The 72,089-nt window shown below is 35.8% G+C and overlaps 2 pseudogenes; one reads left to right on the top strand and one right to left on the bottom strand.

The window, feature by feature from the left end:
* Nucleotides 1–2,083: 2,083 nt before the first annotated feature.
* LOC101276507 (14-3-3 protein zeta/delta-like) lies at nt 2,084–17,947 on the top strand (annotated as a pseudogene).
* A 2,108-nt stretch (nt 17,948–20,055) lies between these two features.
* LOC101269626 (transcription elongation factor 1 homolog) lies at nt 20,056–52,828 on the bottom strand (annotated as a pseudogene).
* Nucleotides 52,829–72,089: the final 19,261 nt, after the last annotated feature.

The raw sequence follows: 72,089 nt of genomic DNA, 5'->3' as shown, positions 1-72,089 counted from the left end.
ATTCTGTGACTCTGCTATATGGTTGATCTATTGTTTAAATTGTTACCAGTTCTCCTGGCTCAACTGCTATTTTTTGTTACTACATTTCTTCTGTCATTAATTCTTGAGCCAGCTTTTTTGACTCAGGTGAGGCCTGGGAGACTAAAGTTTTTCTACAGTCATGAGGCAGGCAGAGGACATGGGGAGGTAGGGTCTGTCATGGGAAGACCCCATAGGGTCCTGCTCAGTTACAGTAATAATAATAATAATAATGGCAGCTAACATTCAATTTGTACTTACTATGTGACAGCCATTGTGCTGCCTTACTTGGAATATTTCATTCATTCACACAATAATTGTAATATCTACATTTTATAGATGAGGTTAAACACAGGTGGAAACTGACATAACTAGGATTCGAACCATTGTCTTCTAGAACCTGCTGCTCCCTCCTCCATACTCACATTAATCACTATAATATAATTTGTTCTTTGTTTACCTTTCTATCCAGGTGCCTCTGAAGAAGAATGTAAACTAATTTATTTGGGATGCTTAGAGCTATATTTTGCATGATAATGATTTTCTTTCTATCCCTCAAATTGCCACTTTATATTCTATCCATAAGGTCTATGCATTTTTATGTAATTGTTTTTTTTTTTCTGAGAACATGGTTGCTTATCTCTGTATTCCCTGTTCATAGCACAGTTAGCTCCTGGCAAACAGAAGACACTTAGTAAATATTTACTGAATGAGTAGATCTGCATATAATTTTTATTTAAAAAATTGATCAATCTATGCATGTAATTTTGCTAAAACTTATTATCCAATAACGGTTTCAGAACACCAATAAGGAACATCATCCTAAGTCAATAAGTCGACTTTTGATGCACTAAGTAACTCTGACTAATCTTTTAAGAAATAGCACTACTAGGTCAAAGGCTTTAAACATTTTCAAGTTTTGGTAGATATTGGCAAAATTCCAAAAAGCTACACCAATTTACATTCTCATCAAAGAAGTAGAGGTAGAAAAAAAGCATGATTAGATAAAACATGACTTGATTTACTGCTACAACAGATTACTACAATATTCTGAGCAAGCCACCTGAACTATGTGTAAGAGTTTCTTGATAAGATCCTGGATGGAGATTTCATTGCCTCTTCTAATTACAATTCAAAAGTAGTCACAATATGTATAAAAAGCACTCAAAATTCAAAAATAAGAAAAGAAACCACCCAATTCAAAAGTAGACAAAATATTTGAATAGACTTTTTACCACAGAAGATATGAGGATGGTAAACAAGCACATGAAAAGATGCTCAACATAATATGTCATTAGGGAAACAAAAATTAAAATTACAGTGAGATACCAGTACACATGTTAGAATAGTTAAAACAAGACAAAACAAAACAACAAAAAGCTGACATTAGCCATTCCTGGTGAGGATGTGAAACAGTTGGAATGATTGTTCATTGTTGATGCAAAATGGTACAACTACTTTGGAAAACAATTGAGCAGTTTATTATAAAGTTAAATGTATTTGTGCCATATGATTCAGCAGTCTCACTACTAGGTATTTACCCAAGAGACACAAAAGTTTATGTGTACATCAAAACCTATAGTGCATGTTTATAGCAGCTTTATTTATAAGTGCCCAAAACAGAGACAATCAGTATCCTTCACCATGTGAGTGGATGAACCAACTATGGTATATCCATACAATGAATCATTAATCAAATGGAATAAACTATTGATACAAACCAATAACATAGATAAATGTCAAATGAATCATGCTAAGTGAAAGAAGTCAGACACAAAAGGCTATTGTATAATTCATTCTCTTTCTTCTCTCTCTCCCTGTATAAAGATATGAGATAAAGTTATTTTTAAGGCAGGATAAGAAAATTTTTGAATATAAAATTCTCTCTGCCCATTTGGGCCACTATCTCTCTTTAGTGTGCATTGTGCGTCTCCATTATACATTAACTAGACCTCCTTAGAAGACACAGGAATGCCTGCTCAACTGAAAAGAGCAGTTCTCCTGGTGCCAGCAAGGTAACTCCTTAAGAGATAACATTCCTTTCTAAATCCTGTAAGGGGTCACGATGACCCACTACTCCCCTACTCGCCTTGTATGTGCAGATCTGGACTATGTAAACTGTCAATCTGTTACTTTGATGTGTGACCCTTTGTTTTGAAAACGTGTATAACTGTGCTTTGACCTCTAACCAGTGGAACAATCCTCAGGGCTTTCTGAAAGACTGTCTGCCAGGTTATAACCCTCAGGTTGGCTCGAATAAAATTCCCTACTTCTTTCTTAGACTGACTATTAATTAATTTTTCATCGGCAGTATAAACATTCTGGAAAAGGCAAAACTATAAGCACAGAAAAGAAATCAGTAGGTAGCAGGTTCTAGGGATTGGGAGTGTGTGAGACGTTGACCACAAAGGGGCAACATGGGAAAATTTTCTTTGACTGATAGAATTGTTCTGTTTCTCGATTGTGGTGGTTGTTCTAAGACTTTATGCATTCATTAAAACTCATAGACTTCTATACCAAAAAAGAGCAAATTTATTGTATGTAAATTAAAAGACATAAAAATTCAAATGAATAAAAAACAGAGGAATTACAGAAGCTCACTTTGACACCTGCAAGGCATTGAGAAGGCATTGTGTAGCCTGGTGTGTGCAGGTGTCTGTGTGTGTGAGTGTGTGTATTTTTTGTTGTTGTTGTTGTTATTATTATTATCACTACCATTGCCTTGTAGTACCCAGATTTAGTTAGGTAACAAGAGATGATTAGGCTTGTTTTCTTCTCTATCGTTTCCAATTTGGACCCAGAGAGAAAATTATTGCTAGATTTGCATTTTGTTGCTGTGAGAGTTTGTCTTGATTTACCCCTCTCATTTTATAAAGAGATGCTCATTTAGATTGATCAAGGGGGCTGATATAAAATCATCCAACTTACTTTGGAATCAGAATCTGAAACAGATCTAACTTATTTGTTTATATTCCTATTTAATCAATTTCCCCGTTTTAGCAAGGTTATATACTAATATAACTCCTCATGTATTAATGTTGCTCATAGCTTCAGTCTTTGGAAATCTTGGGTATTTTGTATTGCTGTCATATACTTTTGGAAGTTAAAATTGTCCTTCAGTTAAGTAAAGACAAGATTACCTAACTGTAGCATTAATAAAATTGCAACTAGAAATTCATTTAAGTTCCTCTGAAGAAAATACACTTTTAAATTAAGGTCATATAATTACCATTTTACTCGCCTTAAATTAAACTAGATCAATCCATGTACAAAAAACATTAGAAGTAAAACCATGAATCACTCTTTACTTTAGATGTTTCTTACTTAGATTTTGATTTTTGATTTGACTTTATATTTTGAAGTGTTATAATATTACACATTTAGATTGTGGAGTTTTGTCAAAGTTGGCTGAAAGGTATACCAAAATCAGATTTTTTAGAAGGTGAATGTCTGCTCATCATATAAAAGGATTAGAATCCTGTTTTTGTGTTCAAATTGAGAAAACATTCTTGAGATATAGACTCAGTTCAGGTGTTATCACAGCTGGACAATCTACTTCCCTGGGCATTTATTAAAAGTAAAATACTGTGGAGAGGGCAAACCTCCATAAAGGAGTAGAAAAATGGGAAGAAGCTTAGTCAGTGTCATTAATGTTTATGATAATACTAAGGTGACAGTGAAGGAAGAGAGGTGAGAATAGCATCACCCAAAGTGATATTTTTTCCCCTTAGAAAATGTTTTCCCTGTAGAAACTTTTTAGTAATTATTATTCCATTGCAATTTTGCTTTTTGCCTTTATTTCCAATTAAAAAGATAAAATGTAATCATATAGCTTTTTAAAAAAATGAACAATCTGAACAAGTTTTAAGCTATGGCATTGAGTCAGTTACTAAATCTAAAGTATTATTGAAAAATAAAGGGATTTATCCCTCAAATTATACTTATTGCAATTATAGTTATTCCAACAGCAGAGGTTATTTTACTTAATATTAGTGAGTTTTAACTTTATTAGACAAAGTAGCTTTAGCTATGCTGAGGGGAAAAAAAAAATCAAACTCTTACCCAGTGGCTTTAAATAACAAAGGTGTACCTCCTGCTAAGGCTATAGCAAGTTGCAGTTTGAGCTGCTGTCCTGCACAGCTCCTTTCCAGGTAGGGGCTAAGAGGCCCAGACCCTTCCATCTTGCAACTTTGTTATCTTGAAGTCTATTCCAACAGCATGGAAGGAGAACACAGAGCACAGAAAAGGCGCACCTGATCTTTACTTCCTCAGGCTACAAGTGATGCAACCCAGCTGCTCACATTCTGTCAGAATTGTCCATATTATGGTCTCTAGATGCAGGGAGGCTGGGAAGTGAAGCTTAGCTGTGCTTGTGAGAATATGAAATAATTGGATGAATAAATAGCATTTTCTCTGCCACATATTAAAAAAAATGTTCATGGCATTTTCTAGTTTCTATTAACATAAACAGATCCATTTACTTTGAAAAATGAAGTAAATAAAGTGGCTTGATTTTTTTGGATGCCCAACCACCATTTTCTAAGAATAGTTTCAGAGCTAAAATTTGGTCAAAGAATTTCAGACACCTTTGTTTTAGATCCAGTACCTTTTTACCACGGATAATTTAGGAGCTGAGTCATGCACTTGATTCGGAAGGAAGAAATGAGTTCTGATTAACAGTATCTCTGAGGTAGTTAATTATTAACATATATATCATATATATCTATATATCTGTATTATATCTGAAAAGAAAATAAATCCTGAAAAACAATGTGCTTATATGAAAGAGATGTGAATGTTGGATTTCTGTGAAGCCATAGGATATCTTTATTTGTATTAAATCTATTTATTATTTTGTTTATTTATCCTCTAATTCATTCATGAACTCAGTAGAAAGTTATTGAGTCTCTAAACATAGGCCAGACACCCTGCAGAGCATAAGGATAAAGATGAAAATAAACACGTTCCCTCCCTTTAAAGAGGTTCTAATCTAGTTGGGGAGAGTTATTTCTCACTACTTAAAAACAAAAACAAAACATAAACTATAGAGTCAAGCAAGCACTTTGAAATAGAAAGAATTTGTTCTGCAGGGGAGGAAAATTTGCCACCCTAAAATATATCTCTTTAGCATATTAATCGTTTTTAGCTGGTTACATTCTGAGAAGTGGCACTCTGAAAGGCTCTGAACACCAAGTAGGAGTTGCCCCTTTGTAAGAAACATTTACATTTGTAAGGGAAATTCCCATTTGTAACGGTGTCTCCCTCTTTGTCCTGGAAGAGGAAGATGACCAAGTCTGTTAAAAGTCTTATCAATGGAGAAGGCAAGACTTAAATCTGCATCACAGTCACCCAGTTGCCAATACTGGTAACCTCCCAAAGCTGACTCTCCCCACCCTAGCATCCTCTTTAGGTGAGGAAAGTATTTAAGGTAAGGACTTTGGCCATTTTAGTGATTTACTCAGTTTTCCTGGATTTCTTAGGTATATATGTTATTAAACTTTGTTTGGTTTTCTCCTGTTAATCTGTCCTATGTCAAGTTAATTCTTAGACCAGCCAGAAGAACCTAGAAGAGTAGAGGAAAACTTTTTCCTCCCTGACAGTTCAAAGTGCCACTGGGGACAGAGATGAGGGTGCTACTAACTCTGCTTGGGGAAGAAATCAGATTATATTCTTACTGAGGGATGGGCCTATGTTTAAGATTGTTGTATATTTTCTATAAAAGTTTTGGAAAGCTGTCACTGAATTTGTTTAGAACTGAGTAGGATGATAAGTGTCCTCACAGTATATTTGAATGAATAGTTCACCAACTTCAAAGACCATTTTGGGAATAAACATTTTTCTTTCTGGCTTTGGATATATGCTCCTAAATTGTAATTAGGCATACATGACTAGGTAAATATAGATTTATATAATCTAATTGGGGTATTATTTATTTTCAAAAAATATTTTATTTAAAAAATCTTTGAGATAAAACATGAATATATTTCCATTAAGAATAGAGCAATATGGCAGCACTTACGTAAAATCTCATATTATTCAAAGTCAGTATTCCTTCAGAGAATATGAATCATGAACATGAACATGCTGTTCTTTTGAATTTAATAGCATCACATAACTTTTCTACAAAAAGTTTGACATTAAAAATCATGTTAGTAATGGTACTTATGATGCCGAAAACTCAGCCTCTGTGCACTGGTGCTGAATTGAATATTGAAGACAGAGTTTTGGGTGAAGTAGAAAAGAATAGCTTTATTGTTTTGCCAGGCAAAGGGGGACACAGCAGGCTCCTGCCTCAAAAATTGTGTGTTCCGATGAGGGAGGAGTTTTATGGCAATGGTTCAAGGGTGGGGTTGCTGATAAGATTAGGGTGTGTGTAGGACCTGCACTCCTTTAATCCGGCCTCAGGTGGTCTTCTCTGGAATGAAGAATGCTGACATCATCCATTTGTTGGGGGTTTTAGTTCTGCAAAGAGCTCAAAGATATTGTTATGTGTATCCCTTGAGGTGGAACCAGGACGCTGTCCCAAGCCTGCACTATTGTTTTTTTGGCTACTCCTCCCTTGTCTCTGCATCCCCTCCCTTCCTTGTAACAACTGTTCAAATCTGCCCTTTGGGACTTAGGGAAGGTCATAGAGGCTGGAGTCTTTTCCCTAAAGATAAGGAACGGGGACACAGGAGCCCCAAAGGGTCCTACTCGGTTTCACTTACAAAGGATAAAAAGTTATGTTAAATTATATTGTCATTAGTTGAAAAACACTATTACTGCATTTTTGCCCTTGCAGTTGTCTTCTCGTATACTCTCTTTCTGCCCCCCTAAATTGTATATGTGTTCTTTCTCAGAATTAAAAGTTTTCTTAATATCATTATATTTTATAGATATTATCAAAATTCTTGCAGTCAGGATAGGCATATTTAGGTCAGGTTATGGGGCAAATGGCATAAGACATATTGAGAAAACAGTGGTTCTGGGAAATGACAGACCTAAAGGGTATGACATGTTGTTGGCTTAAACAATAGTCTAGAATGACGAATACCTATTAATATGTGTTCTGAGGGCATATGAACAGTGAGGTGACAGAATATGTTATAGTTTGAATTGGACAGGTCAGGTAAGATACAGAGGTCCAGGAGTAATAGAAGTTAGCATTATAGCATTAAGCTGAATGAGAATAAAAGACATTACATGGTGAGAATAGTTAGATTTTGTTCATTTACTTGTGTGTGTGTGTGTGTGTGTATACGTGCACGTATGTGAATGTGTTGAGTGGGTGTGAATTTATTTCCTGACTTTATCAAAAAAGGATTCAAATCAATTATAAAACACACATGCTAAGACCTCTGCTTCTGGTCAAGATGGATTAACAGGGACAGAGTAGGATGCCTGAAACAAATGCAAGACAGGATAAAATGATGTAACCAAAAGCTGGTTCTTTGAGAAGACTAATAATATTGATAAACATCTAACTAGATTAACCAAGAAAAAAGAGAGAAAACACAAATTAGGAATAAAGAGAGATGACATCACTACAGATTCAGTAGATATATTTAGGGAATATTATAAATAACTCTATGCCAATATATTTGACTACTGAGAGAAAATAGATTCCTTGAATAACATAAACTATTAAAGGCTCACTCAAGAAAAACTAGATAATCTTAAATGCCTTATATCTATTAAAGAATTGAATTTGCATTTCTTAACACAAAGAAAACACCAGGGGGGCTTCCCTGGTGGCGCAGTGGTTAGGAGTCCGCCTGCCAATGCAGGGGACACGGGTTCGTGCCCCGGTCTGGGAAGATCCCACATGCCGCGGAGCAGCTAAGCCCGTGCGCCATGGCTGCTGAGCCTGCGCGTCTGGAGCCTGTGCTCTGTAACGGGAGAGGCCACAACAGTGAGAGGCCCGCGTACCGGAAACAAAAAAAAAAAAAAAAAAAAGAAAACACCAGGAAATTTTACCAGACATTGGGAGAAATAATATTAATTCTACATAAACTCCCCTAGAAAACTGAAGAGGACTGAATACTACCCAATTCATTTGATGACACCAACATTTAAAAAAAACAAAAAAACAAAAAAGAATAAAACAACTACACAATATCCTTTAAGAATATAGATGAAAATGAATCCTTAATAAAATGTTAGCAAACCAAATCCAATAATACATAAGTTGAATATATCATAAACAAGTGGATTTTATCTGAGAAGGAAAGGTTGTTTGCACATTTGATAACTAACCAACGTTCAGAAAAAAAATACACGATCATCCCAATAGACACACAGAAATGCAATTGACAAAATCCAAACTCCATTGCTGATAAAACTGCCAGCAAACTGGGAATTGAAAGAAACTTACTTAAACTTGATAAAAACATCTACAAAACTCCTGTTGCTATAGTCATTTTCACAATATTGATTCTTCTAATCCAAGAACATGGTGTATCTCTCTATCTGTTTGTGTCATTTTTTATTTCTTTCATCAGTGTCTTATGGTTTTCTGAGTGCAGGTCTTTTACCTCCTTAGGTCTTTTACCTCCTTATTCCTAGGTATTTTATTCTTTTTTTGCAATGGTAAATGGCATTGTTACCTTACTTTCTCTTTCTGATCTTCCCTTGTTAGTGTATAGGAATGCAAGAGACTTCTGTGCATTAATTTTGTATCCTGCAACTTTACAAAATTCATAGATTAGCTCTAGTAGTTTTCTGTGGCATCTTCAGGATTTTCTATGTATAGTGTCATGTCATCTGCTAACAGTGACAGTTTTACTTCTTCTTTTCCAATTTGGATTCTTTTTATTTCTTTTTCTTCTCTGATTGCTGTGGTTAGAACTTCCAAGACCATGTTGAATAAGAGGGACAAGAGTGGACATCCTTTCTTGTTCCTGATCTTACTGGAAATGCTTTCAGTTTTATACCATTGAGAATGATGTTTGCTGTGGGTTTGTCATATATGGCCTTTATTATGTTGGAGTAGGTTCTCTCTGTGCCCACTTTCTGGAGAATTTTTATCATAAATGGGTGTTGAATTTTGTCAAAAGCTTTTTCTGCATCTATTGTGATGATCATATGGTTTTTCTCCTTCAATTTGTTAATATGATGTATCACATTGATTGATTTGCATATAGTGAAGAATCCTTGCATCCCTGGGATGTCCCACTTGATCGTGGTGTATGATCATTTTAATGTGTTGTTGGATTCTGTTTGCTAGTATTTTATTGAGGATTTCTGCATCTATGTTTATCAGTGATATTGGCCTATAATTTTCTTTTTCTGTGATATCTTTGTCTGGTTTTGATATCAGGGTGATGGTGGCCTTGTAGAATGAACTCGGGAGTGTTCCTTCTGCAATTTTTTGGAAGAGTTTGAGGAGGATGGGTGTTAGTATTTCTCTAACTGTTTGATAGAATTTGCCTGTGAAGCCATCCAATCCTGGGGACTTTTGCTTGTTGGAAGATTTTTAATTGCAGTTTCAACTTTATTACTTGTGATTGGTCTGTTCATATTTTCTGTTTCTTCCTGGTTCAGTCTGGGAGGCTTGTACCTTTCTAAGAATTTCTCCATTTCTTCTAGGTTGTCCATTTTATTGGCATATAGTTGACTGTAGTAGTCTCTTATGGTTCTCTGTATTTCTGCGGTGTCAGTTGTAATTTCTCCTTTTTCATTTCTAATTTTATTGATTTGAATCCTCTCCTTTTTTTTCTTGGTGAGTCTGGCTAAAGGTTTATTAATTTTATTTATCTTCTCAAAGAACCAGCTTTTAGTTTTATTGATTATTGCTATTGTTTTTTTCATTTCTATTTCATTTATTTCTGCTCTGATTTTTATGATTTCTTTCCTTCTAGTAACTTTGGGGTTTGTTTGTTCTTCTTTCTCTAGTTGCTTTAGGTGTAAAGTTAGGTTGTTTATTTGAGATTTTTCTTGTTTCTTGAGGTAGGATTGAATTGGTATAAACTTCCCTCATAGGACTGCTTTTGCTGCATCCCATAGGTTTTGGGTCATTGTGTTTTTGTTGTCATATATTTCTTTGTATTTTTTGTTTTCCTCTTTGATTTCTTCAGTGATCTCTTGCTTATTTAGTAGCATATTGTTTAGCCTCCCTGTGTATGTGTTTTTTATACAGTTTCTTTTCCTGTTATTTATTTCTAATCTCATAGTATTGTGGTCAGAAGAGATGCTTGATACTATTTCAGTTTTTTAAAATTTACCAAGGCTTGATTGGTGACCCAAGATGTGATCTATCCTGGAGAATGTTCCATGTGCACTTGAGAAGAAAGTGTATTCTGCTGTTTTTGGGTGGAATGTCCTATAAATATCAATTAAGTCTGTCTGGTCTAGTGTCATTTAAAACTTGTGTTTCCTTATTTATTTTCTGTCTGGATGACCTGTCCATTGGTGTAAGTGGGGTGTTAACGTTCCCCACTCTTATTGTGTTACTGTCGATTTCTCCTTTTATGGCTGTTAGCATTTGCCTTATGGATTGAGGTGCTCCTATTTTGGGTGCATAAATATTTACAATTGTTATGTTTTCTTATTGGATTGATCCCTTGATCCTTATGTAATGTCCTTCCTTGTCTCTTGTAACAGTCTTGCCATCCCTATCAAATACCAATGGCATTTTTCACAGAATTAGGACAAAAAAAATTTACAATTTATATGGAAACACAAAAGATCCTGAATAGCCAAAGAAATCTTGAGAAAGAAAAACAGAGCTGGAGGAATCAGGCTCCCAGACTTCAGACTATACTACAAAGCTACAGTAATCAAGACAATATGGTCCTGGCACAAAACCAGAAATATAGATTAAAGGAACAGGATAGAAAGACAATAGATTATCCCACATACCTATGGTTACCTAATCTATGACAAAGGAGGCAAAAATATACAGGGAGAAAAGACAGCCTCTTCAGTAAGTGTTGCTGGGAAAAATGGACAGTTACACGTAAAACAATGAAATTAGAACACTTCCTATCACCATATACTAAAATAAACTCAAAATGGAATAAAGACCTAAATGTAAGCCTAGACACTATAAAAATCTTAGAGGAAAACATAGGCAGAACAATCTTTGATATAAATCACAGTAAGATCTTTTTTTGACCCACCTCCTAGAGTAATGAAAATAAAAACAAAAATAAATGGTACCTAATTAAACTTAAAAGCTTTTTCATAGCAAAGGAAAACATAAACAAGATGAAAAGACAACCCCCAGAATGGGAGAAAATATTTGCAAATGAAGGAACTGACAAGAGATTAATCTCTAAAAATATACAAACAGCTCATGCAGATCAATATCCAAAAAACAAACAGCCCAATCAAAAAATGGGCAGAAGACCTAAATAGACATTTCTCCAAAGAAGATATACAGATTGCCAACAAACACATGAAAGGATGTTCAACATCACTAATCATTAGAGCAAGGCAGCTCAAAACTACAATGAGGTATCACCTCACACCAGTCAGAATAGCCATCATCAAAAAATCTACAAACAATAAATGCTGAAGAGGCTGTGGAGAAAAGGGAACCTCTGGCACTGTTGGTGGGAATGTAAATTGATACAGCCACTTTTTTGAAAAGTATGGAGATTCCTCAAAAAATTGAAAATAGAATTACCTTATGACCCAGCAATCCCTGTACTGGGCATATACCCTGAGAAAACCATAATTCAAAAGACACATGCACCCCAATGTTCATTGCAGCACTATTTACAATAGCCAGAACATGGAAGCAACCTAAATGTCCACCAACAGAGGAATGGATAAAGAAGATGTGGTTCATATATACAATGGAATATTACTCAGCCATTAAAAGGAATGAAATTGGGTCATTTGTAGAGATGTGGATGGACCTAGAGTCTGTCATACAGAATGAATTAAGTCAGAAAGAGAAAAACAAATATTGTATATTAATGCATATATGTGGAATCTAGAAAAATTGGTACAGATGAACCTATTTGCAGGGCAGGAATAGATACACTGATGTAGAGGACGGACAAGTGGACATGGCGGGGGGTGTGTGTGTGAAGGAGGATGTGGGATGAACTGAGAGATTAGCATTGACATATATACACTATATGTTTAAAACAGATAGCTAGTGGGTACCTGCTGTATAGGGCAGGGAGCTCAGCTCAGTGCTCTGTGGTGACCTAGATGGGTGGGATAGGGTGTTGGTCGGGAGTTCCAAGATGGAGGGGATATATGTATACATATAGCTGATTCATCTTTTTGTACAGCAGAAACTAACAGAACATTGTAAAGCAACTATACCTCAATTAAAATAAAAAATCCCACTGCTAACATAATACATCATGATGAAAGAAGGAATGCTTTTCCCCTTTGATCAGGAGAGAATGCATTCCCCTATGACAAAAATCAAGGATGTCTTTCACTATGTCTATTCAGCTTTATATTAAAGCTAGTAAATAAGTTTATCAGACGTGTAGAAACAAGATCAATACATAAGAATAATTGTATTTTGAAATTACTAGCAATAAATATTCACACATTGAAATGAAAAACTATGCCACTTATAGGATCAAAGTTATTAAATACTTAGAGGTAAATCTGACAATATGTAAGATATATACATTAAAATTATAAAATGTTACAGAAAGAAATTAAAGAAAGCCTAAATAAATGGAGAGATATACCATACTCATGGTCTGAAAGATCAATACTGTGATCAACAAATTCACAATCAAAATCCTAGCAGGGTATTTGTTTTGGTAAAAATTACTAAGTTGACTTTAAAATTCATATAGAAATGCTACGGAATGGTTATCACAAAATTGGGTTTGCCTCTTTGTGGGGGTCGAGCCAAAAGACACAACCAAGTGAAAGATCAAGAGAAGGAAGGAATTATTACTTGCAGCAAGTAAGGAGAGCACCAGGGATCTTTCCCAAAGCAACATCTCTCTGAACAGCAAAGTTGGGGAAGTTTTAAGCTAAGGGTACATGTATATTCACGAAGGGACTCATATTCAGTGTCTAAGCTTTTGTTGATTGAAGTCAGGAGGGTCAGAAAAGGTCAACATCCTCCTCCCTTAATTTCCAGTTGATCTGGTGGTTGAGCACTTCATGCTAATCTTTAACATTGAAATAGAACTGGGAGTCTACAACTGATATATTATCTTTACTATTGTTACTGTTGTTGCCTGATAACAGTCCTTTGTTCCTACATTCTTTTGTTCCCTTAATGTTATTAATTGCTGGGACCTGTTCAAGGACAAGCATTGTGACCAGGCTTAGATCACAAAATGTCTTAGGCCAAAAATATCTTCTCTTATGTCAAGAAAGCTATGCTTGGTTCTCTTTCTCTGGGGACCCTCTACCCTATCTGTGTACAGAACTACATGTAGCCCCCAAATTTAAAGATGCTTAACAAAGAAAAAAAAAATGAATGGCTAATACTACCTGATATCGAGGTTTATTATAAAGCGACAATAATCAAGACAGAGTGGTATTGGCATCAAGCTAAACAAATAAAGCGACGGAATAGGAGGAGTCCAGAAATAGACTCATACATATGAAAAACATATTTGACAAAAACACAAAGGCAAGTAACTGGAGAAAGGGTCATTGCTTTCAAGAAATAGACTGGGATAATAGGATACCTATATGTCAAAAACAAAACAAAGCAAAGAACATGAACTCTGATCTTCAGCTTGCATTGTATAAAATATTAACACAAAATGGATTATAGACCTAAATATAAAACGTAAAACCATAAGACTTCTAAGAAAATAAGTCAGTTTGGCTAGAGGATTTGGATTTTTTTTTTTTTCATTCTGCAACTCCACGTGTTCTTCTGAAGTGCCTGCATGTAGTGAAAACACACTCCTTTTAGCTAGAGAAGGTAATAACAAAGAACCTGCAAACACTGGAGACAAACTTGTTCTAAATTATAGTCTTGATTAGGACACTCTATATTTACATTCAAATGTAATCTCTAAGGGGGAGCATTCATTTTGATAGTGCCTAAGATAGGACCTTGCAAAAAGTTGGCAATTAATGGGTACATTTCTTGGGTAAGGTGAAAAATTCTATAAACGGTGTCAAAGAAAAATTGTACTGGACAGAGTTAAGCAGGAAAGAAAGACATTATTCGAGGCTATTGCAACAGGGTAGAGAGGTTAAACCGAATTCTGGGGAACAAAAGGCCAGAGGATTTTTAAGCCCTGGGGCAAGCTGATGGAAAAGTACTGGAGGACTTCAGAGGAGGTTGGTCAATGTGTTAGGCCATCTGTGTTTGCTAATTGGAACTTATGGAAGATAGGCTTCTATCCTCCCACAAAGACTGGGAGATAGTGTCCCTATCTTTCTTGATGATTACATTTCAAAGGAATGGCTCCCAGGTCCCTGAGAAAGACATTCTTGAGTTGTAAAATGGACAAAAGGCTAGGAGAAAATTTATATCTCAAAGGGACAGAGAAATAATTTATGATTGAAAGCTTTCTAAAGTACTTGATCTAAGAAAAGGGAGGTCAGAAGTTTATAGTCTTAAAAAAAAAACCTGTTTACAATTTAGTCAAACTGAGGGGAACTTTAAAGGCCTCAGGCCATCTTGGTCAACAAATTACTGGGAATATCACTCAGAAGTCTAGCCTACTTAACCTTTGCTGTTTTTGACAATTGTAGATTTAACTACTCAAAAGAGGATGAAACTGATTAACATAAATCCATCATCGTGATGGAAAGCAATAACTTAGAGGATGGGTATATGATATTTTTTTATATTAAAATACATGCAAATTTTACTTATTTTAAGGACCTGAAATACTGCAGCATAATACAGTGTAATAGTTCTACTTGAGGCTCATTACTGTGATTTATGATGATTTGGGTTTTGTAATAATGATTCTTTTTTCTGACAGCTAAATGGATTCTAATTTTTTATCCTTTTAATATATCTGACTTTATTCAACATAGTTGGCTTTACTATGAATATATTCAAAAATTATAAAATATTTTATTTTGTGGATTTTTTAATGTATAAAATTAGAAATTATGTGTTAATCTCAAAAATTTATGCCACATTTTGATAAATTATCATGTTGAAATAATATATTCTGAAAAGAGTAACTTAAAGTTTTGTTCATTCTTCTAACATAGGGTAGAAGAATAAAAAGTACATACTGCATGTTACTTTCTTTTTTTAATTAATTTTTATTGGAGTATAGTTGCTTTACAATGTTGTGTTAGTTTCTACTGTACAGCAAAATGAATCAGCTATGCATAAACATGTATCCCCTCTTTTTTGGGTTTCCTTCCCATTTAGGTCACCACAGTGCATTAAGTAGAGTTCCCTGTGCTATACATTATGTTCTCATTAGTTGTCTAATAGCACTAATAGTGTATATGTGTTAATCCCAATCTCCCAGTTCCTCCCACCCCCCTCCCCTTTCTCCCTTGGTATCCATACATTTGTTCTCTCCATCTGTGTCTCTATTTCTGCATTGCAAATAAGATCATCTGTACCACTTTTCTAGATTCCACATAGATGCGTTAATATACAATATTTGTTTTTCTCTTTCTGACTTATTTCACTCTATATGACACTCTCTAGGTACATCCATGTCTCTAAAAATGACCCAGTTTCGTTCCTTTCAGTGACTGAGTAAAGTGCATGTTACTTTCAAGAAAAACATTCATTTTTTGAAATATTTGCATTAATTAGGTATTGACTGAAAAAAAATGCACAGCCTAAAAGTTGAGAATTATGTTTTATTTGGCAGACATACTGAGGACTTAAGCTGGGGAGATAGGCTCTCAGATAGCCCTGAGGGACTATTCTGAAGAGGTAAGGGAGGAGCAAGAATATACAGAAGTTTTTGCCAAAAAACAAACAAACAAAAAAAAAAACAGGTAGTTAGAACATGAAAAGATTACTATTAATTAAAGAAACACCAGAAGTCTTGTGTTCATGAATTTAGTGCTTTTCTATGTATGGGAAGATGCAAGAGAGTCTGAGCTCATTGAAATCCTTCCTTTGATAGGCACCTTAATTATCTAGGTCCAGTATTCTGCTTTCTCCAACCTGAATCCCCTCAGGGTGTGGGCCCTGCTGCAGTGGCCAGTGGCTCGATGGCTGCAAAGTCTATTGTTTTTGATATCACAGGCAACATTCTTTGTCCACAGAGGTGAATTTAAGAATTAAGTGATATCATCAATTATAGGAAATGCTGATTATGTACAACTTTTGTTGTATTATATACAACTTTGTTGTAACTATGGAGGTTACAGTACTTGTGGTAAAAGTGATTTAGAAGGAAACAGAGTGACCCAAGGCAGTCAAACCCAGGCGATCACCTGAATAAGTGAGAATTATTCCCAAACCCTGTAAAAGACTGGAGAAAAATTTACTAAAGAGGTTGGTGATGAGATAAACATTTATCATTTCCTGAGCTGAAATTTCTGCAAGAGTTCATAGGATCAGTTTGGAATCCTCCACAAGGAAAAAGAAGCTACTATAATGAATTTAAGGATCAAGGCGTAACACAATTATTACTTCTTTCATATTCATTTTGCCACAAATTGAAGACAGAAACACAGAGCCTGTGAGCAGCGAGGTCCAGGAACAGTTTCAGCCTCCCCACTGCCATTGCTCAGAGCCAGCAGGACTCCTCTCCATCCACCACCATCCACTTCTGGCACAAGCTTCCAGTCACGGATGAAAACATGCTGGTGCAGAGGCCAAACTGAGCAAGCAAGCTGAGTGATATGTTGACATGGCAGCCTGCATGAAGTCTGTAACTGAGCAAGAAGCCAAATTAATCTCCTCTCAGTAGCTTATGAAAATGTTCTGGAGCCCATAGATCATCTTGGAGGTTGTCTCAAGTACTGAGAAAATGATGGAAGGTTCCAGTGGCTTGAGAATACAGAGAGAAAATTGAAAGTGATCTCCGAGGTATCTGAAAATGATTTACTCTTTTGGAAAAAATTCTTCATCCCCAGTGTTTCACAAACCCAGAGCAAAGTCTTCTACTTGAAAATGAAAGGAGACTACTACTGTTACTTGGTCAGTTTACTGCTGGTGATGACAAGAAAGGATTATGGGTCAGTCACAGCAAGCCTACCAAGAAGCTTTCCAAGTCAGAAACAGAAAATGCAACCAAAAACATCCTATCGTATTGGGTCTGGGCTGTAAGTTCTCTGTGTTCTATTGTGCGATTCTAAACTTTCTGGAAAAAACCTGCTGTCTTGGAAAGAGACCTCTTTTCCCCTCCAGTTTTATTTAAATATAATTCACATATAACACTATATGTGTTAAGGTGTACAACATAAAGCTTTAAAAAATGTATATGTTGTAAAATGATTATCATAGTAAGTTGAGCTAACATCCATCACCTCACATAATTATAATTTTTTTTCCTTGTGATGAGAACTTTTAAGATTTACTGTCTTAGCAACTTTTAAATATACAGTACTGTTAACTATAGTCATCGTGTTGTACATTATACCCCAGAACTTATTTATCTTACAACTGGAAGTTTATACCATTTGACCATCTTCACCCAATTATGCCCCCACCCCCAGCAACCACAATTCTGACTCTGTTTCTATGAGTTTATTTTAGGTTTCACATGTAAGTGAGGTCATATGATATTTTTCTTTCTCAGTCTGACTTATTTCAGTTAGCATAATGCTCTCAAGGTCCATCCATGTTTTTGCAAATGGTAGAGTATCCTTCTTTTTAATGGCTAAATAGTATTCCATTGTATGTGTATAGCACATTTTCTTTACATATTCATCTGTCAATAGACTTAAGATTGTTAAGTCAGCTTTTGATGAAGCCATTGCTGAACTTGATATGTTAAGTAAAGAATCACACAAAGACAGCGTGCTAACAATGCAGTGACTGAGAGGCAGCTTGACATTGTGAACGTTGGATGCCCAAGTGCACAAGGCTGAAGCAGGAGAAGGAGGGGAAAATTAAGCAGCCTCCCAACTTTTGTCTATCTCATTCTGAAATTTACACATTTGTTATCCATACTTTCCCACAAATAGATTTTTTTATGACAAATATATGTTAATTTTATTTGAATTTCTATTTTTTCCCATAAGATTTTTATGATTAATGATAGGGGAATAGAGTCAGTTAACATTTAGAAATTTACCTGCTTTTTCCCTTTTCTTTCTGTCTTTTTCTTTTTTTAAAATTTTACATTCAGACTTGCTTTGTTTTTTCATTTATTCAGCTCTTGTTTTAACAAGATATTTTATCTTGCTGAAATAAATTTTGTTGTTTCTTCATATAGGTTTTGAACTTTTGTTACCTTTTCCTAGCTATTTTATCATTTGGCTATTGCCAATTAGATTTTTTTTTAATTGAGATATAATTGACATATGACACTAGTTTCAAGGTGTAAAACATAGTGATTTGATATGTATATATATTGTAAAATAATTACCACAGTGTCTAGTTGACATTCATCACCACATATAATTTTTTTTTCCTGTGATGAATAAGTTTTAAGGTCTACTCTCTCAGTAACTTTGAAATATACAATACAGGCATATCTCAGAGATATTGTGGGTTCAGTTCCAGACCACAGCAGTAAAGTGAACATTACAATAAAGTGGGTCACATAAATTTTTTGGTTTCCCAGGGCATATAAAAGTTATGTTTATATGATACTGTAGTCTATTAAGTGTGCAATAACATTATGTCTAAAAAAATAATGTACATACCTTAATTAAAACATACTTTATTGCTGAAAATGCTAACCATTATCTGACAATGCAGGATTGCAACAAACCTGCATTTTTGTAAAAAATGTAATATCTGTGAAGTGCAATAAATTCAAGTGCAATAGAACAAGGTATGCTTATACCATATTATTAACTATAGTTGCCATGCTATATATTATATCCCATGACTTATTTATTTTATAACTGGAAGTTTGTACCTTTTGGTGCCCTTCATCCATTTCACCTGTCCCCCACCCCCTGTTTCCCCTTTGGAAACCACCAACCTGTTCTCTGTATTTATGCATTCATTTTTGTTGTTGTTTTTTGTTTTTTAGATTCTACATATAAGTGAGATTGTATGGTATGTCTTTCTCTGACTTATTTCACTTAGCATAATGCCCTCAGGTTCCATCCAGGTTGTTGCAAATGGCAAGATTTCCTTCTTTTTTATAGCTAAATAATATTCCATTGTATATATACATACCATATTTTCTTTGTCCATTCATCCATTGATGGACACTTAGTTTGTTTCCATGTCTTGACTATTGTAAATAATGCTGCAGTGAACGTGGGGGAGCAGATAACTTTTCAAGTTAGTGTTTTGTTTCCTTTGGATAAATATCCAGAAGTGGAATTTCTAGATCATATGGTAGTTCTATTTCTAATTTTTTGAGGGAACGCCATACTGTTTTCCCTAATAGCTGCACCAATTTACATTCTCACTAACAGAGCACAGGGATTCCCTTTTCTTTATATCCTCATGAACACTTGTTATTTCTTACCTTTTTGATAATAACCATTTTTTTGTGTGTATGTGTGTGTTGGCTGCTTTATTTAAGGGCCGGTGACTGACAGCTATCCCCAACCCAGCCCCTCCCTCCTCTACAAAAGTGGCCAAACCTGAAAACAGGCCGCTCTGCCAGGGGGCCTGTGGGGCTGTGGCTTGAATCCCAGGCCACAGGCCTTGGAAGGCAGGGAAGGAGGATGGGCAGTCAGTCCAGTTCAAATGGACAAATGCTGGTGAGGTGGGGGAAGATGCTAGAGAGTCCTGAGGCAGCCTCTGCTGGGCTTGCCCTCACCTAGGATGTCAGGACACTGGTCCCTGGAGGAGCCAACACCCCAAAGCCAGGGGGCCAGGTGCCAGAGGAGGGAGCAAGTCAAAGGCTTTTGGAGCCAAGGGAGGCAGTTCAGGACCCTGGAGCCCAGCAACCCTTCAACACTACCCCATGCTCACGAGGACACTGCCAGAGTCACACCTGCAGCCACACCCACACTCACACCCACACCCACACCCACATCCATGCCAATTCCACATACACACAGGGCTGCAAAGGCCCTGGACCCACACCCTGGACCCACACCCTGGACCCTGGAATGTCTCTGGATTGGTACCCAGCAGGTGAGGCTGCCAAGGGGGTGGGTCCTCTGCGTTGCTAGTGATTGGCTGCCTCGCAGGCCTCTATCCAATCGCTGTACACGTCCACTGGTTCTGACAGATAAGTGATGGGCGTCTGGAATTATTCTAGGCACATGGTACAAGAGATGACTCCAGTGTTGTGGGCCTGGTCCATTTTCATGTCACAAGACTTCTCGTGGTTGCAGAAGGGGCAGGTGAACTGGGCATCTAGGGAGACTGTCATCTTCTTCTTGGGGGGGTGGCTTCTGTTTTGACTTTCTGCGCACCACGTCTGCAGGAGGGCAAACCTGCACTTGCCGACCCTCGTTGCAACAGCCTCGTTCACCCGGGAGACAGTGACTTCCAGCTCCCGGCAGAAGCCGATAACAACCATTTTGACAGGTGTGAGGTGATACCTCATTTTGGTTTTAATTTGCATTTCCCTAATGATTAGTGATGTCGATCACAATTTCATGTATCTGTTGGCCATCTGTATGTCTTCTTTCGAAAAATGTCTATTCAGATTCCCTGCCCATTTCTTAATCAGATTATTTGTCTTTTTTGCTATTGAGTTGTATGAATTCTTTATATATTTTGGATATTAACCCTTTATTGGATATGTGATTTGCAAATATTTTTTTTCCATTCCATTGTTTGCCTTTTCATTTTGTTGGTGTTTTCCTTTGCTATGCAGATGCCTTTTAGTTTGATGTAGTACCACTTGTTTATTCCTGCTTTTGGTATCAAATCAAAAAAATTGTCACCAAGACCTATGTCAAGGAGCTTAAAGCCTGTTTTCTTATAGGAGTTTTATGATTCCAGATCTTATATTCAATTCTTTAATCCATTTTGAGTTGATTCTTATGTATGGCCTAAAATAGTGGTCCAGTTTCATTCTTTTGCATGTGGCTGTCCAGCTTTCCAAACACCACTTATTGAAGAGACTGTCCTTTCCCTATTACCTATTTTTGGTTCCCTTGCCATAAATTAATTGACTGTATATGTGTTGGTTTATTTCTGGGCTTTCTACTCTGTTCCATGGATTTATGTGTCTGTTTTTATGCCAGTACCATACTGTTTTGAGTAATATAGCTTTGTCATGTAGTTTGAAATTGCAGCACATAATGCCTTTAGCTTTGTTCTTTCTCAAGGTTGCTTTGGCTATTTGGGGTCTTTTGTGGTTCCATAAAAATTTTCAGATTGTTTCTTCTATTTTTGTGAAAAATGCCATTGGAATTTTCATAAAGATTGCATTGAATCTGTAAATTGCTTTGTGTAGTATGGGCATTTTAACAATATTAATTCCTATAGTCCATGAGCATTGAATAGCTTTCCATTTTTTTGTGTTGTCCTCAATTTCTTTCATCAATGTCTTATAGTTTTTCGAGTATAAGTCTTTTACCTCCTTGGTTAAATTTACTTCTAGGAATTTTATTCTTTTTGATGCAGTTGTAAATGGGATTGTTTTCTTAATTTCTCTTTCTGATAACTTGTTATTAGTGTAGAGAAATGCAACTGCTCTTGTATATTTATTTTGCATCCTGCAACTTTACTGAATTTATTTATTAGTTCTCAAGAGTGTTTTGGTGGAGTCTTTTGGGTTTTCTATATATAATATCATGTCATCTGCAAATAGTTACAGTTTTTTTTTTTTTTTTAAAGAAGATGTTGGGAGTAGGAGTTTATTAATTAATTTATTTTTGCTGTGTTGGGTTTTCGTTTCTGTGTGAGGGCTTTCTCTAGTTGTGGCAAGCGGGGGCCACTCTTCATCGCAGTGCATGGGCCTCTCACTGTCGCAGCCTCTCTTGTTGTGGAGCACAGGCGCCAGACGCGCAGGCTCAGTAGTTGTGGCTCATGGGCCTGGTTGCTCTGTGGCATGTGGGATCCTCCCAGACCAGGGCTCGAACCCGTGTCCCCTGCATTAGCAGGCAGATTCTCAACCACTGCGCCACCAGGGAAGCCCCAAATAGTTACAGTTTTACTTCTTCCTTTCTAATTTGGATGTCTTATACTTCTTTTTCTTGTTTGAATATTGTGTCTAGGGCTTCCAATACTGTGTTGAATAAGAATAGTGAGAGTGGGCATCTTTGTCTTGTTCCTAATCTTAGAGGAAAAGCTTTGATGTTAGCTGTGGGCTTGTCATATATGGCTTTTATTATGTTGAAGTATGTTCCTTCTATAACCACTTTGTTGAGAGTTATTTTCATCTTGAGGTGATCAATATGGAGATGTGAAATTTTTATACATAGTACTTTTGCTATGTTGTGGCTTTGCAAGGACTTGTGTTAAAACTGCTTCTATGTCTAAGGAAAGAAAACTGCCTGCCTATTGGTTTGTCCTGGTGTGGGATAGGAGATAAAATCGGTTCCTATCAAAGATTTGGTTGTTGTGGGTATTTTAAGATTTGGAGAAATTATAGGACTATAGTAAAAATAGATTCCCAATGGATATTATTACCAAACATGTTTGTTTTGCCTGATGCACAGCAAGCCAAAAGGCTGAGACACTGAGGTTTGTAGCAAAGAGAGAGTTAATTGGTAAGGCATCCAAGTGAGGAGATGGGAGAGCAAGTCTCAAATCTGCCTCCCCTAAGGTAAGGGGGTTGTTGTATTTGTGTATAAAGAATAAAGCAGGGTGGTCTGAGTCACGGGGAGTGTGGGGAGCTTGGGGAAATGTGACTGGAAAAAAGTGCAATAATCATTGTTCTGCACAGGCGTAACTCAGCTACAGGCCTCTGCACATTCAAAAGGTCACTGAGTGGACACTCCTGCACGTCCAGCTGGAGGGTCAGTGGGCCTATTCAGTCTTAACCAGCTCAGCTGGAACTTGACACAGCTGACTCTCAGCTCAGCTTGTGCTAGACCTAGGTGACTGCACATTCCTGGAAAATAACTCGGGCAGACATCTTATTGTTTGGGCTATGTGCAGCTTGGAGGACATATAAGTCTTAAAATGACCTTAATTGGTAAGGGCAGATGAAATGGATTTAACCCAAGATATCATATTACATTTTGAACCATGTGTATCTGTGGAGTACAAAATCTCATCATGCATACCTTTGACTGCAGCTGCAGAAGTGTTCCTTTAGACAAAGTTGTGATCCAATTTTGTCTGGAGAAAGGCAGAAATTATTCATATTCCATTGTTTGTAAAGTTACCTGTTGTTTTCTTTCATTAGTTTGGTAACACTCATTTTATTTGCATTTAAATATTTTAAGCAACCTAAGCACAAATGTACAAGTAAAGATGTGTTAAAATGAATTTCTTGATATCCATTATTTCATGGATATCAAGCAGAAAAGTAGAACAAAAGCCCCCAAAAAGCAAAAAATGATTTTTGCTTTTGTGATTTCTTTGAAACTTATCTAACATGCATGTTCTGTAAAAACAGTGAACAGTGGAATAACTTGATATGATGGCTAGATTTATTTAATATTTTATGAAATCTTTATGAACAATCCAAGTATAATTGTTCAGAACATGTGTATTAAGTTGATGTAAGTGGAATAAAAGTTTTATGAATGAAAAAAAACTAGAAACATGAACTCTCAATTTTTCTTTTATTCCTCAGTTTAATATTAAGGAAGTACATTTTGTTTTTTTGTGTCAACATTTATCTTAGAAGATGCTTTCATCATTTTTCTCATGCTTTCAGGTTGTTCTTTTGAAACATGACTGATTTTAATATATACTTTCCACCACTCTTTGCATTTGTTGTATTTATCGATTTACAATGCTTTATAAATTTTAGTTATTTGTTCTAACAAAAATAACTTTAGTATTGCTCATATAGGATCCAAAAATTGTCTTATTCGTTGGTGAGGAAATGAACATGTGAATATCCTAGAATATCTTTTTTGTTTGTTTGTTTTTTTGCGGTACGCGGGCCTCTCACTGCCGTGGCCTCTCCCGTTGCAGAGCACAGGCTCCGGACGCGCAGGCTCAGCGGCCATGGCTCACGGGCCCAGCTGCTCCGCGGCATGTGGGATCTTCCCGGACCGGGGCACGAACCTGTGTCCTCTGCATCGGTAGGCGGACTCTCAACCCCTGCGCCACCAGGGAAGCCCTAGGCATAAGTTTTTTAATTGCACTTTGCTTTATTGTGCTTCACAGATACTGCATTTTTGACAAATTGAAAGTTTGTGTCAATTCTGCATTGTCAGACAATAGCATTTTTTAGCAATAAAGTATTTTAAAATTAAGGTATGTACACTGCTTTTTAGAGAAATTACTATTGCACACTTACTAGACTACAGTATAGTGTAAACATAAGTTTTATATGCACTGGGAAACCAAAAAATTCATGTGACTTGCTTTATTCCAATATTAGCTTTATTGTGGTGGTCTGGAGCTGAATTTGCAATGTCTCTGAAGTATGCCTGTATTTACTGACTGATTAACAACCTTAGCTTTTTATTTTATGAGATGTTGGGGGAAAATCTCTGAGTTGTATTTGAAGAATTTGATCTACTTTAAGAGAAAATTCATACCTTACAGTACATTTTAGTTGGTAGGTAAGATATAAATAAATATCAGAGGGTTTTAATAAATTAAAGGAAAGCTTTTACTATAGATTAATATTTGACCTTATAGTAGAAATAATTTTATAATGAAACACATATATATCTGTGAGAGGCTGAATATACAAATGGAATATGGCCAGGCCATAACTAAAACATAGAACTCTGATCCACATCCTTACTAGCACCCAGGCAGGGAAGCCAAACCACAACCTCTGTAGCAATCAGCCCCCAAAGGCAAAACTTGATCAATAACTGCCAACTTCTCTAATTTTTGCCCTGCTTCTAACTTCAGACCAACCAGAGGAAATGAAACATGCTTCCCTAGCCAATCACATAGGGTGCCCTTCTACGTTAGCCTGTCTCCAGATTCCTCATGCTGACAGCTTCCATTCAGGGTGTACCTGAAGCCTTTTCTTTTTTCCACTTTAAAGCTTTACACTTCCGTTACTGCCTTTAAATCCCTATGAAATGCAAGTGATGGTAATGGACTCTAGTTCTGAATAAAAAGCCTTTGCTTGTTCACATACAGGTGGTCTTCACTTATTTACACAACTGGAAATGTAAATGTATGGAATACTGAGAATTATAAAATCCAAACTATATCATCTAAGATTTTAAAATAACAATTTCAGGGTATAAATTACTTCGAGTTAAGTAATCTCATGATGGTAAAAATTTGCTGACTCTCAGCTAGAAATTGAGAAGCAGTCAATTCTAATTTACACACTAGCTTTCCAACAATTTCTTGATTTTGAAATATGGATTTTCATATCCACACTTATGAAATTAACTGAGATCATCTGAAAGTTATTTTAATACATAATTTATAGTGATCCTTTGATTCATTAACCCAGAATAATACCTGGTGATTTAAAGTTTTATCCAGAAAAGAATTTTGACTTTCAGTTAGTTGGTAAGGAATATCCAATATTTAGATAAGAAATTCAATTTTCTTTTCAGAGAAGCCAAGATGATTAGAGTCAGAGAGCCAGAGGCACTATGCTGTTTCATTTCAACGTATACCTAAACCAATTCTGTTTTTAAGTATATATTTTACTTCAAGAAATTTCATCTGCCTTGAGATCCATAAACTCTCACTATTGCATTCATATTTATTGCTTTTAAAGTAATTATTGTGCTAACTAATACATTAAATTTGTTCTGTTAAATATAAGAAGACTTAACTTTATAAAAATCTCCCTGGAGTTTTCTCCTGGACTATTATTTAGTTATGTTCAAACACAAATTATAATAGCCAATAACATAAGAATGTTTCTGGAGGGCTTTTAAAGAAGAAAGAAAAATGAAAAAACACCTGGTAATGTGTATTTCAGTCAGGAAATCCAAGGATTCACTAGTGGTTTTCAACCTTTCCTAGCCTTTGTAATAGTGATAAATACAAACACATATAGTGTTTATTATGTGCCAATTATTGTTCTAAGCACATTATAGGTATGAACTCACTAATCCTTATACCAATTCTAGGAGGTTAGTGTAATAATTCCTTACCACTTCCTTTAGATTTATAATTTTTGTGACCTAAATCAATGGCACTTATATTTTAGATATGAATGTAATTTAAAATTAAAAAGAATGGGAAAGAGTCACAGAGTGTTTTCACCAAGTAAAGTTATAAGAACTACCCACCACCATCAACACAACTGCTATCTACTGTCATCACTTTTTCATTGAAAACAAATATTTAACATCAAAACAGTGAGCCTAGGGTGCTTCCCTGGTGGTGCAGCCTGCACTTCGCTTCCGGAGCCTGTGGTCTGCAACGGGAGAGGCCACAACAGTGAGAGGCCCGCGTACCGCAAAAAACACAAAACAAAACAAAAAACACAGTGAGCCTAAACTCAGAGTAAAGAGCACTCTTACTGAAAAAAAAAAATGCTTTATAGAAAGCTCATTTTATTCCTCATTTTTGTCAGATGTTTACATGGATCAATAAAAGCTTTATTGACAACCAAAGACAATCTGTGGTTTTACTTGAAAAATATATTAGAAATTTTAAAGGGTCTGACTAGTTGAAGCCAAAAACAGTCAATCCTTTGTGAATGATACTAAAAACATTCAAATTTCCCAAGTTTTGTGTGAATAAATTATAAATTAATTGGCTGGTTGAATTCTTTACTTTTTACTTTATTTATTTTTTTTGGTCTAATAACTGAGCAGTGTGAACAATAATAGAAAAAAATAAAGCCACACAAAGAAATGAATGCTCATCCATGCTCATTTGTCTGTAATATTGTGAAATAAATGTGTTTTGCATATTGAGCAGTCAGTTTATTTTCCTCATGCCTGCCATTAAGTTATATGGTTTCTTGATCTGTGAGTTAGCACTTGGTTTTCCAGGGTCCTCTACTTTGACTTTAATGTCACTACATCCTTGGGAATAGCAAGCATCACATTTGAAGCTCCAGGGATTTGGTGCCTGTCTGTAGAGCATACAAAGCATAACTCAATGTTTTTTTTTTTCAAGGGTTTAGCTTTCAAGCTGTGTTAATTTGTTATTTGGTTGCCACACTGATTTTTTTTCTTTTATTAATTATATCTTCGGCTCTTTGGTTGGTCTATAATAGGGATATATTGATTATTCTTGTGGATGAGTAATTGAGGTATAATAGTTCCAAATTCTATATCCAGAAATCAGGAAATAGCTAATAACTTGAATCAGTGTCAAACTGTACATTATTGGTTGAAGAGAGTTGGATGATAATTCAGCTCTGCAAAGGGATAAATGATCACTTGAGAATAACATTAGTACTGGATTAATGTCTTATTGATTTCTGAGAAAGAATGGAAATGTGGTCATGTTTTCTGCTTTTAAAGAGGATATTTCTTTTGGAGAGGTTATTTTTATCACATTAACACCTTAATCAAAATAATCAGAAAGTGACATGATTATGTGGCTATCAACTAGCAAACTGTTACTCAAAAATAACTGAAACAATATTGTGAGTGTGACTATGGAAATACCAATTAGGACAAGTGGATTTGGTTGGTGATTCATATATAGAGTTCATAGAGGAAAACATCCTAGTAAAAATAGTTTTATACCACATAGCAATATGTTTGATCCCAGATATTTCATTTTATTTGAAAAATTAGTTTAAAATAATTTGTAATAAAACATACTGTAATGGGCTGAATTGTGCCCCCCCCAACAAAAAAAAGATATGTCCTAACCCTAATGCCCAGTACCTGTGACTGTGAATTAATTTGGAGAAAGGATCTTCACAGATACAATTAAGTTAAGGGTCCCAAGATGAGAGCATCTTGAATAACCCAGGTGGACCCTAAGTCCAATGAAACATGTCTTTCTTAGAGACACAGGGGATAAAGCCATGTGAAAATGGAGGCAGAGATTGGAATGATGTGTCCACAAACCAAGAAATGCCAAGGAATCCTGCAGCAACCAGAAGCTAGGAGAAAATCATGGACAGATTCTCCCCCAGAACTTCAAGAGTCAGCCAATCCTACCAGCACTGATTTTGGGCTTCTGGCCTCTAGAACTGTGAGAGGATATTTTTTGTTTTTTTAAGCCATCAAAATTGCTGTAATTGGTTGCAGCAGCTCTAATAAACCAATACATACACTTATGCAGAGACTAAAATGTCAGAAAATTGAAAAACTAAAATAGGAAAGTAGTTATATCATATTGATTCAACAAGAGCTAAGTAGAGAATTAACTCTGAGTCATCCCAACTTTTATCTCATATCTATATTAACAAGCTTAAATAAAATTAATTGAATTTGCAACAACTCATGATTTCATGTTACATTCCAAAATCATTAAAGATAGAGGAGTAATACAAATGAATACAGTGAAGTCCAAATTTATAAGCAGAAACTGATTAAAAATGAAAATTAATTTGGAATCCAACCATTTAAAATATCTAGGGAAAATACTTCCTGAAACAAATATTTAGGGGGAAAGTCATTTGGGAGACCTTTAAATGCTTAAGCAGAACATGAAAAATATTAACCAAATGTGATATTAATTGCTGTGAGGTTAAATAGCTAACAGCAGAACAACGATCTTTATGCACAAAGTCTTTCTAGTTTTCAGTCAATTATTGTTTGTATAATTAGTAAGCAATTTCATCATCTATGTTATAGTTATTTAAAATCAAGTCAAAAATAATTCCATTATAGTTTGGGGAGATGTTCTTATGCCTTAAGTTAGACTGACTCATTAAAAAATGCTCCAAAATTTATCTATTTAGACTTAACCAAATATGTTTTTAAAAGAACAACTAACTGACATAATTTAGATCATAATCCTCTTAAAAATATTTTAGAAAAGGGTTACGTTGTATTTAAAAAAACTCTATCCAAATTATATAGAATCTGGATGGTTACTGTCATTGCCAAGTATTATCAAAATAATTGTATTCATATAAATGCCCGAATTTTAAATCCTTCATAAGCTTCACAGAACATAGAGTTCTCACTAAACAAACAAAATATGGCATCAAGCCAAGGGAATGAAGAGAATTGAAATCTCACTTTGGATAAATGTGTAGTTAGTTACTGTTGACTGATTAATTCAACCCTTTTATTTCTATTCTAAGCTTTTCTTATTTGATATTAGAATATATAACAAATGGAGTTTCAAGAATATATTTTGAAAGACACTGTGTCAAAGTAAAGGTTATCTCCTGATGAGATTTTTAATTAATTAAAGTTCAATAGAAGTTTAATATGAAAAAAAGTTACTGTAAATATGTTTGGTAATGCTACAATTTGTTCTGATGTGCTACTGAGTAAAATAAGTTTGTAAGGCGATATGAAAATATGTTTTAATAACTGAAGTTTTCTTCATCACCTTGTATTAAGCATATTCTGTAAAAGTTTTTAAGTTTTATAAATTTTTATTGCAGATGAAAGTAGGTATTTAGAAAGGGTATTGGAGAGATATGTTTTAATGGTTTATCAGTTTTAGATTTGATTCCTTGTCCTACAACCTACAATACTGAATAAGCTAATCAATGTAATCACATACTAAATGAAGCAGATTAGGTACTCAATAAATGCTATTTATTATTTATTTTTTAAAATTTATTTTATTGAAGTATAGTTGATTTACAATGTATTAGTTTCTGCTATACAGCAAAGTGATTCAGTTTTTTATATATATATATATATATATATATATATTCTCTTCTACATTCATTTTCATTACAGTTTATTACAGGATATTGAATATAGTTCCCCATGCTATACAGTAAGACCTTGTTGTTTATCCATTCTATATATAATAGCTTGCATCTGCTAATCCCCAAATCCCAATCCATCCCTTCCCCACTCCCCCTCCCCTTTGGCAACTGCAAGTCTGTTTTCTATGTTTGTGTATCTGTTTCTGTTTCATAGATAAGTTCACTTGTGTCATATTTTAGATTTCACATATAAGTGATATCATATGGTATTTGTCTTTCTCTTTTTGATTTACTTCACTTAGTGTGATAATCTCTAGGTCCATCCATGTTGCTGCAAATGACATTATTTCATTCTTTTTCAATGGCTTAGTAGTATTCCATTGTATATATGTAGCACATCTTCTTTACCCGTTAATCTGTCAATGGACGTTTAGGTTTTTTCCATGTCTTGGCTATTGAGAATAGTGCTTCCATGAGCATAAGGGTGCATGTATCTTTTTGAATTATAGTTTTGTATGATTATATGCCCAGGAGTTGGATTGCAGGATCATATGGAACTCCATTTTTAATTTTTGTGAAGAACCTCCATACTGTTCTCCATAGTGGCTGACCAATTTACATTCCCACCAACAGTGTAGGAAGGTTCCCTTTTCTCCACACCCTCTGCAGCATTTATTATTTATAGACCTTTTAATGATGGTCATTCTGACTGGTGTGAAGTGATACCTTATTGAAGTAGTTTTGATTTGAATAAATGCTATTTCATTTTTTCTTTATTCATCTTTCCTAGATGTTCTAAGTTTTTTGGAGTTGTACCCATTCTCTCCTTTTAATGTCTGAAAAAAATTGAAGGTATTAGTGGATTTTAATAAACCTATTGATTATTAAAAATATATATCATATCTTTTTAACTTTATTTATTAAGTAGAAAATTGGCATGGATTAGAGTTCATGTGTTCTCTTAAGTAGTAGGATAAATAGCTGGGTATTTCTGATATTTTCCTGACTGATGTCAACATCAGGGTGGAGACATTTATAAATATCTTTGCCTTAACATTCCTGACTTCTTGAACTCCATTAACCTTCACCTTCATGCAATTTCAACAACCCAGTCCCATGAACACACATTGAATTTTGTTATCTTTTAGAATTGCTATTTTTCAAAATTTTTAGAAACATAGTGTTTTTTGCCTACCACTTTCACTACTGTTGCCCCACTTAATGGAATCTTTGACCTCATGGAGACTCCTAAGTCCTTAATCACCTGACTACTTATTTATAATTATTTTTACTAATTTTGGGCCTTTCCTGCCTTCACTTTCTTCTCATATTAAAGCATATCATATGCTCAATATGAGCCAACGCTGTTTTTATTACAATCAGTAGAAAAACAGTTAAGTCTTTTTAAGGTAAAAACATTAATAACTACAGGAAAGGCAAGGTTTAGCTGGTGCTCATGGAGCACTGGAAATGGATGGTTTATTCAATAAATGGTTCTAAAACAATTGGCTAACCAGGTGGGAAAACAAACTAAAATATTAATTTAATTTATATTTTATTTTTTACATGGAAAAACAAATTTATAACTCTAAAAGGAATTACAGAAACATTTTAAAAAATAAAATCAGGGTAGAGAAGAATTTCTTAAAGGACAAAAAGGGAAATATTTCACAACCTTAAATTTTTTAATTTATATATATCTGTACCACAAGAAATATTATAAACTTAGTTCAAAGCAAGCTGTAGATTAAACATTTGTAATGCATACAAGTGATAAAAAGTTGATAACTAGAGTATGAAAGTAATTTCTACAAATCAATAAGAGAAAACAAAAAGAATGGAAAATGGGCTAAAGAACATTGTTTCAGTCAGGGTTCAATAGGAGTCATATGGTACATTCAAAAGGGGCTTTGACGAGAGTTCAATACAAGGACTGTTTACAAAGGTAAGGGCATGATTTTGTAAACCAACTAGGAATAGACTAATTCTGTAGGGCCAGCAGAAGAAGAAAGAAAAATGAAGGGGGAAAGAGAGAAGTTATCAGAACACAAAAAGAATAAGAGGGTCACCTGACAGGAGCTGTAGCCCTTGGCAAAGGAACACAACCAACCCACGGCAGTCTGCAGGGGAAATGCCAATGGGACAAATATCCAATATCACTCCCTTCCTAATCTCTGAGATTTTTGCTAATGGCTCCGACGGGCAAAGCCACCTGGAAGCCAGAGGGCATGGAAGCCAGCACCTAACTTGCACAATTAAATCTCCAATTAAGGATGTCAAATCTAAGTTTCCAACAGCCTAAATTTTTGCCCAGATGGGTGATAAGAGGGATTCTGTTACAAATAAGTTTTAAATCAAAGGGACTGATTTGGGTGTATGTCGTTAATAGGGTGTCAGGTTGTTTGCCAATTAAAATATCCATGGCTGAGGATATTACAGAGTTCCAGAATTTGCCTATAGGCAGGCCCTCCAATTGGACCAGTTACTATGGGCGCTTTGCTCCAGTACTTAGTTTGTTTGGTGATGGGCAAGCCAGCAAGATCTCTGAGTGTTAGAGATTATATTAACCAAACTGAATGAAATGGAGAGAGAGAGAGAAGAGAGAGAATTTACCATAAGCTAGTTAGGTTGAGAAATGAAAGGCTATAGAGTGGTGAAAAAGAAAGACATTTTTTCTCATTGACATAGGACACATTTAAGATGTAATAGAGAATGTGTATCCCATATGTAAGCCTTATGAATTTGGTTCATGACACAGATATTGGCTATTCTGAAAAGCCTTACATTATACTCTATGTTTATAAGCCACATCCAGTCTTGCTGCAAATAATGGTGTCAAGCAACAGATAAATTAGTGAAACTCTTGGATGCACTGCTGATACCGTGTTGCCATAGTATCACCATGATATGTGATCTAAGTTATTTTTTCCTACTCATCTACCATGGGATCTATCATATGCATTACACACAGTGTTTTGATGTCTGAGAATGTTTCTGAACTTATGGGACTTTGAATGACCTGAACCACTATCAACCTCTGTGGTGAAGACTGAGTCTTGTGTGGAAGCACCCAGTTTCAGTAGGGAACAATAATGAAGTAGTACCTCATTGGCCAGGTAGTAGTAACTGCCATTGTTTAAAGAAAGCTGCATTATAGTGGAGGTAACCCTACGGCTTCTTAGTTACCTGATTGATATGCATGCCTGTGAACAGTGCACTTAAAACACTTGGAAGACACTTTAGCATCTTAGTGCAAAATCGTTCCATAAAATATTTTTTAAATTAAATCTTAACATGATACTCTATAGAGATTATTCCTGTGGCTGATTAATTATATAATCTGGGGGACAGAGGAGCACTTTCTTTGAATAGAGGTAAGCATGTAAAAATATTAGCTGTGCCTTAGACTTTTCTTTAATTGCTTAGAGTACTATCAGTTTGTGTGACACAGAGGGAAACAAAGCTAGAGATTTGCTTTAAAGCAAACAACAAAAACAATTCTTATTCCTCCATGTAAAAAGCATAATATGAGCCAGAATTAGCATAAAACTTGCCAACTGCCCTAAGAAGAGAACTTCTCCAGACTATAGTAAAATCAGATTAGAGTAAGTCATTCCATCTGCAGGACTTGCTAAAGATATCAGTGGAGATTTCATCTGTTTTGAGAGAGAAAGGGTAGGCTTCTTTCACAGGGTTTCTTATGAGAACCTTATGAGTGTTCTTCAACCTCTGTTTAAAGTTGGAGGTACAATAAAAGAAGAAAAATTAATAATTATGCTACTTAGTGATATGCTAGTTAGTGTTGACACTAGTTAGTGACGATACTAGGGGGTAATATTATCTATTAGTAACCCCAATCTCCTCCATGCTATTACAGATATAGAGTGTTTCAATTATTGGACTTGTTACAGAATCTTAAGATTGGAAAGGGCCTTAAATGATCATCTAATCACACCAACAAGTTGGTGTTTGAATAATTTCTATAAAATTCCTGATGGGCACAGCCCAACCTTTGCTAGAATACCTACTATGAAAGGGCATTTATCTATTACCTTCCAAAATTGCCCACTCTTATCTATGAATAGGTTTGATTTTAGATGCTCTCTCTTGTGCATATGTCTCCTTATGACTTCTATTTAGTGTTCTTGGTTTGATCTGTTTGAACCATAATAAAAAATGTCAACTCTATCTTCCACAGGAAAGCCTGTCTATATTTAAGATATCATGATTTTTGAGATTTCTTTTCATCTTGGGCTGAATCTTCTGTACCACATAAGAAGTGAAGCTTATGGGTAGGGCGTGCCTTTAAAAAGTTGTTTATCAGGTAGTATTTGTCTTTAATAACACCTTTCTAGAGCATTTACACTGGTACATCTTCTTCATCCCAATAAGTGCCATGTTCCACTTAAGATACAGCCTTATTGCCACTTCTCATCAACACCTCCATTCATCCCAGCATTCACTGAGCAGTGAGATGGTAACATCCTTTTGATACTAGTTCTCCTATCATCAATTATTATTATTTATTTTATAGCTGTGCTCGTGTTTCTATTTTATATTGAAAGGTCTTAAGAGTGGGGAAAAGCTGTATTTTTATCTGTATCATCCTCAATAATCATCTTCATCATTGCAATAGCTAACATTTATTACCTGCTTACTGGGTGACAGACCATTTTCTAGGTCTTTACATGTATTAACATTTCAAAATAACCTCATGAAGTAGGTACTAGTGTTACCCACATTTTACATATGAGAAAACTGAGGAATAAGAAGGTCAAGCAATTTTCTCAAGATTACATTCATCATAAGTGTTGGAACCATTATTCGAACCTGTGTGGTCTGGCTTCAGTGTTCAGCATCATAACCACTCTGTTACACTGCCTTCTACAATCTAAAACCTTCATTGGCTCTCAACAGACTTTCCTTGGATGATTTCATCTGTGCCCTGGTGTTTAACTATCACTTAGATACCGGATCTATTATCTTTTGTGCTTCAGATCTTTATTTTGAACTGTAAAGTGTGAGACTCTGTATGGAAGCACTATGTCCAACTTGATCTATCCTAAAATGTGTTCATTATTTTGCATTCAAAACCCTGCCTTCTCTTGTGTCTCCTCCTTTCATTAAATGGAATCATCATATATCAGTTTGCCCAAGCTAGAGATCTAGGCTTCCTCATAGATTCCTCCTATTCTCATGCTCTACCACTTCCAATTAATCTCAGAGTCCTGTAAATTCTAGTTCTTCAATATCTGTCTGATCAGCCCTCTCCTCTCAATTTTTACTGTGATTACTTTTGTTCACAATTTTTCACTTGGAGTATTGTAACTTTAGCCTCAGAAAAGTCCTCTACTCAAATGTTGCTCCCTTCTAGTGGATTTACCACAGCACAGCCAGGGAATTTCATAACATAAAACTGATACTGTCATGTATCTGTTTAAGATGCTTAAATGCCTCCACCTCCCCCTTTCAGAATAAAAGACAGATTCTAGCAAGTCAAAGAAACCCTTCATAATCTGGCTTTGTTCACCTTTCCAGTCTTACATGTTGTCATATATTCTTAAGCAACCTGCTATACACTGTTTTCTCTGCCTAGGATGACCTGACCCTCATGGCCTGTCCTGGACCAGTTCCTGTCTATTTTCTGAAGATTAGTTCAAATGTCACCCTCCCTTGGAATTGTTCCCTACAGACATCTCCACTCCAATATCTGATTAATTTCCCTCGTCGCTCTGTTATGTACATCTATGCTTTTTCTATGTGATTTCAGCAGCATAGTAATGGTTGATTTTTACATTTTCATTCCGTTTACCTCATAGCCTGTGAGTTCCTTGAGGGCAAGTATTACATTTGCTGTTGTTGTGGTCCTAGTATTTAGTGCCTGGGAAATAGCAGACCTACAACAAAACTTAGCTGGTTGAAGGTCAATAATGCCTCCCAGTCTATTAACAGAAATGAGAGGGCCTACGTCCAGGATGGGAAAAGGTTCATCCGTGTGCTAGTTCTCACTGTTTGAGGAGCTGCCTGGAGCATAGTGCTGACGTGGATTCTAAGGCAACGTTTAGGCTCAGTGGAAGTGTATTAGAATTTATTACTGGTATTTATTATGGGGGATACAGAGAAGTGGCATTTGCCTATCTTGATACCGATCTAACAATATTTTTCATTAGGATTTGCCTTCAGGTAGGAAATACTCAAAGCCTATGAAGACATTAATATTCCCTGGAGTTAATTTTTAAAAATAATGACATCTTTGGGACTTGTTCCAAGGGCTGGAAACTTGCCTTTGTCCTTCAAATTATACCAATTCTTCCAAAACTAGGAAGCAGCATAGTATGGTATTTAATTCCCAGGGTTGGGACTTAACTTGAAGCTTGAAGCTCTATTTTAAGCTCATTAGCTTGAAGCTCTATTTTACTACTTATTACTTGCTTGACCTTGAGCAAGTAGCTTAAACCTTTCTGACCTCAGTTTCCTCATCTAGAAAATGGGAGTAATAGTGCTAATATCTACTGTTATTATAATTCTACCAAACTCTACCAGAATATTTCTAAACAACTGTGTCCTATATAGAGACTTAAACCAAATACAGAGCATTACAGTTTAAATCTAATTACATGTGCCATTGGTAAGTATACTCAAGTTATATAGTGTAGGACTTCACCAGTGCCTTTATGTAATGCAGAGTGTAATTGATTCACAGTAGAGCTAAGTAATTCTAAGCAAGTCAGTTTATACTCTGAAATAGGCAAATAATGGTAAGTATCACTATTGAGTTCCTTCTGAATGCTGGGCATTATTTAGGTCCTTTATACATCTGCCGAAATATGTGTAAAAGTCTTAGAAGAGTGTTTGACACATTAATAAATGTGCTACTAATAGTATTATTTATAATCTTCACAAAAACTAAACAGAGAAGGTGAATTTACTTGATGTTGAGATATATGTTAAACTATTCACTATAGTTAGCAAAGGTAGAGTCAATCCTTGTATTTACTGAGCAATTCATATGTGACAGATACTGATTCTAACTTTAATAATCTCTAGATAATATCTTACCCCATATAACCATTATGGGACCATGTGATAGTTCCAAACATTGGTGAATGACCACAGTAATAGTGCTCGGGTTAAGTTGAATATAATGACATGTTACTAAGAAGAGTTAATAATGCAAATGCTTTTCCAAGGAGGAACTTGGGGATACAAACTTATTGTGGAAATCTCATCCTGTGGCCACTATCCTAATACTGGGTTATATAATATTATACTATTACTAATTTCTCACAAAGATCAGGATTTTAAGGGAGTGTGAAATTATTAGAAGGAATGTATTTCTTACCAAAGTAGATAAGATGATAATTTCTTGATTTTACCTGGAGAGGGGAAAAAGACAGCTTTAGGAAATCTGAACCTATCCTTTAAAGCCAAATTTCTACATAACTGAAAGTTACCCTTGAAAGGGTTTGGCCTTAAGAAAAGCTGAACATTTGATCATGCAGACACCAAGCCCGTGATGCCTCACAACGCAAGTGTTTAAACCAGGCTTCTCAAAACAATAATGAAGTGTGTTTAACAGCTCTTTCATTTCATTTTGGAGTTGTTAAAAGAATATTAAAGTCAAATCATGGAAATGAGATTCATCTGTATAAGTACATTTAAGTCGGGATTACATAGAGATGAGTTTTCTAAAAGTATCTCCACTTCTAAGCGTTTGAAGGTGGTTCTTAGTCACTTACCCCAAGTTTAACTTCATTGCATTGGGATCAGGCTTTTGTCCTTTATTTTTAATAACAAAAATCACACCCAGCAGTGTGACAGCTAAGGCAGCCCTGGAAATTAAGCATTTTGCTGAGGAGAAGGAAAACCTTGTAAGTAGCTTGGTTAAGGTTTTTTTTAAGCTTATTTTTTTTGTAGCTTTGCGTGGTTTTAGGACTACTGGGCCATGCAGCTGAATGTGCTGCAGTGGCTAATTTAAAGTTCTAAGGGAGTTTAAAGCAGCATGCATTTTTCATCACAGATAGGTTAAAAGGTTTTTAAAGTATTCTACTTACTCATAGGCAGCTGGAATCCAGTAGGATTGCATATCTGCTACGACTTCAGCAAATATCATTCCCAATTTGGCCCTTAAAGGACAGCACTAGAAATTCTTTACACTTTTCCTACCTAGAAATAGACGGCAAATTTTGCGGCAACTTTAGCTGTGAACTCTTCATTTCAGGGCTCTGCATCTTTATTTTAATATGTATTGCTGTTCTTTATTTGTGTGCCCAAGAAATACTAAATTCATGGTGGCTGTGAATGATACGGATCATTGTAGCTCCCTTTAAACTGGGACTACTTATAGCATGTAAGAACTCGTGACCACAAATTACATTAGTGTAGTTTTCACTACTTTCAGTTCTCCATATAGGCCGCAGTAGATTGATTTCTACAAAAAAAAAAAAAAAAATGTACTTTTCGTGGTCTCGCTGCCATATATGAAAATGCATCCTATAAGTGTATTGTCTAGGCAGTGCACTGTATTGATATCAATACTGCCTCTTTATTCAAAATGAGAATGGTTTAACAAATGTAGGCATGTGTAAGAGGGAAAAAAAGATGTCACAACAGAGGGGTCCTTCATATAGCAGAGACGTTGCTGTCCCCTGATGTCTTATATAAATCCTGCAGCCTCAGACCTACTGTAGATATATAATGACATGTTATCAAAACCACACCATTGAGTTAAAATGGTCGATGTCAAACTAATTCTGCCTCACCAGGTATTTCTTCCCATTTATAATACCCTTTTTAAAATAAAAAAGGGTCCAACAATTCAGATGTGTATATAATAGGGATGATATACAATTGTACTTCAAGCTGACTGCAAGCAACCTGTCAAAAAAACAAAGCTAAATTCTGAGTAATAAAATCCATCACATGATTGATATCTTGCATTAAGTGTAAGTTGAAGAAAGCAATTTTGTTTATGGGGAAAGTCTTGGCTTGGCACGTTTTTCATGTCACATAAAGATGGAAATCTTACCTTATGGTTGTAGATTACAGTTATATTTCAGCTTCTGTCATTGTAAAAGGACACACATCTCTTTTAAAATAAGAACCATTTTCTTCTGATAAAAATGAGCTCATTTTAATATAGTTCTTTCTTCCAGTACATATCATGTTCTCCTTTGCTTTCATTCCCATGTTAACTCTTTTATGATATTGATTTTACTGTGGTTTAGTAAACGAATGCATCGTCTAAGAATTTTCAGAGTTTCCAATTGCTGTGTGTTTGTGGGCACTTCATGGCAGAAACAATGAGTTACAGATAAAGAATTTACCTAATATTTAAGAATACTGCGAATTGAAGAAAACTGGGTCAATGTGTTCTCATTTTTCTGTGTAGAAGAGAAATGAGTGGTAATATTAAAAATCTTGTATAATTTTGGAAATTTATCAATTCTGATTTCTTTGTATTTAATACTTTAAAATAAAGCTTTCTAAAAATGCACAGTATTTTATAGTTTACAAAATGCTAACACATATATCATTGATCTTCATCTGTCCTTTGAAATAAGAATTAATATTGTTATGATTTTTATCTTCTTGTTTTATATACCAGAAAACTAAGGCTCTATGAGGTTAAATAATCTGCGCAAAGCTGACCCTCTAGAATTTAGCAAACTCTAGTATTTTGATGTAGTAGAATTCTAAATGATTTAAACTCACTTGACTTCTGACTAAAATATGGGTACACCAACTCTAGCATTGGTGTTAACCTACTTTGGCTAAATTAGAGCTAATCAAAAAAGTTTTAAATCAAAAGTTTTGTTTTTGTCTTTTTGTTTTTAGATGTATAAGAGAATGGGAATCGCTATTGAAAGGGATGAGGAAGAGAATTCTTACTTCTGAAGTAGTAAATGTTTTCAATATATAGTTAATTAATGCTTAATAAATATTGAGGAAAATAGAAGTATCAATGCTACATCACACCTGTGTAAAATTTGTGAAAGCTGAGCTGTGTATTCTCTCTTTGGACTATCTTTGTATATCATGCAAAAGTTACTTTGTTAGGAGACGGAGATTAGCTAAATCTGGATTCACACCAGTATTTTTCAGGTCTGCATTTCTCTTTCTGATAGTATCACAGCTGCATGTTCTTTTCTGCCTTTCTGATTCCCTATGGGGTAGGCTAGTTCTAACATAGTTCCCAATGATCAAATCCAGACTTCTGGTATTCACATTCTTGTGTAATGCCCTCCACTTCTGTGTGGGCTGCTCCTAGGGACTTGCTTCTAATAAATAGAATATGACAAAGTGACAGATGTCATTTCTGAGATAAGGCTATAAAAGATTGACTTCTGTCTCTCCCTTTCTCTTGGTACTCCTCCCAGTTTGGCTGACTTCGATGAAGCCAGCTGCTATGTGAGCTGCCCAGTGGAGAGAGCCATGTGGCAACTAAGTTTACTAACCCACAGAGAACTAAATCCTACCCACAACCACCAAGTAAGCCTGGAAGCAGATTCCACACCAGTCGAACTTTGAGATTACTGCTGCTTTGGTGGACACTTGGCTTGCAGCCTAGTGAGAGACCCTAAATTGGAGGACCCAGCTAATCTGGGTCCAGATTCTTGACCCACAGAATATATGTGTATTGTTTTAAGCAGCTACACTTTGTTGTAATTTATTACCCTCCTAGATATTCTATGTCACATCATCTTATATTATTTCCGTGAAAACTCATCATTATTTGAAATTATCTTTATTTGTTATTTATTCTCTCTCTTCCTCCAATTAAACTATAAATCTTATAAGACTTGGGACTTTGTCTATCTTGTTCATCTTTAGTTCCCCACAGTGTCTAGAAGAGCACCTGACACATAGTTACTGGTACTCTGTAATTATAGGTTGAATGAATGAATAAACAAATTTTACTTAGAGTTTTATTTTTAGGCCCTCATTTTTGCCTCCCTCTAAAATAGTGAAATAGCTTAAGACAAGAACATTTATCTGTACCTACAGAAGGATTATTTCTCAAATATTTTTTTGTTTTGTTTTTGTTTTTTGTTTTTTTTTTGTGGTACGCGGGCCTCTCACTGCTGTGGCCTCTCCCGTTGCGGAGCACAGGCTCCGGACGCGCAGGCTCAGCGGCCCAGCCACTCTGCGGCATGTGGGATCCTCCCGGACCGGGGCACAAACCCGTGTCCCCGGCATCGGCAGGCGGACTCCCAACCACTGCGCCACCAGGGAAGCCCTCAAATATTTTTTAACCTGCTGCTAATCTTCCTTCTAACAGCTGTCTCACTATTCTCCATGTCCAAAGGTCTTCAAGAACAATATTCTCATTTTTAATTTGCATAAAATTAGGTAAAAACAAAAAAATTGATTCTTTGATATACAGTACATTTTCAGATTTGCTTTTCTTTGGATTCTGAGCTTGTGTTCACTAGAATTTTGATGGAACAATATATTATCTGCAGTATTAAAATTGTTTCATTTTCCATGTGAAAGGTGTTGGCTTCCTGAGCAAAATTCATAAAAGTGAAAATAAATACCGTCTCTCTCTCTCCGTCTCTCTCTCTGTCTCCTTGTAGCTCTTTCGCTCTTCTTGTTTGTTTTTCCTAGAATATTGTTGGTTTCATAAAATAAATTTCTGGCTTTTGGACCAAATTCGGTCCTTGGCTTCATTTCATCCAGTTCTCAAAGCAATTTTGCTGTTGTCACTGATGTAGAAACTTGTAAAATAAAGGACTTCCTTATTCTTTCATTTATTGTAAAACCTCTTAGGATTTAAAATTACAATAGTAAAATAGTTATAAACAGTAGTTCAAGGTTCAGAAAGTGTTGGTGGTTGTGTTCTAAAGTTGGACCAAAAATAAATATCACATGTCTTGTTACCTATCTTTTGCCCATGGTTCCAGGAGCATGATAAGGGGTACATAGCTAATCCCATGCTCCTCCCTGTTTAACGGTGATTTCTACTGATGATGATTTTAGCCTAAAAAACCAAAGTATTCAGCTGTCAGTGAGGTAAAAGCAATTAAAGTTTACAGTCATCAGTTGCCTAATATTATATTTAACTACTTTGAAATTTAAAGTAATTAAAAATTCCAGTCAATAAATTTAACACATGTAGTCCTGTGTTAGGTCAATGTGTGTTTGGCCAGTTAAGGGAGAATGTAAGAGGGGAAGCAAGTTGGGAGAAGAAGACTGATAGAAAGACATAGTCCTAAAAGTCTTTTTAATCATTTTCAATAGACTAATGTCCTAATAGTCTTCTAGTGAGTTAGGAGTTGAAGAATTCACTTTACAGAGGAAAAAGACAAAGTATGGGAGAAAGTGATAAAACTTACAGGGTATCTATGATATGCTGGATACTAGATTAGCCACATCATGTACTTTATCTTATTAAACACTTACAAGAGTCTTACAAGGTACTTTCACCATCCCTAAGTGAATCCAACTCTCTGTCTTCCAACACAGTCAGAGCCGAAGTAAACGACACATGATCTTTCTATAACTTCAACCTCAACCAGGCCCTTAGCCAACTCTGAGTTATTTTACTTTCCTACTTACCCAAATAAGATTTCACACATTTTGTACTTTCTTTAAATCTCTCACTCTACCCTTTCCACAGCACTCTCAGTTAGTGATTTTGTATCTTCAGAGAGGAAATAGAAGCCGTCAGACATTGCCTACTTCATTTTCCTATCCCTCTCCCCTGCTACTAATTTACTGTCACCTATTCTCTCCTCCTTCTCCCCTGTTAACATGGGGGAATTATGTTTCTTTCCATGATGTGGATTAGATACTCTCTTGCCTTTTCAGAAACTAAGTTATTAAGTACTCCCTTTCACTCCTTTATCTTTAATATATTCCTCTCATCTGAACCTTCTTATTAGCAATTAAATATTCTACATGTGAGTATATTTTCAATTTTAAATGTAATATTTAAATATGTGTTATACAAATTTTTATACATTGTATTATATGTTAATTTTATTAAATATGAGTCAATAGAAAAATTAATAACTATTTTCTTCTCTACTGAGGAAAATAATCATTCCCCTCCTCATATGAGCATACTGTTATTTTTTTTAATCTAAAACCACCTTCTCTTTGCCCATTTCTACATCCAACTGTTACTCTATTTCTGTCCTCCTTCCAGAGTAAAACATTTGGAAAGAGTATTGTATACACCTGTTTCTAATTTTTTTTCTCTTCTTTTCTCTTATCAAGTTTCTTGTATCAAGATCACCAATAGACGTTATTAAATCCAGTAGTCACTTCTCAGTTGTGATATTTCTTAAAATTTTAGCAACATTTTCCATGGTTGATAATTCTTTTCCTTGAGCCACTTTCATCTTTTAGCTTCCAAGATGCTGTCCGGTTTTCCCACCAATTCTCTGGCTTTTCCTTCTCATTGCTCTTTACTGAGTCCTTCTCATCTTCTTGACTACTAACATGGGATTGCTCAAGGCTTACTACTTGGACTTCTGCTCTTCTCTATTTAATCTCGCTTCTTTGGAATTCTCATCAAGGTTCAGAACTTTAAATATAAGCTGCCAACTCCCAAATGAATACCTTCAGCACAGATCACTTCCCTGACTTCCAGCATCACATAGCCACCTGACTACTTGTTCCCTCAACTTAAATATGTAACATGCATCATAAACTGAACATGTCCCAAACTGAGCTCTCACAGTGTTCTCTAATGCAGTAAATGGCAAATTCACTGTTCTAATTTCTCAGGACAAAAATCTTAGAATCATCTTTAATGTCTCTTTTCCTCCTCACACTTGGTATCTTAGGCTCTTATCTAGGACACAAATTCTTATGCCTCCAGTGTCATTCTACCCTGATCAAAATCATAAAGTCTCTTAATTTGTCTCCCAACATCTACCTTCAATCTATGAAGTCAGAGTAAACGTGGTGAAACCCAAGGTGGATCATGCTCAAAATCTTCCAAAAGTTTCCCATTCTAATCTGAATAAAAGTCCAAATCCTCATAGTAATCCACAGGACCCTACATTATTTGTTCTAATTTCAAATTACCTCTATTTCATCATCTCTAACTTCTACTTCAACCATTATAGCTCTTTAGCTCTTCAGCTCATCCTTAAACATGTCAGCATATTTGGAACTGAGACTTTTCCACCTGGTATTGCTTCAGCCTGCAATGGTCTTTCCCCAGATATGTTTACCTTACTACTTTGATGTTTTCATTACAGAAGATATGCTTTATTTATTTTGTTTTTGTCTGTCTCCCCCAATAAAATATAAGGCCCATGTATTGGCTAGAGTAACACTAGCTGTTGCAACAAATAAACCCCCCAATTTCAGTAGGCGAACATAATACAGTTTATTTTGGGCTCATATAGGTGTTCAAATATTTTTAAAGTGAGTAATTTGAGAGGGTGCTTTGCCCCATTTAGTCATTCAGCGACCCAGGCTTGCAAAAACCCTGTCATTTCTAGTGTCATCATCTAAGGCCATTCTCAGGTCACTCCTGTTTCTTAAAGGCCATAGCACAAAAATGACCAACTTTATTTGCATTCCAATTTCAATGAAGATACCAAGTAAGATAGCCATATCTGGAGGAAAGCATGCGGGGAATGTAGCCCTTGATTGGGCAGCTACGCTCCTATGGTAACAAAGAGCCTGAATATTTGGTAAATGCCTAGCTGTCTATGCCACATTCTATAAGAGCAGTGATTTTTGATTATTTTATTTACTGCTATATGCCCAACACCTAGAAGAGTTAAATGAATAACTGAAATATAAGCAAATAAATAAAACAAATAAACAAACCATTTATGGATCTATAACCCCTGTCCTTTCCCTTCTCAGGCTTATCAAAATGGCAGTCCAGACGTCCTGCTTCACTCTAACTTTCTAGTCACTCATCCTACTCCAATCTGAGTCCCAGCAAACCTGAACTTCCTCCTTATAAATAGATTCACTAGAAAATGTGGCAGGATGATATTTTGAGACATATATATATATATATATATATATATATATATTTACATAGCAGAAAAGCATACTTGGAAATATGTCGTTTGCATTTTAATCTAAACTATAGAGTAGACACAGTGTGACATGGAAATGGTTTCATTTCACTCTGGAAGGAGGTGACAAATTGTCCCTTTGTTGCAGTGGGAGTGTAGTCTGGGGTGGGGGGCATCTCATCTTGGCTTTTCCAAGAACTGAGGCTGTGATAAGGATTTAACATGTAACTTGTTTATTTGGAGAGATAATCGTCAGGAACAGAAAGAGAAATTGGTGTGAGTGCGATAGAGAAGCTGACAAAGCCAAAGTAAGTGTATTATTGAAGTCCTTATTGTGAGCAATAGAGATTTTATTTTGCTGGAACCTCCTGAGAAATCCAGAGACTGCCTTCTAAGACTATCTTTCCAAGGATGGGAGACAGAAGCATTTTATTCATTAGCTCCCATCCCAAACTGGTTAAGATTTACTTCTGAGAGTGTTAACTTTCTTGTTCTTCTGAGCTATATATAACATTCAGGCTATCACAACACTAGAAAACGTCCTGGGGGAGAAAGCGTAAAATGTGGCAGTGTGTCTTAGTAGTGGGATGCCAAAGGCATGAAGGGACTTAAAGCCATTATGGAACTTTCTACTCCTGTTATGACTGAAGTGAGATGAGGCCTTAGGGATATGCACTGGACACCAGAGCGTCTCATATAGATTCTGAGGTGATATGACAGACATTTAAAATTAGTAAAGGACCTTACTAATTTTTGCCCTTCCCAGATTTTTGGACTAGAAGAAACTGGAGTTTGAAGTTGGATGGTCATACTGTACAAATATTGTGCAAGTTAGGCATGGAAGGGACTGTGTATATCATCAAGTGCATGCCATCCCAAGCAACAAAAATCAGGCAGGACAAGCTATACAATAGCTGGAGGACATTGAAAGTCTGAGGGCTATACAATTACTAGACCCTTGACATTAGACTGCCCCAAGCATGGATAAAGGAGAGGAGGGCACAGGGCGAGAACTGTGAATTTGACTGAGTACTTGACTAAAATAATGTTTGTAAAAGGGAATTCACTTCATACTTCCAAAGTTTATTCACCACCTCTGAAACAAAAATCAGGAGAAATAGGAGCTTATGAATAAGCTAAATTCTATTACGGAGAAATAAAGGTGTATTTACATTTTGATCACCTGAGTTATACTTTCAGAACTAAAATCTAGAACTCACTAGAATTCTTTTATCTCCATCAGCATTAAACTAACTTGGCCACTGTTGCTTGCAACCAAGGAAGCCTAACTAATGCAAAAATTACTTCCATAGAATGAATTAGCTGTCTATACAATTCTCCTGGAAATGGGACTTGGTATTCTGATACTATGAGATTCCACTTCACATTCTGGGAAGGGGAACTAATAGCCCATGAGACAAAAAGGAACCATGATAGTGAAGCTCTGGGATCCAAGCAGCTGTCACCATAGAATAATTTTAAGAAGAGTGTGAATTCCAGAATCACTGTATATGGTGAGTGCTTCTGACAGCACTGGCTAACTTAAAGCAGATGAGAAGCTCAGATCACTAAATTGTCACCTTGTATCATGGAATGAAACCTATGAGCTTTCTGACTCTGCTGAAAGACATTTTTTCTTTTTATAGCAGAAATGCTGAAGTCACTAATGGATTATTGATTCTGAAGATTCAGTTGAATTCATAACCTCATCAGGTCTCTTGTATGAAAGTTAGGGAACTAATCAATAACTGATAAAGATTTGACTATGTGAAAAAAATATCTTCTTAAAGGATCCAGATATGGAGCTTGCCAATTTGGAAGTCATCTGAAACTCCCTAATGGCCTGCTATTCACTAGGAAAAAACCCTCCTCTGCTAACTGGAGGAAGTAACAATTCCCTTTATGCCCATGCCGTTACTTATAAGTAGCCCGAATCCAAACTCCTCATTGCCAGGACACTGAAATGCAGAGTCAGAGGAGGGAATGAAAGGTACACAGAGACAATCTTGAAAAATTTGCCAATTTGATGAATCAAAAATCTGAAAAAATTGAGGGAGTTAGTTTAGAGGGTAGATCAACTGAGGCAGGTGTAGCCAAATTGTAATTATGCCTTATTTAGTGAGATGGCTATCCTTTTCTGAGATTATAAATTTAATGGATTAGCCAGAGTTACAGCCGTGATTCTGATGATTTCTGGGCTGAACAGTAAAAACCTGAACTCAAAATTGGCCCATGCTAAAAGACATGAATTGGCCAGGAATCCCTGTGCATCCTTCAGAACAGAGGTTGCAATCTTGGAGACTGCAGCCTGGATCTGGCCTGTTGACATGCTTTGTTTATAGACCTCATTAGTTTTGGCCCACACAGTGTTTTTAAAACAGTTAATTTAAATGCCAAGAAACCTACATAAAAACTTTGATTTCTACCCTCCTTTTAAAAGATCTGGCAACATTGAGCTCATATTCCTATGTGGCAACAATTTGCTGCCGTCTACTTAAGATGGGGCAGGTATACATTTTTCTATAGGTTCATCACTTTCTACAGCAACTCTCTTCCAGTTGACTGCACTAGTTTAAATTTGATTTTGTGATCCCTATTAATAAGGAAGGAATAAAAAGACTTTGAATAATAGAACTCTGATTAAATTTGCCCTATATTTACCCACCCAGAGAGGCCTGGAAAAATGGGTTGATGAAGAAGAATCTATTTAACAAATATGTTTAATGACTCTCTAGGCCTGGAATACTGGTGAAAGTGTTACTGAACCAAACTTGGGTCCACTCACCCATGCACAATAAAGCCAATTTCCTGACACGGGTTGTGGTGAAGGAAAGTGCACCATTTATTGTAAGGCACCAGGCAAGGAGTCTAGAGCAGCTAGTGCTCAAAAAGCCAGAACTCTCCGGTGGGTTTCAGCAAAACATTTTTAAAGGCAAAGTAAAGGAGGGGAGTCCCAGGGTATGTGAATAGCTCTTGCACAATTCTCTGATTGGTTGATGGTGAGGTAACAGGGCAGTTACCTTATCAATCCTTAGATGCTAGTACATCTGGGGTCTACTGTGCTCATGGTCATCAAATAGTTAATTTCTTCTGTTTGGTAGAGGTTTTAGCATCTGTAAAACAACTCAGGAAATATGCATCAGATACTACTATCTAGGTACTTCGGAATGGAACTAAAGCAGAGGATATGGGGGAAGGGTCTGTGCTGGGAATGCCACATAGGGTCCTGCTCCCTTAAAAAAGGGCCTGCAATTGAAAGGGGCTCAGATTTTAGCAAGAATGGGGAATCTCACAGTGGCAGAGCCTAGGGTGTAGCAGTAAAGTAACAGAAGAAAAAACAGAATATACCTAAGAATATGACCTAATTCAGAAAAAGGGTATTTGCAGATGTATTTAGTTAAGATGAGGTCATACGGGAGTAGGGTAGACCCCTACTCCAGTATCACTAGTGTCCTCATAAAAAGGGGGAATTTGGACACAGACACGTACACAAAGAGACATCATGTGAAGATGAAGGCAAAGATTGGGGTGTTGCAGCAGAAGCCAAAAAACACCAATGATTGCCAGCAAACCACCAGAAGCTAGAAAGGAGACATGGAACAGATTCTCCTTCATAGCCCTCAGAGGGAACCAACCCTGCTGAAACCTTGATCCCTAACTTCTAGCCCCCAGAACCATGAGACAATACATTTCTGTTGTTTAAGCCACTCAGTTTGTGGTACTTTCATTTCAGCCTTAGAAAACTAGTACAGTTCTAATACTTGGTGAGAACAAGATCTTCAGCTTTTCCTTCCATTTGTTATCCAATATTCTTTGAATTATTTCCTTTCTTAAGGGGAGGAGGCTTAAGATAAAATCTGTTTTGTCTTCTTTTTATTTTTTTTTCAAAGACAGTAACACACACACATACATATATCCCATAATGCTATGAATAGGTCACTGTGGACCTATTCAGTATCACTACCCCTTACTCATACTTACAATCCCAGCTAAATCAAAGAAAGGGGGGAAGAGAAATCATCACACACACACTAGCTTAGCACTCTGTGTTTTTCTTCTCTAGAAAGATTTTAATGAAAGACAATTATATAAATATATCAATGTATATCTCCCCACTTGACTGAGATCTGTTACAGCAAGCAAGAATTGTGTTTTATATCTACTTACTAGTATCTGGAATACGGTAGGCACTCAAATATTTGGGAATGAATTAAATATTGTTTGTCTTATTCTTAAAGTCAATAATAGTCACTAAGTATAATTAACAATGAAAAATTTCTAATAATTAATTAAACTAAAAAGTTTAGTATTTGTGTTAGAGTTCTTAAAATATCTGCCATTATTGCTTTTGTGCTAGAATGTAATAGTTTGTTCAGAATTAATTTTAAAAAGGTTATTTCTCCTCTGGTCCTCTATTCCTTTCATGTGTGACTGTGACTATGCAATAATATAGAATATATTTACATATTATCAAGTTGAGTTGTCTGGAATTAAATGGAAGCTCTTTTTAGTGATTTAAAAGTAGAAAATAGCATTAATTATAACTGAGATGAAAAAGCTATAAACCATTTGTTTCCTGATTGGAGATCACTCAAATTTAAATTGATTTATCCATCTGATAACTTACTGTAAAGGAAATTGTCAAGATTACCCTTGCCTTGTCAAAACCATGTCAATGGAGAGTTGAACATAATTGAAGGAATCATTTTCAAATATAATATTAAATGCTAGTAAAAAATGTTCAAATGCTGGTTTCACACCAAAGGAAAAAAAAAAACCCAGCAACAAACTTATAAAACAGCTCTCTTTTATAATGATATTTCTACATATGTATTTATCCAAGTGTCCACCTGACACCGCCACTTCAATGTGTAATAGACATTCCAAATTTACATGTCTAAATAGAACTCTTGATTTCCCCTGCCTTTCAAAGGTGTTCTTATCTTTTTTGTTTGTTTCATAATTTACCCGGTGTCTCAAGACAAAAATCTAGAAGTCAACCTTGTTACCATGCTTTCCTTGATCTTCACATCCAAACCAATAACAAATCCTATTGATTTTAGTTTCAAAATATGTATTTAATATGAATACTACTCTTGATCTCTTTTGCCACAACCTAAGCCTATACTATTATTTTGTCAGGCCACATCAATAGCCCCCTAAGTGGTCTTCTGCTTGTACTCTTTCCCTCTTAAAATCCATTCTTCACACAAGAAATCATCTCACCATTAATGGCTTCCCATTGTATTTAGATTAAAAGATAAACCAATTACTACAGTCTTTGTATCAGTTGGGTCCTTGCTGAAATAGTTAAGAATGCTAAGGTTTTGGGGGAGAAACATTTTTGAAAGAAAAAGGGACAGAGCAGGATTTGGTAGAGATAGCAATGAAAGGCAATGCAGATCTAAAATGTCTCTGCATGCCAAACAGCTTTCTGTGGAGCAACAATTGTTCCCTAAATGAGTCCTGCAATGGGTGGACATGGCTATGGCCAGGGCTTGTACTAGATTCTTGCTCAGTCACTGGCGGAGACCACCCCAAGAAAATAATGCCATTAGCTTAAGAGGTGAAGTGGATCTGAGGGTGCTTGCTGACAGCTTGAAACTGTCAGTTAACCACATTCCTTTGCAACTGGGCAGGGAGTCATCTCTCTATCTCTATCTCTCTCTTTTTTTTTTTTTTTAATTTTTATTGGAGTATAGCTGATCTACAATGCTGTGTTAGTTTCAGGTTTCTACAGTTATACATATACATACATCCACTCTTTTTTAGATTCTTTTCCCAAATAAGCCATTTCAAAGTAGAGTAGAATTCCCTGTGCTATGCAATAGGTTCTTATTAGTTATCTATTTTATATGTAGTAGTGTGTATATGTCAATCCCAATCTTATCCCAAACTTATCCCTCCCCCCCTTTACCCCCTGGTAACCATAAGTTTGTTTTCTACATCTGTGACTCTATTTGTGTTTTGTAGATAAGTTCATTTGTACCCTTTTTTTAGATTCCACATATAAGCTATATCATAAGATATTTGTCTCCTATAGATGAATTTAGCTAGTGAGTTTCTGTTCCTGCTTTGTCTTAAGGCCCTAGGTGCTTTGGGTCCTCATTCAAATCTTGAAACTCATCTCATGGCACCCTACTTTGCAGTCACTGCCTTCTAATTTTCTTGTACACACGAAACCCTTTCCTGCCTCAGAATCTTTGAACATTCCATTTCCTCTGGAGTATTTCTGATATGTATTAAGTTACTTAATTCTAACAACAAGCCTATCAGGTGGGTATGATGATTATTACCATTTTACAGACTAGGAAACCAGCACAAAGAGGTTAAGTAACTTCCCCAGGGTTCCTCACCTAGGATATTATAGAGCAAGGCTTCTAACCCAAGAGTCTGTCTCCAGAAGCCTTGCTGTTAATGATTATACTTCACTGTCTTTACAAATATTACAAATATTCTTATGGCTCAGATTTCAGCTCAATGATTACTTTCTCAAGGAAGCATCCACTGACAACCCTAACTTTAGTAATACCCACCCCGGTTCCTATCTGTAATTCCTACTATATTTTCCTAGACTTAACACAATATAAAATTATCTTTTTGTTGTTGTCTTTCATATTTAGTTTGTCTCACCATATGAGTATGTACACTCCTTGAGGTCTGGAACCATGTCTGTCTTCAATTCATTGTGTTCTCCCTAGTACCCATAAAAGAGCCCTGACCATCAGAGAAGCTCTTTAATTTTTTTTTTTTATGAATGAATTACCAAAGCTTTCATTTTCTAGAAAAAGGAATATTAGACTGTATTCATCTTGGAAATGAATTTAGCCGTTATATTGAATAAGTAGATATTGAAATCTATTATATTTCCTTTTTCCTCTTCCCTAAGAAGGGTTTCATGTTAATTCATCCCTGAAAAACATCATATTAAAAGGGAAACCTAGAAAATATTTGGGCTGTTGAAGGTAATATACGTATCTCTCTGTTTCTTTTTCTAATTATCTATCATCTATCACCTCTCTCTCTCTCTCTCTTCTCTCTCACTTACCTATTTACAGACACATGCACACACACACACACACACACACACAGCCTACAAAGGAGCTGCTTCACTAAAATAGAAAAATCTTGGTCAGTGAGCATTAACATAACTTGAGGTGCTTTACTGGAGATTCATAACTTCTTATCCATTTCTCAATAAGCCAGTTTGCATTGTAGGAGTCTCTGATTGAGAGTGGTGCCAGGTCCATGAGAAAGGACCATGTACCGTGGTCCAGAGGTATACACACCATTGATATTCCCTCAAGCTTATCCCAAAGGGGCCTGTGGCTTTTAGCCACATTGGAAAAAAGAAAAAATAGACATTTCAGGGATTATTAGATTAGATTAAATTAGATCTGAACTAACACTAATCTTTATTGTAAATAAATTCTGTGTGGTTCACCAGCCAGAATGGTGACCTATAGATAAGATGGTGACCTATAGATCAGACCAAATCCAGCCCACATTGGGTTTAATGCTGTCACAGAACCATCCTCAGAATGTATAATAATAATTGATATACTAAGTAATTGGAAGAACTCCAAAATTAGTTACATGATTCATGGAGTGAAGGCCATTAAGTTAGGAAATGTCAAATAAGCCCTAGGATTTCCCTTCTATTTTTCTCCCACCCCTCAAACCCCAAGATAGTGAATTAATACTGAATCCTTGGGGAAACTGAGAGTTTAAATGCACCAACAAAGACTTGAAAACTGCAGGTTTAACTTTTTTGTTGGGTGAAAAACTAGGTAGGTCTTAGAGAATGATTGTGGATTATCACAGATGGAGATACCAGATACAGCTGTGGTTCCAAATTTGAATTCTTTATTGGAGGAAATAAAAATATTCCCTGCACCTAATATACAGTTATTACAAATCTTTTCCCCCAACCTTATCAGTAAAATAATCAGAAACATCTTTACTGATTTCCCATAAAGCCATGCCAATTCTCCTGCTCTCTATCATACCTTTTTCCTTTAAACTTTCTAGAGTATTCATACCCATGTTAGTATCTTAAATAAAATGTGTGTGTTCTTTCCTTACTATAGTTATCTCCAGTAAAACATTGATATTCATCTGAACATCTTTAAATGACGCATGTGTTCTAAAATTTTATATTTCTTAAATAATTAGGAATAGTTATATCTAGTTGAGGTGTTACTAATTAAAATATTAATTGTAATTTAAAAACACATAATTCAGATTATTAGGAGTCTTGACAATTTTTTACCATCCCATTAATTGAAGGGCTCAAAAAATTTAGAGAAGATAAATTTTATGGTACAAACTGTAATTATAATATCCTTAGTATTTCTCCCTGTGCAGTTCATGCCCTTTAACCCTAGGACCCTAAGGTAGATCAATTCCTAGGCTGTATGTATACTCTGTTGTCTCTGGAGATGTAACTCATCAATTCTGGTGCCTCCACCTTTTTCTAGATATCATGGTACAGTTTTCTTTAATTTTTAACTAAATGGGATACTGCACAATGGGGTTGCAAGCGAGGAAGATATTCCGTGTTTGTGTTTATAAAAAACAAAAATTAAAAAAATATTATACCGAAGAGAATTTTGGGAAAATATAGTAGCAGTGGCAGCATATGTTTTGGATCTTCCCAAATCGTGTTGCATAAAAACAGAGCAACCAGAAAGCAAAACCAAAAATCCATGGATAATATTTTCAACCAAACTACATATCTTTTCAGTTCCCAAAATGAGTTGGAAGAAAGTACCAATAGCTACCAGACATGCCTGTTATCAACATGTGTGCAAGGAAAAGCAGAGGGAGTTACCCTTTTGGTGGGAGAAAGTTGTTTTGTTTTGTCTCTTGTCTTTTTGTGTCTCATTTCATCTTTTCCTAGGCTGGGCTTTCATATGTGTGTGCAATTAGGGAGCAGAGAGCTGAGAGCTGTAATGGAGTAGGAGGTAATTCAACATCTGCTTGGCCAGTGGCGTGCTTTCAAGTCTGATGGTGGCTGAGGCCCACCCCTTGGGTTTAGGTGGATAGAGCCCAGGGCACCAATACTAGATTAAACTGGGGGCTTTAATTCCTACAACACAAGCCCTGTTGGCCCAGGGGCATCCAAGCCTTAGGGAGCTGCAGGGAAAAATGAAAACAGAAATGTCCTGGGTCTGGTCTGAGGCTGGCTGCCCCCAGACATGCATCTGTGTGGTGTGCAGTTCTGCGAGTCTGGTACCTCTGCCCAGAGCAGGAAAACTCCAACATAGTCAACTTGAAAGTGAAGTGGGAAAACATTAGGACAGCAGCTGCAACTGGGGGTGGGTGTTACGCTCTTTAAAGTGAGTGTAAGGTGTTTGTGTTCAGATCCATAGGGTATGGAGCAGTATAGCCCCAGGAACTTTCCAAACTGATGTTCTAGGGCTCTTTTTCAAGGTAGGTCTCTACCATGAGGGGAAAATACTGACATCGGGATGTAAATTGACAGAGACAGGAGTAAAAAAGGAAATATAATTAGAGGATAGGGCAAAGGCATCAGAGAATCTCAGAAAACAAGGTGCCATGTTTTTAACACTATACAAAAGCAAGAGAAGAGAGGGCTTTTTTTTTTTTTTCAGTACGCGGGCCTCTCACTGTTGTGGCCTCTCCCATTGTGGAGCACAGGCTCCGGACGCACAGGCTCAGCGGCCATGGCTCACGGGCCTAGCTGCTACGCGGCACGTGGGATCTTACCGGACCGGGGCATGAACCCGTGTCCCCTGCCTCGGCGGGCGGACTATCAACCACCGCACCACCAGGGAAGCCTGAGAGGGCTTTTTGACATTAGAAAATACCTGAATAAAAGTCTACTAAGAGTGAAGAAAAATGAAATTTACACAAAAATGAAATACATAAAAATGATCAAATCTCACATACAGTTGCCATAGGAAAAATGAGTATAAGGAGAAAAGAATATTCCTACAGAGATTAAAGTCTGTCAGTAAGGTTTGTTCAAAATGCAGATCAAAACTGTAATATATTATCTTAAAATAAGCCAAAAGACATTAAGAAAATGATTAAAAACTTTAAAGAACAACATAAATCTGAATTAGAAAGCCTCAGAAAGGGAAAAAGAATTCAAGTAAAATTAGAAACAAAAGAAAAAACATTTTAGAAATGAAGACTAAACTAGAAGAAATATAAAAAGAAACAAATATTGAAGACAGGCATGGTAGGTGAATAGTGTCCTTGCTTCTCTCCCCTCATTGCCCCCCTCCCCCAAAGGTATCAGGTCTTAATCCCTGGAACCTATAAATGTTTCCTTATATGGAAACAGGGTCTTTGCAAATGTGATTAAGTTAAGGGTCTTGAGAAATCAGGAGATTATCCAGGATTATCAGGGTAAATCCTAAATTCAACCACATGTCTCCTAAGAGGGATAGAAGGGAAGATATGATGATACATAAAAAAGAAGGCAATGTGGTGAAAATGAAGGTAGAGATTAGAGTGATGTGGACACAAGCCAAGGAATGCTGGCAGCCATTAGAAGTTGAAAGGGTCAAGGAAAGGATTCTCCCACAGAGCTTCTAGAGGGATGGTGGGTGCCCCGGCTAATACCTTGATTTTGATCCAGTGATACAGATTTTGGACTTCTGGTCTTCAAAATTGTGAGAGAATAAATTTCTGCTGTTTTAAGGTACTAAGTTTGTGGTAATATGTTACAGCAGCCATATGAAACTAATATAACATACAACTAACACCACATGTGGAAAATAGGAGTCTAAAAAAGAAACTCAGAGCAAGGAGAATATAGCAAATACTAAAAACTATAATTCAAGAGAACCTTACTGAAATAAAAAAAAAATGAAAGTACATATTGAAAATATTAAAAGAACACACCATATATCTGATAGTATTAACCTAAAATGACTAACACAAAGATATATTTCAGTAAATTTACTGGACTTTTAAGAAAAGGAAAAGAAATCATTTGGGCATTCACCCACAAAAGGTACATGTAACTTAGAAGACAAATAAAATGGAATCATCATCAGTCTTTCTGATAAAAATTTTTTGTGCCAAAGAAAATATAGTAATATATTTGAGATATTTAGGGAAAGCATATGTGAGCCAAGGATTTTTAGCCAGAAAAGCTGCCCTTCAGATAAAAAGGAAACACACACATTGTTATCATTATTCAAGAAATCATGGAATATTATTTCCATAAGTTATTTCTAAGGAATCTACTACAAAATTAATTTCAGAGTATCAAAATTAATTGAGATATTGATATAAGACTGGAGATAATCATGTATGTTTTTTGGTAAAACTAAGATTAAATGAGAATATGAAGAGAAGGATATTATAATATGCAATATATAGTGGATACATGATTCAACAATATAAACATAATATAATCATAAAAATGGAGAAAGTGTGGAGATGATATATGCAAAAAAAGTAACTGCTTCTATTATTTTATAATCAGTGGTTGTCCTGTTAATATTCTTATTTCTGAAACATTTGTATTTTTAATATGGGATAAAAAATAATTATGAGATAACCTAATTTCATCATCTGTGTTCTTGAGAACCATAATCCTCAGTATGGAAGAAAGGAGATAGAGTAATGTAGATGAATTTAGGCAAGAACCCTGTAGTACTGTTTTTGAATTGGAAATATTATTCGCTCATAAGGTATTTTATCTATCAATATCTATCTATATTTATCTATATCCCATTCTGTCCACTGAAAAGGAAATAATGACCAAATCAGCAGGAATGAGCATGCTTTTTACAGATTGCCAAACTGAAATATTACTTCTCATTAAAAGGAGCCAGGGCTTCTTGGATAGATGGCTGATTTTAGAGTAAGAATTGTAACAGATGAACCTGGAACATGTTGACATATAAACATATCAAACATACTATGGTCATATCAAAAAGACTTAGGAGCTGTTTTAAAGAATCTTTCACTAGGTGTAGATTTTGCAATTTGAGGTTAAAAAAAGATAAGCGTAAGACTGGATTTAAACTCATAAACTTTTTCATCCATGAGTTTATAATATTTTTAAAAAACCCTAATTTTTTTACATTTTGAAAACTAGAGAGAACCAATTCTTTATCTTGAAAACAGGTTAAATAAAAGTAAGAACTGAGCATTTACATAAGAACCATTCCACTATATAACCACATAGAAGTGTCTTATTATAAAATTATTGCAGATAATACATGAAAAAAATGATAGAATTAGAATATCACCTTTTTACAACCTCACTGAATTGATGGATCCAGTCCTGAGCATCAACCTATGCTAGCATCAGAAAGGAAGCCACCTGACATAATATGCATCCTGATGACAGAAACCCCTTTTCCTTGTCAAAGGGATCGAATCTGAGTTTGGTCAAGCATCTTAATCCAGATGCCAATTTGCAGGAAATTCAGAGAATAGGTCGAACTGCACTGTGGGTATACAATTAGCAAAACAAATACTGTGGAAAATCTACCTGTCAAATGGCCCAGGTTCTTCAACATATAAACTAACAAAATAATGAAATAGAGGAGAGAAAATTGTTGCCTTAGGCTTTCCTTTCACACCATCATCCCATCTCTTTACTGTCATATTTGATTAAATGTTTAACTGGATATAAAATCCTAGGTTGACAATAATTTTCCTTCAGTATTTTGAAGATATTGATCCATTGTCTTTTATCTTGCCATGTGACTATTGAAAAGTCAGAAGCCATTCTGATTTCTGTTCATTTGCTTTTGAGTCTTTTAACTTCCCTCTCTGAAAGTCTTTTGGATATTTACTTTGTTTTCAATATTCTTAAATTTCACAGTGATGAATTTCAGTGTGACCTACTTATTCCTTATGTTAGAAATTCTGTGGAATTTTTAACTTGAAAAATCATATCCTTCGGTTCCATAAAACATTTAAATATAATATTTGATGTTTTCTTCTGAGAAAATCCTATTACTTTAATGTGGAAGTTCCTGGATCAATCAAGACATTAGCAAGTTAAGTCCAGTGATATATAAAACAAATGTATCATGACTAGATGGGATTTATTCTAGGAAGGCATGTTGGTGTAAATTTGATTAATTTGCCACATTAACAATGCAAGAAGAAAGCCATGGGATGGTCTAAATAGATACAGGAAAGGCATTTAATAATTTCAATATCCATGCATGATAAAAATCTTTCAGCAAGCTAGAAAAACAAGGCAATTCCACAAACTAATATATCCCCAAACTTGCTGGTGACCTCAGACCCCTAGTTCCTCTGCATGCACAGATTCAACCAACCAAAGACTGTGTAGTACAGTAGTATTTAATATTGAAAAACGTTTGCATATAAGTTGACTGGTGCAGTTCAAACCCACACTTTTCTGAGTCAAATGTATAAAACATTGAATACTTTAGAGTTTTGGAAAAAGACAAGTTATGTAGACCCACTCCATTCCCAATTCTTTTTCCTTTCTCATATTCTAGACACAGATTAGCTTTCTCCTAAGATTTATCCAATTTGGGAGAAATTTCTCCAATTCTCTTAGGAAGCCTAAGTGTCTGCTTCCTCACATGGGTTCAAACTTCCAAAAGTTTCTGTTTCTTGTCAATTATTTTCTTTTTTCCTGTGTTGGTTTTATTTATCCTTATAGTTTTTTTCCCTCCCTGTACTTAAAAATAATCTTTTTTCTCTTGTTGTAATGGGGTTTCAGGTGAGGCTCCAATGTGCCATGATTAGTGGAAAATCCAATAAGCAGTCTTTTAACTTTGTTTATGGTATCTTTTGTAGTAGATAAGTTTAAAATTTTTGAGGTTTAAAATGTCAGTCTTTTCATACAGATTATTGAAGTTTTTGTGTTTTCTTAGAAAGTTCATTTCCAACTCAATATAATTAAAATATTTGGAGTCTAATGCTTTACTAATTACTTTAATGTTTAACCCTTTAATCAATTTGATGTGTGTATGTGTGTGTGTGTGTGTGTGTGTGTGTGTGTGTGTGTGTGTGTGTGTGTAGAGGGATAAATAGAATGGGTCAGGGGTCTGATATGATTTTTGCATGGATAGCAGATTGCCCAGTGTAATTTCTTAAATGATCTATTCTTTCCCCACTAGTGTCAATGCCACTTTTATTTAGACTAAAGTTCTATACATGTGATTTTATATGACACCTATATTGTGCTCCCTTTATATCTTCATCAATTCCAGTGCCAGTTCATACTGTTTCATTTACAATTTTTTAAAACATTTTTATTGGAGTATAATTACTTTACAATGGTGTGTTAGTTTCTGCTTTATAACAAAGTGAATCAGCTATACATATACGTATATCCTCATATTTCCTCCCTCTTGCGTCTCCCTCCCGTCCTCCCTATCCCACCCCTCTAGGTGGTCACAAAGCACTGAGCTGATCTCCCTATGCTATGTGCCTGCTTCCCACTAGCTATCTATTTTACATTTGGTAGTGTATATATGTCCATGCCACTCTCTCACTTAGTCCCAGTTTACCCTTTCCCCTCCCCGTGTTCTCAAGTCCATTCTCTACCCCTACGTCTTTATTCCTGTCCTGCCCCTAGGTTCTTCAGAAACATTATATTTTTTAGATTCCATATATATTTGTTAGCATATGGTGTTTGTTTTTCTCTTACTGACTTACTTCACTCAGTATGACAGACTCTAGGTCCATTCACCTCATTACAAATAACTCAATTTCGTTTCTTTTTATGGCTGAGTAATATTCCATTGTATATACGTGCCACATCTTCTTTATCCATTCATCTGTCGATGCACACTTAGGTTGCTTCCATGTCCTGGCTATTGTAGATGGAGCTGCAATGAACATTGTGGTACATGACTTTTTTTGAATTATGGTTTTCTCAAGGTATATGCCCGGTAGTGGGATTGCTGGGTTGTATGGTAGTTATATTTTTAGTTTTTTAAGGAATCTTCATGCTGTTCTCCATAGTGGCTGTACCAATTTACCTTCCCACCAACAGTGGAAGAAGGTTCCCTTTTCTCCACCCCCTCTCCAGCATTTATTGTTTGTAGATTTTTTGATGATGGCCATTCTGACTAGTGTGAGGTGATACCTCATTGTAGTTTTGATTTGCATTTGTCTAATATTAGTGATGTTGAGCATCCTTTCATGTGTTTGTTGGCAATCTGTATATCTTCTTTGGAGAAATATCTATTTAGGTCTTCTGCCCTTTCTTGGATTGGGTTGTTTCTGTTTTTGATATTGAGCTGCATGTGTTGCTTGTAAATTTTGGAGATTAATTCTTTGTCAAATTTTTCATTTGCAAATATTTTCTCCCATTGTGAGGGTTGTCTTTTCGTCTTGTTTCTGTTTTCCTTTGCTGTACAAAAGCTTTTAAGTTTAATTAGGTCCTATTTGTTTATTTTTGTTTTTATCTTCATTCCTCTAGGAGTAGGTGAAAAAGGATCTTGCTGTGATTAATGTCATAGAGTGTTCTGTCTATGTTTTCCTCTAAGAGTTTTATAGATGTCTGATCTTACATTAAGGTCGTTAATCCATTTTAAGTTTATTTTTGTGTATGGTGTTGGGAAGTGTTCTAATTTCACTCTTTTACATTTAGCTGTCTGGTTTTCACAGCACCATTTATTGAAGAGGCTATCTTTTCTCCATTGTATATTGTTTCCTCCTTTATCAAAAATAAGGTGACCATATGTGTGTGGGTTTATCTCTGGGCTTTGTATCCTGTTTCATTGATCTATATTTCCGTTTTTGTGCCAGTACCATACTGTCTTGATTACTGTAGCTTTGTAGTATAGTCTGAAGTCTGGGAGCCTGATTCCTCCAACTCTGTTCTTTTTTCTCAAGATTGTTTTGGCTATTCAGGGTCTTTTGTGTTTCCATATGAATTGTGAAATTTTTTGTTCTAGTTCTGTGAAAAATGCCATTGGTAGTTTGATAGGGATTGCACTGAATCTGTAGATTGCTTTGGGTAGTATAGTCATTTTCACAATATTGATTCTTCCAATCCAAGAACATGGTGTATCTCTCCATCTGTTTGTATCATCTTTAATTTCTTTCATCAGTGTCTTATACTTTTCTGCATACAGGTCTTTTGTCTCTTTGGTAGGTTTATTCCCAGGTATTTTATTCTTTTTGTTGCAGTGGTAAATGGGAGTGTTTCCTTAATTTATCTTTCAGGTTTTTCATCATTAGTGTATACGAATGCCAGAGATTTCTGTGCATTAATTTTGTATCCTGCAACTTTACCAAATTCATTGGTTAGCTCTAGTAGTTTTCTGGTAGCAACTTTAGGATTCTCTATATATAGTATCATGTCATCTGCAAACAGTGACAGCTTTACTTCTTCTTTTCTGATTTGGATTCCTTTTATTTGTTTTTCTTCTCTGATTGCTGTGGCTAAAACTTCCAAAACTATGTTGAATAATAGTGGTGAAAGTGAGCAACCTTGTCTTGTTGCTGATCTTAGTGGAAATGGTTTCAGTTTTTCACCATTGAGGATGATGTTGGCTGTGGGTTTGTCATGTATGGCCTCTATTATGTTGAGGAAAGTTACCTCTATGCCTACTTTCTGGAGGGTTTTTACATGAACGGGTGTTGAATTTTGTCGAAAGCTTTCTCTGCATCTATTGAGATGATCATATGATTTTTCTCCTTCAATTTGTTAATATGGTGTATCACGTTGATTGATTTGCAAATATTGAATAATCTTTGCATTCATGGGATAAACCCCACTTGATCTTTGTGTATGATCCTTTTAATGTGTTGTTGGATTCTGTTTGCTAGTATTTTGTTGAGGATATTTGCATCTATGCTCACCAGTGATATTGGCCTGTAGTTTTCTTTCTTTGTGACATCTTTGTCTGGTTTTGGTATCACGGTGATGGTGGTCTCATAGAATGAGTATGGGAGTATTCCTCCCTCTGCTATATTTTGGAAGAGTTTGAGAAGGATTGGTGTTAGCTCTTCTCTAAATGTTTGATAAAATTCACCTCTGAAGCCATCGGGCCCTGGGCTTTTGTTTGTTGGAAGATTTTTAATCACAGTGTCAATTTCAGTGCTTGTGATTGGTCTGTTTGTATTTTCTATTTCTTCCTGGTTCAGTCTCAGAAGGTTGTGCTTTTCTAAGACTTTTTCCATTTCTTCCAGGTTGTCCATTTTATTGGCATAGAGTAGCTTTTAGTAATCTCTCATGATCCTTTGAATTTCTGCAGTGTCAGTTTTTACTTCTCCTTTTTCATTTCTAATTCTATTGATTTGAGTCTTCTCCCTTTTTTTCTTGATGAATCTGGCTAATGGTTTATCAATTTTGTTTTTCTTCTCAGAGAACAAGCTTTTCGTTTTATTGATCTTTGCTATTGTTTCCTTCATTTGTTTTTCATTTATTACTGCTCTGATCTTTATGATTTCTTTCCTTCTGCTAACTTCGGGGTTTTTTTGTTCTTCTTTCTCTACTTGCTTTAGGTGTAAGTTTTGGTTGTTTATTTGAGATGTTTGTTGTTTCTTGAGGTAGGATTGTATTGCTATAAACTTCCCTCTTAGAACTGCTTTTGCTGCATCCCATAGGTTTTGGGTCATCGTGTTTTCATTGTCTTTTGTTTCTATGTATTTTTGGATTTCCTCTTTGATTTCTTCAGTGATCTCTTGGTTATTTAGTGGCGTATAGTTTAGCTTCCATGTGTTTGTATTTTTACAGTTTTTTTTCCTGTAATTTATATCTAGTCTCATAGCGTTGTGGTCAGAAAGGATACTTTATATGATTTCAATTTTCCTAAATTTACCAAGACTTGATTTGTCACCAGGATATGATCTATACTGGAAAGTATTCCATGCGCTTTTGAGGAGAAAGTGTACCCTGTTGTTTTTGGATAGAATGTCTTATAAATATCAGTTAAATCCATCTTGTTTAATGTCTCATTTAAAGGGTGTGTTTATCTGTTTATTTTCATTTTGGATGATCTGCCCATTAGCAAAAGTGAGGTGTTAAAGTTCTGTACTATTATTGTGTTACTGTCGATTTCTCCTTTTATGACTGTTAGCATTTGCCTTATGTTTTGTGGTGCTCCTCTGTTGGTTGCATAAATATTTACAATTGTTATATCTTCTTGGATTGATCCCTTGATCATTATCTAGTGTCCTTCTTCATCTCTTGTAATAGTCTTTAAAGTCTGTTTTTTCTTATATGAAAATTACTACTACAGCTTTCTTTTGATTTCTATTTGCTTGGAATATCTTTTTCCATTCCCTCACTTTCAGTCTGTATATGTCACTAATTCTGAACTGGGTCTCTTGTAGACACCATATATACGGGTCTTGTTTATGTATCCATTCAGCCAGTCTATGTCTTTTTGTTGGAGCATTTAATCCATGTAGTTATTGATATGTATTTTCCTATTACCATTTTCTAAATTGTTTTGGGTTTGTTATTGTAGGTCTTTTCCTTCTCTTGTGTTTCCTGCCTAGAGAAGCTCCTTTAGCATTTGTTGTAAAGCTGGTTTGGTGGTGCTGAATTCTCTTAGTTTTTGCTTGTCTGTAAAGGTTTTGATTTCTGCATCGAATCTGAATGAGACCCTTGGTGGGTAAAGTAATCTTCGTTGTAGGTTTTCCCCTTTCATCACTTTGAATTTGTCCTGCCACTCCCTTCTGGCTTGCAGAGTTTCTGCTGAAAGATCAGCTGTTAACGTTATGGGGATTCCCTTGTATGTTATTTGTTGCTTTTCCCTTGCTGCTTTTAATATTTTTTCTCTGTATTTAATTTTTGATAGTTTGATTAATGTGGGTCTTGGCATGTTTCCCTATGGATTTATCCTGTATGGGACTCTCTGTGCTTCCTGGACTTTATTGACTATTTCCTTTCCCATATTAGGGAAGTTTTCAAATGTTTTCTCAGTTCCTTTTTCTCTTCTTCTTCTGAGACCTCTATAATTCAAATGTTGGTGAATTTATTGTGGACCCAGAGGTCTCTGAGACTGTCCTCAATTCTTTTCATTTTTTTTTCTTTATTCTGCTCTGCTGGAGTTATTTCCACTATTTTATCTTCCAGGTCACTTATCCGTTCTTCTGCCTCAGTTATTCTGCTATTGATCCCATCTAGAGTATTTTTAATTTCATTTATTGTGTTGTTCATCATTGCTTGTTTCATCTTTAGTTCTTCTAGGTCCTTGTTAAATGTTTCTTGCATTTTCTCCATTCTATTTCCAAGATTTTAGATCATCTTTACTATCATTACACTGAATTCTTTTTCAGGTACACTGCCTATTTCCTCTTCATTTGTTTGTTCTGTTGGGTTTTTACCTTGCTCCTTTATCTGCTGTGTGTTTCTTTGTCTTCTCATTTTGCTTAACTTACTGTGTTTGGGGTCTCCTTTCCGCAGGCTGCAGGTTCTTGGTTCCCATTGTTTTTGGTGTCTTCCCACAGTGAGTAAAGTTGGTTCAGTGTGTTGTGTAGGCTTCCTGTGGAGGGGACTGGTGCCTGTGTTCTGGTAAATGAGACTGAATCTTGTCTTTCTGGTGGCAGGACCATGTCTGGTGGTGTGTTTTGGGGTGGCTGTGACCTTATTATGATTTTAGGCAACCTCTCTGCTAATGGGTGGGGTTGTGTTCCTGTCTTGCTAGTTGTTTGGCATAGGGTGTCCTGCACTGTAGTTTCCTGGTCGTTGAATGGAACTGGGTCTTAGCATTGAGATGGAGATCTTTGGGAGAGCTTTCACCATTTGATATTATGTGGAGCCAGGAGGTCTCTGGTGGACCAATGACCTGAACTTGGCTCTCCCACCTCAGAAGCACAGGCTTGACACCTTGACAGAGTACCAAGACCCTGTCAGCCACACAGCCCAGAAGAAAAGGTAAAAAAAGAAAGAAAGAAAGAAAATAAAATAAAGTTATTAAAGTGAAAAATTTTAAGATTAAAAATTAAAAAAAATTGAAAAGTAATTTAAAAAAAAAGAAAGAAGGAAAGAAAGAAGAGAGTAACCAAACCAAAAAAAAAATCCACCAATGATAACAAGCACTTAAAAACTCTACTAAGAAAAAAAAGAACAAAAAAAATAACCAGACAGAACCCTAGGACAAATGGTAAAACAAAGCTGTACAGAGAAAATCACACAAAGTCCATCACCTCAATTTTGTGATGATTCATTGTCTATTCAGGTATTCCAGAGATGCAGGGTACATCAAGTTGATTGTGGAGTTTTAATCCACTGCTCATGTGGCTGCTGGGAGAAATTTCCCTTTCTCTTCTTTGTTCGCACAGCTCCTGGGGTTTAGCTTTGGATTTGGCCCCCTGTGCATGTAGGTCGCCTGAGGGCACCTGTTCTTTGCTCAGACAGGATGGGGTTAAAGTAGCAACTAATTAGGGGCTCTGGCTCACTCAGGCGGGGGGAGGGAGGGGTACGGAATGCAGGGCGAGCCTGTGGTGACAGAGGCCGGCTTGACGTTGCAACAGTCTGAGGGCGCCGTGTGTTCTCCCGATGAAGTTGTCCCTGGGTCACAGGACCCTGGCAGTAGTGGGCTGCACAGCCTCCCAGGAGGGGAGGTGTGGACAGTGACCTGTTTTTGCACACAGGCTTCTTGGTGGCTGCAGAAGCAGCCTTAGCGTTTCATGCCTGTTTTTGGGGTCCGTGCTGATAGCCGCGGCTCATGCCCTTCTCTGGAGTTTGTTTAGGCAGTGCTCTGAATCCCCGCTCCTTGCGCACCCTGAAACAGTGGTCTCTCGCCTCTTAGGTACTTCCAGACTGCTTTCCCAGACTCCCTCCCTGTTTGCTGTGGTGCACTAGTCCCCTTCAGGCTGTGTTCATGCAGCCAACACTGGTCCTCTCCCTGGGATCTGAACTCTGAAGCTGGAGCCTCAGCTCCCAGCCCCCACCCGCCCCAGCAGGTGAGCAGACAAGCCTCTCAGGCTGATGAGTGCTGGTCAGCACTGACCCTCTGTGCGGGAATCTCTCCTCTTTGCCCTCTGCACCACTATTGCTGTGCTCTCCTCTGTGGCTCCAAAGCTTCTCGCCCCCCAGCGCCCTCCCCCCACCCCCCCCCCCCGCCGTCTCTGCCAGTGAAGGGGCTCCTAGTGTGTGGAAACTTTTCCTCCTTCACAGCTCCCTCCCAGAGGTGCAGGTCCTGTCCCTATTCTTTTGTCTCCCCTTTTTCTTTTTTCTTTTGCCCTACCCAGGTACGTGGGCAGTTTCTTGCCTTTAGGGAAGTCTGAGGTCTTCTGCCAGCGTCCAGTAGGTGTTCTTTAGGAGTTGTTCCACATGTAGATGTATTTCTGATGTATTTGTGGGGAGGAAGGTGATCTCCACGTCTTATACCTCCACCATCTTGAAGGTCTCTCTCATTTACAATTACTACATATTTTATTTTAATAGCTGATGAGGCAATGTTTTCTTGACTGTATTTGCTAATTTTTTTCCATATGCACTTTACAATTAGATTTTAATGTTCCATAAGTATTCTGTTGAGATCTTATTTGAGAATACTTTGAATTTCTAGATGTATTGTGAGATAGTTAATTTTCATTCTCAGTCCGGTCAGTTTAAGACTATCAGCTCTCTGAAGGTTGTGATCATGTGTGTTTGGTTCATGACTTAATCCTCATTGCCTAACCTGGTGTAGGGACCCAATAATATATTTATATGTAATACACTATGTGTAATAAATAAATAAATAAAATTTAAAAATGTGTAACCTTTCTTTACAACTGATATACTATTCACTGCAATAAAAATGAGATATCGTTAGCTAGCACCAGGCCCACTGAGGCAAAAATATCTCCCATCATTAAAGCATTATCTCACTGAATTCAGAAAATCTCAGGTAAGCAAGAAAAAATAACTTGCTTTGTGTATGTTTATGAACATACATTTATGGTGATTTGCACACAACATAATAAAAAAGCACGTTTGGTTTTATTTAAGAATTACTGCTAATTACATGGTTTGGACTAATGCCAGTAAGAGTAATAAAAGTATTTAAAATGTTAGCTATATGCTGCTTTGTGACTTTAACATTTAAGTAATTAGGCTTTAAAAAGAATCTGTTATAAATTTGACTTTGTTAACTTTGTTAAAGGCAAATATCTGTCATATATTTCATATTATTACTTAGGTAGGGTTGTGTGTTTGTTTAAAAATTTTAGCCTTGGCTCTTAAAATGAATATTCCTTTATTTCACCCAAAACACTAAAGGATACTTTTTCTTTCTCCTCATTTCACTTTGTTGACAGATTGCTGTATGTACTCCAATCTTACTATAGATTTTTCTGTATTCTCTGTACATCTATCTCTCTAAGAGTTGGGAACACAGAACTACCTGGCTTTGGCATTGTGCCTCTGGCTGCTGACTATAAAAACAAAAGTACCTCATGTGGTACTTTTGACAGGGCCCTGATTTAACAAATGGAGGATTCCAAGTTTACAATTCATTCAGACTCTCATTATGTAAGACAGGGACCCTAAAGCTGCAAAGATAATAAAATAAAAAAATTAGAAACCTTTAGGGACAGATGAATTGCCTTCCTTATGTTATCTGAATTGCTGTCTGTTAATCTTTGGGAGACTTTTATTAACTTCATATATTTTCGAAGTGAAAGGGATGTTGGTACATTTCCCTTTTCTGATCTAGATGTTGCACATGAAGTAAATGCTTTGATAAAAAGCCATGAGGGAGAGTATGTTTTACTATAGTGTCAATTCTCTGATGTAAATACTATTTGAATTTATTGATATGTTAAGCTCCTAGCTCTTGGGTTCATATCAGACCAATGCAGGGAGGTATTGAGAGGCTGACCTATGTAAATTTCTTTCTGTTGTATTGTTTGACAGCATGCCAACTTAAATCTTTTCCACTATTTATTTTAAATTTTGAAAATATTTTCATGTATTTTAGGCTGCAAAAGAACTTAAACAGTACTTTGCTCTTTAGCAGCTATTTGCACACACATTAAGGACAATGAAATAAAAGTAAAGCAAAATCCTTTCCAACTGATTAAGAAACAATTTAACAGAGCTGTTTCAAATATATGTTACATTAGGTTTTTAAAAATATTATGTTTCTTTAAACTAACTTGAGATTATTATGTTTTTTAAATGAATTTTTTTCACTAGTCATAATTGTTAAAATTTACTAGGTTACTAAGTCTTCTTAGAAAATGTAAGCTCTTGTTTAGAGCTGCATAATATTTCATATTGTGATTGTATAGTGGTTTATTTAGTCGTTCTCTTATGGACTGAATTGTATCCTCCCATAATTCTTATGTTAAAGCCCTAACCCCCAATGTGACTGTGTTTTGAGATAGAGCCTTTAAGGAGGGATTTAAGGTTAAATGAGGTTATAAGGGTGGAGGTCCTAATTCAGTAGGACTGGCGAGCTTATAAGACAAGCAAGAGTTGCCAGAGCTCATTCCCTCTCTCTCTCCACAGAGGAAAGACCATGTGAGGACCCAAAAATGGAGGCACCATGAAGGGTAAGGAGAGAAGCCTCACCGAAAATCAACCCTGGTAGTGCCTTGATCTCAGACTTCCAGCCTCCAGAACCATGAGTATAAAATTTCTGTTGTTTTAGTCACCCAGTCTGTGATATTTTGTTATGGCAGCACAAGCAGAATAATATATCCTGTTAGTGAACATTTACTATTACATTTTGTTTTGTTTGTTTTATATGTTTTACTATTACTATTTTGCTATTATATATTACTATTATATTTTATTTTACTAATATATTTACTATTATATTTTATAATATAGTGACTAAATAGTAATTTTATATTTTTTTACTGCAATGTTTTACTATTATATTGATGCAATGGGAATTCTTGTCATAAATATTTATGTATATCTAGTAAAATTTTTTCTAGTAAAATTCAATGTGTGGCAATGCTGAGCCAAAAGCTATACATTTTGGGTCAAAGCTAGGGGAAATTTTTATCAAAAATTTTTGTCCAAATGTGTTTTATACAAGTTTATATGGCCATCAGTTGCATATGAGAGCTCCTTTCATCACAGGCTTGTCCAAACTGCATTTTAACAAAAAAAATGTTTCCTGAAGTAAAACGTAAAGAGCTTTTTTTCTCCTTTGAATATATATTTCTTTGATTATTTTTGAGTTTGATATTCTTTACATATTTATGCGTTAATTTTTATTTCTTCTATACTGGATTGCCATTCATGTTCTTTGCCCATTTTTCTGGGTGAGTATCCTTTGGATACTAATGATAAAACTGATGAAGCTATGCTCAAAAAAGAGGTCTCCCGTTTTCATTTCTTAGTACAGAATTGATGTACGGCATAAGGAAAAAAATAACTACCTATGTTGCATCTCCAGTAGACATTTAAAATATTCATTTATTCACCTATCATTTGATGAATATTGAATGTCTTCTATGTGCCTGGCAATTCTCTATGCCCTAGTATTAGAGAACTGAGAAAAATACTGTCTTTACTTTCTGAAATTTATGTTCTCATGAAGAAGTGACAGGAAGAAAGCAATGTGTTGGATGGTGTTAAGAGCATAGAACAGAGTAAAGGGTATAAGAAGGGCTGGGAGTGGGGAGGGTAGTTGCTATTTTACAAAGGTGTGTCAGGGATGGTCTCTAACAAAGTGACTTTTAAGATCTGAAGAAAGTTCAAGAGTGAGCCAAGTAGCTGTCTGGAGGAAAAGCTTTCCCTGAAGTGGGAATTGCAAATGCAGAGGTCTTGAAGCCAATGTGTCCTTGTATGATATCAGTTTTTAAAAATTGTATATTGTTGTTAATGTTGGAGAGGGGAAATTTCCTGCTCTTGAGTTCTTGTGGCTGGACTGATAATAACATTGACATAAGGCAGATTAATAGGAGAAAAAGAAAAACAAAATTTGTGCACATGGAAGTCTCATAGGAATGGGACCTAAGAAGTGGCCAAAGCTGGCACCTTTTATACTTTTCCACAAAGACAATGAATTTGTGAGGAATTGACAGGACAAAGAAACTTAGGTTTGGGTGCTTAATTAGTACAGAATCTAAACAGAATTTGGACTTGGAGTACTAAATTAAAGAAGTAACAAAATTTGTCTATATAGTCTTCTCAGTCCAAATTCCCTAACTCTGGTGATAAGGGTGTCCTTCCACTCCAAATACAGAGAGTGTACTTTTCACATGAGAGATTCATTTCCTGCTTTCAGGGAGACAGAGAGGAGGATCAAAGTGTCCCTCTTGCATTAGCTGGCTCTTAAGTAAGTTTAATTCAAAATAATCAATATGCCACTGAGGGAGAAAAGACAGTCTTTTTGGCAAGTGGTGTTGGGAAAGCTGGACAGTGCATGTAAGTCAATGAAGTTAGAACACACGTTCACACCAAACACAAAAATAAACTCAAAATGGTTTAAAGACTTAAGTATAAGACATGACACCATAAAACTCCTAGAAGAGAACATAGGCAAAACATTCTCTGACATAAATTGTACCAATGTTTTCTTAGGTCTCCTAAGGCAATAGAAATAAAACAAAAAAATAAACAAATGAGACCTAATCAAGCTTATAAGCTTTTGCACAACAAAGGAAACTATAAATAAAATGAAAAGACAACCTACAGACTGGGAGAAAATATTTGCAAATGATGAGACTGACAGGGCTTAACTTCCAAAATATACAAACAGCTCATACAACTCAATAACAAAAAAACAAACAACACAATCAAAAAATGGGCAGAAGATCTAAATAGACATTTCTTCAAAGAAGACATACATATGGCCAGCAGGCACATGTAAAGATGCTCAAAATCGCTAGTTATTAGAGAAATGCAAATCAAAACTACAGTGTGGTACCACTTCACACTTGTTCAAATGGCCATCATTTAAAAAGTCTACAGATAACAAATGCTGGAGAGGGTGTGGAGAAAAGGGAACCCTTCTACACTGTTTGTGGGGATGTAAATTGGTGCAGCCACTATGGAGAACATTATGGGAGTTCCTTAAAAAACTAAAAATAGAGTTACCATATGATCCAGTGATCTCACTCCTGGGCATATATCTGGAGAAAATGATAATTCAAAAAGATACATGCACCCCAATGTTCATAAGAGTACTATTTACAATAGCCAAGACATGGAAGCAACCTAAGTGTCCATTGACAGATGAATGGATAAAGAAGATATGGTATATATATATATATATATATATATATACAGTGGAATATTATTACTCAGTCATAAAAAAGAACGAAATAATGCCATTTGAAGCAACATGGATGGACCTAGAGATTATCATACTAAATGAAGTAAGTCAGAGAAAGACAAATACCATACAATATCACTTACATGTGGAATCTAAAATATGACACAAATAGACTTATTTACAATACAGAAACAGAGTATTTTCATAGGCATAGAAAATAAACTTATGGTTACCAAAGGGGAAAGTGGGTGTGAGAGGGATAAATTAGGAGTTTGGGATTAGCAGACACAAACTACTATATATAAAATAAACAACAAGGTCCTATTATGTAGCACAGGAAACTATATTCAGTATGCTGTGATAAACCATAATGGAAAAGAATATGAAAAAGAATATATAACTGAATCATTTTGCAGTACACCAGAAACTAACACAACATTGTAAATCAACTATACTTCAATTAAAAAAAATGCCATTGAGGCATATTTTAGGGTGGCCTGCCCTTGGCCCCAACACTCTTATTGTATTTTTAAGAGCCTTCATTCTCTATGAATTTAGTATTAAATAGATGATTCCTCATTTAAGTACTAAAGATAGTTAGGATTAGACTTACTAGTATGTATTCTCTCTGGTTAATTGTTCAACCATTATTTTTGAACTGGGCCATTTCTCAGGTACTTGGGCACATCAATGAACTAACAGGTACAACATTCAATACTTTTTGATTAGGACTGTATGTTATTGCTGTGTTGAAATGATGGTGGAAACTATTGCTTGAGTTCATATAATACTTGAGATATATACGGCAGCATTTCTAAGCATGGGTTCCATGGAATGCTATTTGAGAAATTTTAATATCTTTCCAAGAAAATATTCTTTGTCAAATAGATTTTGGAAATGCTACATATCCTTCCCTTTTCTGAAGAGCTTTCCACTAATGAATTGCAAATGCAAGGGCCTTGAAGACTCTGTGCTTGTATTAGCTTACTAACAGCTGTGTAAAATCCAAAAGAACCACATGTTTCTGATGAATATTTATTGACATGATATGGGAAAACATCTTGTGAAACACTAGCTTTAATTATTAGATAAGTACATTGAACTTCATTTTTTTCCTCCTGGAAACCAGACGAGTATTATATCAGAAGATAAACTACCTTCCCAAACCATAGTTTATTATTATAAAATTATCT

The sequence above is a fragment of the Orcinus orca genome, chromosome 2, assembly GCF_937001465.1.
Source record: "Orcinus orca chromosome 2, mOrcOrc1.1, whole genome shotgun sequence".
Taxonomy (NCBI): Eukaryota; Metazoa; Chordata; class Mammalia; order Artiodactyla; family Delphinidae; genus Orcinus; species Orcinus orca.
The sequence above is the reverse complement of the archived record's forward strand: the minus strand, read 5'-3'. Positions and strand labels throughout refer to the sequence as shown.